Raw genomic sequence first — 72,089 nt, 5'->3', positions numbered from 1 at the left:
GGGAGAACAGATGTAAATATTGCACTGGCGAATTGATAAGGGGGGTCTGAGGGCAATCTGAGCGTGTAGGCGGGCGATTGGGTGCCCGCAAGGGGCAGATTAGGGTCTGATCTGATGGGTAACAGTGACAGGTGGTGATAGGGGGTGATTGATGGGTGATTGATGGGTAATTAGTGGGTGTTTAGAGGAGAGAATAGATGGAAACACTGCGCTTGGGTGGTGATCTGATGTCGGATCTGCGGGCGATCTATTGGTGTGGGTGGGTGATCAGTTTGCCCGCAAGGGGCAGGTTAGGGGCTGATTGTTGGGTGGCAGTGACAGGGGGTGATTGATGGGTGATAGGTGATTGGCAGGTGATTGACAGGTGATCAGTGGGTTATTACAGGGAAGGACAGATGTAATTAATGCACTGGCGAATTGATAAGGGGGGGGGGGTCTGAGGGCAATCTGAGCGTGTGGGCGGGTGATTGGGTGCCTGCAAGGGGCAGATTAGGGTCTGATCTGATAGGTAACAGTGACAGGTGGTGATAGGGGGTGATTGATGGGTGATTGATGGGTAATTAGTGGGTGTTTAGAGAAGATAACAGATGTAAACAATACATTTGGGAGGTAATCTGACGGCGGGTTTGCGGGCGATCTAATGGTGTGGGTGGGTGATCAGATTGCCCGCAAGGGGCAGGTTAGGGGCTGATTGATGGGTGGCAGTGACAGGGGGTGACAGGGGGTGATTGATGGGTGATAGGTGATTGGCAGGTGATTGACAGGTGATCAGTGGGTTATTACAGGGAAGAACAGATGTAATTAATGCACTGGTGAATTGATAAGGGGGGGTCAGAGGGCAATCTGAGCGTGTGGGCGGGTGATTGGGTGCCCGCAAGGGGCAGATTAGGGTCTGATCTGATAGGTAAAAGTGACAGGTGGTGATAGGGGGTGATTGATGGGTGATTGATGGGTAATTAGTGGGTGTTTAGAGGAGAGAATAGATGTAAACAATGGATTTGGGAGGTGATCTGATGTCGGATCTGCGGGCGATCTATTAGTGTGGGGGGGTGATCAGATTGCCCGCAAGGGGCAGGTTAGGGGCTGATTGATGGGTGGCAGTGACAGGGGGTGATTGACGGGTGATTGACAGGTGATTGACAGGTGATTGACAGGTGATCAGGGGGGATAGATGCATACAGTACATGGGGGGGGGGGATGGGGGGGGGTCTGGGGAGAATCTGAGGGGTGGGGGGGTGATCAGGAGGGAGCGGGGGGCAGGGGGGGGATAAAAAAAAATAGCGTTGACAGATAGTGACAGGGAGTGATTGATGGGTGATTAGGGGGGTGATTGGGTGCAAACAGGGGTCTGGGGGGTGGGCAGGGGGGGTCTGATGGGTGCTGTGGGCGATCTGGGGCAGGGGGGGGGGAAATCAGTGTGCTTGGTGCAGACTAGGGTGGCTGCAGCCTGCCCTGGTGGTCCCTCGGACACTGGGACCACCAGGGCAGGAGGCAGCCTGTATAATTCACTTTGTAAACATTACAAAGTGTATTATACACTTTGTATGCGGCGATCGTCGGGTTAACATCCCGCCGGCGCTTCCGTATGGCCGGCGGGATGTTGCGGCGGGTGAGCGGCGCCAGGCGGAGGCGGAGGATCTCGTCACGGATGACGCGATCGCTCCGCCCATGCCCATACAAGGACCGCCGCATTTTGTCAGTACGGCGGTCCTTGCGGCGCCCACTTCCCGGCCGCCAATTGTATATACGGCGGTCGGGAAGTGGTTAAGTGGATAAAGCAAACATTTTTGAAAATGGCCATCACCCCATAACAGCTTCCTGGTCAGCACACTGTTAAACTGTTATATTGTCCACTTGAGCCATAGGGAAACATGGACATTACCTTGCTCATCAGTTGTCCTTTCAGTTATAACTGACAACAACTGATATACAACTGACAGCAAATGCTATATTTCAATTCTGAGAAAATCTTTTCAGAACTTGAAGGAAATCATTGTTAGAAGCAAATGGTGAGCTTCTGAGAGGAACTAGCGGTGAGGTAAGTATGTCATATTTTTTTGCAGGTATATAATGTGTTAATTTTAAATAATCTTACTCGGTTCAGGTTCACTTTAAGACATCACCATAAGAGATCACATGCAGCAATGTGCCTCTGTCTACACTGAACAGCAGTTTAATTTGGACTGAAGCTAGCCATACACTATCCAACCGCGGGACCAATTGCCGTTAAGACTGAGATTGTAGGTAGGTCATGGCAAAAAAACACCTAGCCAATCAAGGAGTGTTGTCCGTGGGTCAATCGGGGGAGAACTATGGATAACCACAATTTCTGCCCAATTAGACTTTTTTTTGTCAAATCTAAGGTCTAATTAGGCAACAAAAATATATGTGATATATATAAAGTGTATGTATAGTGTACATCTCTCTCTAATAAGGCACATCACGGCCTAGGCTAATAAGTGGGAGGCCGAAGTTACAAACCAATAGTTATAAATAGTGCTTCTGATACTGAACATAACCAGGATAAATAATGTAAAAATGTGTATTCTGCATAATTTTTTTTACGTTCTGCTGTAATTATACAAATGTAATATATAAAGAGACTTATTGGATTATAGTGCTGAATACCAAGGGAGATAAACAGAGAATTGTATTTTAATCCCTTTATTTAATACAGAGGTTCTTTATCTCAGTTTTCTCTTCTTTAAAGGGACACTGTAGGGGGGTCGGGGGAAAATAAGTTGAACTTACCCGGGGCTTCTAATGGTCCCCCACAGACATCCTGTGCCTGCGCAGCCACTCACCGATGCTCTGGCCCCACCTCCGGTTCACTTCTGGAATTTCAGACTTTAAAGTCTGAAAACCACTGCACCTGCGTTACTGTGTCCTCGATCCCGCTGATGTCACCAGGAGCATACTGCGCAGACACAGACCATACTGGGCCTGCGCAGTATGCTCCTGGTGACATCAGCGGGATCGAGGACACGGTAACACAGGCGCAGTGGTTTTCAGACTTTAAAGTCTGAAATTCCAGAAGTGAACCAGAGGCGGGCCGGAACATCGGTGAGTGGCTGCGCGGGCACAGGATGTCTGCAGGGGACCATTAGAAGCCCCGGGTAAGTTCAACTCATTTTTCCCCGACCCCCCTACAGTGTCCCTTTAAGGTGGCCACACACCATACAATAAAATTATCCAATTTTATAGCAATTCCATAAAAACGATCAGTTGTACAGAAAAATGAAAAGCTTTTTTTTTCATTCGTTCAAGAAATCTGATCAAATGCCCCAATTTTATTCAATAAAAGAAGATCGGTAGTGTTGGATTTTCCTGATCAATTTAAATGAAAATTAAATGGTGTAGGGTAGATTATTAATTACTAATGTACAGACCTGGGCAATTTTTTCTGGGTTTTCTATCATTTTTTTCATAATTTGGCAAAAATGGAATATATATATATATGTGGTACATTGGTCAGATTTTTGAAATGTTACAGTCAGCAGAAAAATGTATTATAATTCTTGAATTGAAAAGAAATTTAAAAAGTTGTATTGTGTGTGGCCACCATAGATTCATTTTGATCAAAATGGTGAAATGGACAGGATTTATTTTTGCTTTGACCATTCTTCCTTTAGTACTATTCCTTGCAGTCGTCGCTGTCTATCTGCTGCCATCCATTATGAGGTTTCAGATGATTTTACGTGTAATCATTTTTTGAGTTGTGTTACATTATTCATATGGTTTACAATGTCCAACATTGCTCCCATACATTGTTTCATTGGTGGCAATTGCCAAGCCGGAGAAAATAAAGGTACCCATGCACTAGTACAACTTCCTGTCGATATACAGCAGATTCGATCACTGTGATAGAATCTGCTGTGAAACCGTTAATGCAAACTTTGACCGATCAACAAATTTCCATCTGACATCAGCTGATTCAGTCGATCAGTCCAGATGGAAAATTCAGGTAGGAAGCATGTCACTAGCGACATTTGATTCGGCGACACCGACGCAGCATAGCAGCAGCAATAATGTCAACTGCCTGCGAGCGCGAGTCCCTTGGGCTATCACTTTTGCTGGCTGGCCTTCTTCATCATGTCCTCTTCACTTCCTGTCCCGTCCGGTGACAAGCCAAAAGTCAAACAGTAGAGTACCCTCTACTATTTGAACTTCGGCTTGCCACTGGACAGGACAGGAAGTGAAGAGGACATGGAGGAAGTGACAGCATGGACCCGGGGACTCATGCCAAAGGATAAGTGATATCATTGCTGCTGGCTGGAGGAGTCCGAATGGGGGAAGGCCTGGGGGCAGTGAGGCAGGCAGCGGCAGTTCCACAGGTTTTGAATCTATTTCATGCTGAAATCGATTCAAAATTGGTGTGCAGTTATTGGGCAGCCAATAGATCCCTCTCTGATCAGATTCGATAAGGGAGGGATAAGCCTAGGCTGTGACACCAGTGGGAGGGCAGGGCTAAATACCAATATACAGCAATATACAGATATAGTGTTTTCTGATGCTGAAACCAGTATAGCTAATATAAAAGTGGGTCTCTTGAATAATGTAGCATATTTTACTATATGTTATTACGCTTCCTCTTTAAAATTAACTTGTAGAAAAGTATCACAGTTTTCTCTGAATAAGATTTAGACTACAGAAGGTTGTCTATGATCTCCTTCAATAGGATTAGCAGCAGGAAGAAAGTGTGTAATGAAACATCTCCCCTAAGAATGATAATTTTATCTTGAAACATCTGATTATCTTTTTTGGTATCAGGGAGGCGATCTCTCCTATTATGGCAATTTAGAAATTGCTTTGAAATGTATTTTTCTTCAGTTCTCTGGGGTTTTAAATGTGGGTGTCACCGGGAATTTTCAACACGACATTGAACAAGATTAACGTGTCTTTTTCTCCCCACCTAACTAAGCATGTAAGCATATTAAGCTGCTGTAACAGCTTCATGCAGGAGCAGCAGTCACAGCTTTATTGCAGGTCTAACGTTATCGGTTCTGGAGAGGCTTAGAGGGTTATGTTTTCTTCTTGAGATTTAGAGATAGGAGGAGTGGAGTTTATATTATGAAAACTTTAAATGAAAGTAAACTCAAAGTGGTAAATTAAAAAATAAAAACAGTGGTGAAACAGGTGACAATGGTTTGCTTATTTTTTATTCTCTTTTTCTTACCGCGTAAATCATATTTAAAGGACCACAATTGTGAAAACTGTAAAATGTAAAATACATGTAAACACATACCTATAAGAAGTACATTTTTCCCCCCAAATTATGATGCACTATAAATTGTTTTTTTCCTATGTTGTTGTCACTTTCAGTGTGCAGTCAAACTCTGACAGATCTGACAGGTTTTGGACTAGTCCATCTCATCATAGGGGATACTCATAATTTCCTTTATTCTTTATAAAAGCACCACCTGGAAACAATCTATATGAAGATGTTAGCTGGTCTCTCCACTCATTTGCACTCTGTTCTGACAGCTGGACTGAGATACTGCTGTTAAGAAAATGCTTTTTAAAATAAATAAACTCTTGAAAATCCCCCATGAGGAGATGGAGTAGTCCAAAACCTGTCAGATCTGTTTGATTTCTACTGCATACTGTAAGTGACAAAAACATAGGAGAAAAGTAACATATAGTGCATTTTACTCTGTTACAAACGTACTTCATGTGCATGTGTATTATTTTAACCTATTTTGGTTCCTGGACGTACAAACTACGTCCAGGAACCATGCGCCCTACCGCGCGCTCCCGCGGCCGATCGCGCGCGTGCACGCGCACTCCCGGCTGCGGATTTGGTAGCCAAGGAATCAATGTATCGGGCTATGGTGCCCGATCACTGATTCCTCTCCCCCGCTGAAAAAGCGGCAGCTTCTCTCGGAAGCTGTGCTTTTTCTGGCCGTTCCCTTCCCGATGAGTCACTCTAAGCGTGTGTTACGCTTAGAGTGACGTCATGTAAACAAACTCATGGCCGCCATCTTGTGGCCAAAAAGTAAAACTACAACTAAAACTAAAAAAAAAAAAATTAAAAATAACACAAAATTACATTATAAAACTATACTTTACATCCCACCCTCCCAAAAATACCCAAATAAAATGTTTAATATAAAAAAAAAACCATTACAATAAAAAAAACATGTAAATATTTACCTAAGGGTCTAAACTTTTTAAATATCAATGTAAAGATGAAATATTTCTATATTTTTTTTATTTTAAACTTGTAAATAGTGATAGATGCAAAACGGAAAAAATGCACCTTTATTTCCAAATAAAATATTGTCGCCATATATTGTGATAGGGACATAATTTTAAAGGTGTAATAACCGGGACATATGGGCAAATACAATACGTGAGTTTTAATTATGGAGGCATGTATTATTTTAAAACTATAATGGCTGAAAACTGAGAAATAATGATTTTTTCCGTTTTTTTCTTATTCTTCCTGTTAAAATGCATTTACAGTAAAGTGGCTCTTAGCAAAATGTACCCCCCAAAGAAAGCCTAATTGGTGGCGGAAAAAACAAGATATAGATCAGTTCATTGTGACAAGTAGTGATAAAGTTATAGGCTAATGAATGGGAGGTGAACATTTCTCAAGTGAAAACGACGGAACCTGAATGGGTTAAATTTAAACATTTTTCATGATAGTGGTTCTTAAAACTGAAAATTAACTTTAAATTATTAATATTTTAATTAATTGAATGGGGAGTACTACTGGGAACTAGAGCATTGGTAACATAAATAGGTCTCTTATTTTTATTTTCAGTTCAAGGACTGCATTTTTAAAACCACATTCTAAACAGCAGCAATGACAGTCTGATGCAATATCTACTTCATTCAGCTGCAAAAGAAACAGAAATAATGACCCCCTGAAGTTTTCAGCACTTTAATGTTATCAGCAGTGTTTTCTTATCTAAATTGAAGTGTTTTGGCTTCTGTTTATTTTTTTTTTTAAGGACATCAGGCTGTATTCTGAAAGGGACTTCAGACAATTTCTTATTATAACTAAAGGTAGCCATACACTGGTCGATGTGCCATTAGATCGACCAGCTGACAGATCCCTATCTGATCGAATCTGATCAGAGAGGGATCGTATGGCTGCCTTTACTGCAAACAGATTGTGAATCGATTTCAGCCTGAAACCAATTCACCATCTGCTGAGCTGCTCCTGCCGCCTGTCCCCCCCCGTATACATTACCTGAGGCTGGCTCCCAGGCATCTTCTCCACATTGCACGGCTCTGTTCCGGATCCATTACTGCGCTTCCTGTGTTACTCCGTGACCAGGAAGTTCAAATAGAGCGCCCTCTGTTAGAACTTCCTGGTCACTGCAGTGACACAAGAAGCGCCGGGATGGATGGAGCCAGAACAGAGCCGTGCAGCACGGAGAAGACGCCCGGGAGCCAGCCTCAGGTAATGTATACCTGATCGGATCGGCCGCCGCTAGTGACGCGCACTTTACCGGCGGGCGATCGAGGGTAATTTCCCGCACGGCGCGATCGACGGACCGATCCGATTCCGGGAGGGAATCGGATCGGCGGCTGCGTTTACCGCGAACGATTGGCAGCAGATTCGATCCCAGGATCGAATCTGCTGTCGAAACGGCCGGGAATCGAGCCAGTGTATGGCTACCTTAATGCTATATGTACCTATGTTTATATCATCGTGTCACATGTCAGGTATGCTTATAGGTCTACTTTAAAATGTAATTCCTTATCAGATTAAGGCTTCTATCTAGTAACAGAGAGGTCCACACCATTTACAGATTTCCATTAAGCAACATGTGATATTTTTACGTTTCTTATTCCTGGGCTGACATTGTATGTGTGTTGTTGTTGCCACTATAACTCTTTGTTTGTTGCACCTTGCACTTTGTTTTTTCTCTGACAAAGCCCTTTGTATAGAGTGAAACATGTTGGGTTAGGGTAGATTGTTGCACTTTACATGAGGCAGAGGCTACTGTTTATTATTCATTCCAATTTGTGATTTATTTGGCATATTTATGTTAGGAGCACAATTATATATTAGGACTGGAATGACCACGGAACTAGGGATGCTCATTCGGATTTCGCGGGATTGAAATTTCCAAAATTCCAATCGGAAATTTTAATTTCTGAGAGTATCTCGGAAATCGGATTTCTGCGGAAATACTGCATTACTGCAATTCAGTAATTGAAGTATTTGGCCAAGCAGAGAATGCAAAAAATTACCAAAAAACACTACTCGGAAATCCGAACTCAGAAATCAGATGTCTGTAGAAAAAATACGGCGTTACCACAACTCAGTCATTTTAGCCCAATCACAGAACTCGGAAGCATTGGACCAATCAGAGAATGCAGAGTCAACTCAGAAGTATTTGGCCAATCAGGGAATGCAAAAAATGACCCCAAAAAATCACTACTCAGAAATCGGAAATCGGAACTCGGAAATCGGAAACCGATCGGAAATCTGTGGAATCGGCATTAGCAGAAATCAGAATTTCTGCGGAATCGGAAATCAACATTTCCGACCATCCCTACATGGAACCATAAATTGCATTGCCTTGACACTATGCTTAGAAGTGGCAGTCTGTTGAGCCTTCAATTCTTTTATTGTTGAGTCTGCACATTGTTATCTCTAGCAAGTACAGCAAAGTATGAAATGGAACCTTCCAGGATAGACAGGGTCCAACATTTACACAATTCCCCAAATAATCAAATAATGTATCATTTCATGTAGTTGAGGTAAAAATGGTGAATTGATGGCTTCAAACAGATATGAGTAATTCAACTACGACATTGAAGGCATCTGTTTTAGGGTCTAAGTCTGTGCTACTATTTCTAATCTTCAGAGGGCGTCATAGTTTTCCTGACAAATAAACCATCTCCATACTCACAGTAGTAAAAACATGGGAGAAAGGTAACTGAGGTATTAAAGAGACTCTGAAGTCTCCCTAAAATTAGGTTTTTAATTTAAAAACCTCATTACCATTATTGTCCCTCTTTAAATGCCGCAGAACCGCGGCTGAAAACCCCCTCAACCACCCCAAACTCATGGGGTACAATCACGTGATCTTTCCGCATAGAGGCAGCGCAGCTCTGCCTCTATGAGCGTCAATCAGCCCAGATCGCCGCCTCTCCCCCGCCCCTCTCAGTCTTCCTTCACTGAGAGGGGCGGGGGAGAGGCAGAGATACACGCTGATTGACGTGAATAAAGGGGGAAGCAAAATCCACGACCAAGAAAGTCATGGATTTTGCCTGCAGTGTACCCCCTTGATAAAAACAAGGAACACCAAGAGCCCAAATAGAGTAAAATGTACTGGTAAATGGTTACTAGATAGAGTAAATATAAAATACTCACAAACCAGGGTTACCATTAGGCAACCACTGTAAAGGCAGGTGGGGAGATTTTCCTGACCCCACTCAGGAATAAGAAGTCGCTCTCTGTAGATGAGAAAAAGGGGGTTCAACTCTCCACCCAGGGTGAACTCAATATTATGCAGGAGAACAGAGGCGCCAAAAGGATAAAAGGAAGCTGAATGAGCTTAAAAACCAAATTCTTGGTAAATAGAGGAGGTAGTGGTGGACTTACCTCCTCCAAGTAAACACACAACGACTGTAGTAAAAACAGTCAATATATTTTATTTATGAACTCCAAATATGCAACGCATGTCACAGATTTGATCCCACCCCACCAGGCAATAACAACGGAGCAATAGCATATGTGGTCAGTAGAAGAGCCAGGCACCTCTGTGTACCCCCTTGAGTTTGGGGTGATCCAGGGGGTTTTCAGCTGCGGTTCTGCAGCCTTCTAGGAGAGACAATAATGTTAATGAGGTTTTTAAAATAAAAACCTCATTTTAGGGAGACTTCAAAGTCTCTTTAAGGAGGTTGCACAACGGCCACCGTATACAACACTGTCTTTGAAACCTAAAATACAGCATGTTCTTATTATCCCGAACCCCCAAATTTTGGAAGACAATAATAGTAATGCTTTAAATGATATCAAAGACAGCAATACATTTTTAGAGTTTGACATGCTGTAGTGAAAGTTTATTCACACTGCTTAAACTTTTACAATTAGCTCACACTTCTTCATCTCAGTTTAGGGCAAAACCTTAATACAAATCCCATTCTAGAATCAACTTTTATAGTGGGATCAATCAAGAGAGCACATAGAAAACATATAATTATCCCCCCTTCCCCCATCTGTGGTTACAACTAGTGTTGGGCGAACAGTGTTCGCCACTGTTCGGGTTCTGCAGAACATCACCCTGTTCGGGTGATGTTCGAGTTCGGCCGAACACCTGATGGTGTTCGGCCAAACTGTTCGGCCATATGGCCGAACTAAGAGCGCATGGCAGAACGTTACCCGAACGTTCGGCTAGCGCTGTGATTGGCCGAACGGGTCACGTGTAGTGTTGGGCGAACATCTAGATGTTCGGGTTCGGGCCGAACATGGTCGCGATGTTCGGGTGTTCGAGCCGAACTCCGAACATAATGGAAGTCAATGGGGACCCGAACTTTCGTGATTTGTAAAGCCTCCTTACATGCTACATACCCCAAATTTACAGGGTATGTGCACCTTGGGAGTGGGTACAAGAGGGAAAAAAATTTAGCAAAAAGAGCTTATAGTTTTTGAGAAAATCGATTTTAAAGTTTCAAAGGGAAAACATGTTCCCCCTAAGGGTCCCTACAATGCTAGAAAATTTGCCACTGCTGAGCAATTGCCCTTTGAAAAGATGTGAGATTTTGGAAAGTGCAATAGGGAGGCAATGAAAGCCTATGGGGGATTTTACCAATTTTGGACCCCTGTAACTCTGGTTTGCAGAGATGTAGGGACCCCATCTTTGGAATCCAAGTCTAACAATATGTCTTCTACCTGCATGAGACATTTCATGAAATTCAGACGTTGCTAATGGCCATGGCTGAGATTTATGTACGTCAGCATCACTACCATTGAAATAGCCCAAATAAACAGGTTTTTGTGACCCTAGACTATGACCTCTTCGGCCTAGGGGCCCGAAACTCACCAGTCATGTTCCCCCTAAGGGTCCCTACAATGCTAGAAAATTTGCCACTGCTGAGCAATTGCCCTTTGAAAAGATGTGAGATTTTGGAAAGTGAAATAGGGAGGCAATGAAAGCCTATGGGGGATTTTACCAATTTTGGACCCCTGTAACTCTGGTTTGCAGAGATGTAGGGACCCCATCTTTGGAATCCAAGTCTAACAATATGTCTTCTACCTGCATGAGATATTTCGTGAAATTCAGACGTTGCTAACGGCCATGGCTGAGATTTATGTACGTCAGCATCACTACCATTGAAATTGCCCAAATAAACAGGTTTTTGTGACCCTAGGCTATGACCTCTTCGGCCTAGGGGCCCGAAACTCACCAGTCATGTTCCCCCTAAGGGTCCCTACAATGCTAGAAAATTTGCCACTGCTGAGCAATTGCCCTTTGAAAAGATGTGAGATTTTGGAAAGTGAAATAGGGAGGCAATGAAAGCCTATGGGGGATTTTACCAATTTTGGACCCCTGTAACTCTGGTTTGCAGAGATGTAGGGACCCCATCTTTGGAATCCAAGTCTAACAATATGTCTTCTACCTGCATGAGACATTTCGTGAAATTCAGACTTTGCTAACGGCCATGGCTGAGATTTATGTACGTCAGCATCACTACCATTGAAATAGCCCAAATAAACAGGTTTTTGTGACCCTAGGCTATGACCTCTTCGGCCTAGGGGCCCGAAACTCACCAGTCATGTTCCCCTTAAGGGTCCCTACAATGCTAGAAAATTTGCCACTGCTGAGCAATTGCCCTTTGAAAAGATGTGAGATTTTGGAAAGTGAAATAGGGAGGCAATGAAAGCCTATGGGGGATTTTACCCATTTTGGACCCCTGTAACTCTGGTTTGCAGAGATGTAGGGACCCCATCTTTGGAATCCAAGTCCAACAATATGTCTTCTACCTGCATGAGACATTTCGTGAAATTCAGACGTTGCTAACGGCCATGGCTGAGATTTATGTACGTCAGCATCACTACCATTGAAATTGCCCAAATAAACAGGTTTTTGTGACCCTAGGCTATGACCTCTTCGGCCTAGGACTGCATTGAACGCGACCCACGCATTGTGCGCATTCTGGACAACACCAATTACTGGGTTTATACCCTTCTGGATCCACGGTACAAACACAATGTTCCAAAACTGCTTGAAGAAAGAGTCAGACAGGTCAAAATGGAAGAATACCAGCAGGCCCTTGTGGAGACTTTAGAGAGGAGATTGACATCCTCCCCCTCCTCTAGCCGGTGTACGCTGACAGACTGACTTCCGCAAACCCAGGACGACCAGGAGGGCAGCAAACAACACAAGCCGCAGCTAGTGCCCAAAAGGGAATGGTATCGGCAGTGTCCTTGGAGTGGGAAAATTTTCTGACACCCATGCAACAGCACACAGAACAGCAAGCGTGCAGATCCACCTCCAACACCGATCGCCTGGAGAAGATGGTCAAGGACTACATGTCAGATGGCATACCTGTGTTGAACAATCCATCTGCACCCTTCAACTATTGGGTATCGAAACTAGACACCTGGCACAAACTGGCAATGTACGCAATAGAGGTGCTGGCTTGCCCGGCAGCCAGCGTTATGTCGGAACGCTGTTTCAGTGCTGCCGGAGGCATCGTCACAGATCGGCGTATCCGCCTCTCCACAGAAAATGCAGACTGTCTGACTCAAATTAAAATGAATCAATCCTGGATTGGAAACGACTACGCAACACTCCCGGACCCCAACCAAGTAACATGAACAATGAACATCTGTGATGGGTTAGCGTTTCCGGTCCCTGTTTATTGAACCTCTCATCTGTATTACATTTATGACTGCATGGCGACAAAATGCAAATTGCTATCCGCACGCTTCTTGTCCTCATGCAAGGCCTGGGTTGTTGTGTCTCAAAGCGTGGCCTTCTCCTCCTGCGCCACCCTCCTCCTGTTCCATCACGTGTGCTGCTGCTGGGTTAGCGTTACCGGTCCCTTTTCCTAGAACCTCTTATATGTATTACATTTATGACTGCATGCCGACAAAAAGCATGTTACCTGTGCAAAGAAAACAGACATTTCCCGCATTTAAAAGACAGTTTTCCCTTTGAAACTTTAAAATCGATTTTCTCAAAAACTATAAGCTCTTTTTGCTATTTTTTTTCCTCTTGTACCCACTCCCAATGTGCACATACCCTGCAAATTTGGGGTATGTAGCATGTAAGGAAGCTTTACAAAGCGCGAAAGTTCGGGTCCCCATTGACTTCCATTATGTTCGGAGTTTGGCGCGAACACCCGAACATCGCGGCGATGTTCGGCGAACGTTCGCGAACCCAAACATCTAGGTGTTCGCCCAACACTAGTTACAACAACCCCTAAACTAAGAAATAAAGCATTGGAGGTGTGGGTAGGGGGTGTGGAAGACATAACAGTGGGGAAGTCTCAAAACATTGCACATATGCATGCCTGCTGAATCAGGGTATAGATCAGAGCTATAGAAACACAATTTTAATTGGGGTTTAACATTCTCCAAAAAAGATTCACACAGTTATTTCATAGATATATAATGCATTTAAGTGGGCTAAGGAGCTCTTTCACACAGATGGTTGACATCTGTACAGTTTTTTGCTTGTTGTCAGCCACTCCTGGTTATCATCTGGGCAATAGCAGGGTCGCACATGCAGTCGTTGAGCAGGCAGCAGCCACCTGCTAGGCCAGCCTTTCTCAACCTTTTTACACTGGAGGAGCCCTGCAAATAACTTTTGGATCTCAAGGAACCCCTGCAAACTTTTTTTTTTATCTCAAGGAACCCTTGCATTTATTTTTCAGGAGGCATGGTCTCTAAAAGTAGGCGAGGCTGTTATTCCACTCATTATACTGTCTCCTTATCCTAGTGCTTCTTTTTAATGTGCTCAATATTATTCTGACACCAAATTTAGTGCTTCTTTTTACTGAACCCTCTTTTATAATGTGCTCTTTTATACTTCCCCCTACGATGGGGGAAAATGCCAAGGAACCCTTGCAGAGTACTCAAGGAACCCTGGGGTTCCATGGAACCCTGGTTGAGAAAGCCTGTGCTAGACTAAGGGCTGGCTCACACTATGAGCATTGGCACTCAGTTTGCTGATCGCCCGCGATTGGCAAATCACTAAAGCAGTGTCACCCTATGAGGGTGTTCTCACTGCAATGTATTGATTTTAACAAAATCTAAAAAGTGCTCCCTGTACCATTTTTGGAGTGATTTTTCTCAAAGGAATGTGCAAAAATGCACATTCCTTTGAAAATCGCTCTGCAAAATCGCAATTGCTCAGGGCTTAGTGATTGCATTTTGTAGTGTGAACTAGGCCTTAAACTGAAGCTTTTTTTGCCGGACAGCAACTCTATTACGTATCAACCGTTGATATGTTTCTGGTTATAATCCTGTTTGATTGCATTATAGAGCAACCACAAGGTACTCTCTACTAGTAGCTGGACAGATGAACAGTGCAGTAAATGTGACATTTTTTTTTATCCATCTGAAAGAGTCTTTCAGACTAACCAAGGATTGAACTTCGTCCCAATCAGTAGCTGATACCCCCTTTCCCATGAGAAATCTTTTCCTTTCCACAAACGGATCACATCAGGGGGCTCTGTATGACTGATATTGTGGTGAAACCCCTCCGACAGTGAGATGTCAGGACTATGGTTCTGACATCACACTGTGGGAGCCGTGGGAGCCTTGTTGCATTGTGGGAAAGAACAGCTGTTTCCAACTGCCAAAAATGCATCATCTCTTTCCACAGACATCACCTGCTAGTAGTAAAAATTTCACCATGTGATAAATTTCAGACTGTAAATCAAGGAGAGGAAAGATTTTACAATGGGCAAACACTGACTACATCATTTATACATAATTATTGTAAACATTAAGCACCTTTTGTTCATTACGTTATTTTCACTGGAGTTCCTTTTTAAGAGATATTTTTTGTAGGCTGGTTATACATCATTTTTAGATGGTAATACTGGAGAATATCTTCCAGAAATCTATTCCAAAAACTCTAGGACATCTATTATTAGGGGATTATTAAGAAAATGAGACAATATACTTATGAAATTTTTTTTATAGGAAATTGTTTACCCAACAGGGACTCAACGTTGCTCACCTTCCTTTACCCCTCACATAAAAGCTTCCCAAAATTTTAGAGCTTAGTCCAAGCTTAACTTTTTTAGCAGGTAAAATCTCTATTCTGAAAAAGACTGGGATCTGATTGATTGGCAGCCTCTGTATATTTCCCAACTGAACTGCTAGAACAGATGACATTACAAGTTTTCCTGTGAAAATGAACAATCAACTGTATCAATGGTCCTAATCAGGTGTATTGTGAAGGGAAACAAAGGGAGTAGAGATAAAAGGCAGCATAGAAGTCCCCTAGTTCATATTCACAGTACTGTAACTAGTATCCACGTGATTTTTCATTTTTATGTAAAGTTGTTGTTTTTTTTGAACATTTTCTTTATGCTGCACTCCTACATTGTACATTTATTCACAGCTAAGTCCTTATTTCATTTAGTAATTTACAAATTCTGAAGTTCCATTGACTTCCTTCTAGGCTGTTCCTGTCTTTCTTCCCAATCTTCTTCTGTTTCCACAGATGGCATTGTTCCTAAAAGAATAGCTAGTTTCTCACGGAAGCTTTGTTCCTGGGGACACAATACATAATTGTAGATCAATGACCCAAGTATGGCTCCCACCAAAGGTCCAATCCAGAAGATCTGCCAAGAAATATACAGATGAATGAATTAGACATGGAAGCTGAAATGATAATTAAAAAATTGATTGGTTTTAAATTTTCCTATGTTCAGGACTAAACAAAAAGTTGGTTAGTAATATCCCTGCCACCGAAATACCTGATCTTCAAGAACCACATGGTCTTCTCCAACATGTGTGTGCACCCAGGTCAACCCATGTGGCCATGCAACCACCCTCTGCATTGGCATCAGCAGTTCCTAGTAGCTTAATGACCCTAAACCATACCCATATTGTATAAAATACAATATGGGGGTCACGGTGGCATAGTAGATAGCACTCTCGCCTTGTAACTCTCGGTCTCCGGTTTAAACTAGGGCACTATCTGCACGGAGTTTGTATGCTCTCCCTGTGTCTGGGTGTGTTTTATCTGGGCGCTCCAGTTTCCTCCCACATCTGAAAAACACACAGATAGGTAATTGAGTTCTTGAGACCTCTAAATTGGCCCTAGACTACAATGGACATATGCTTATGGTAAGGATTAGATTGTGAGCTCATCTGAGGACAGTTAGTGACATGACTATGTATTCTGTAAAGTGTTTCAGAAGATGTCTGTGCTATATAAATAATAATAATAGTAATAATAATAATATAGTTATATTACTGCATGTGCATACAATAAAGGATGCGCCATGAAGGATCAAAAGCTGGAACTCTGAAGTATGTAGGAGGGCATAGAGCAGTGAGGGAAGCAAGGATGCTCAGATGCAAGTTGTTTTGATGGATGTCCATTCCTAGTTTTAGACCAAAAGTTGTGACCATCAAAACATCACAAAGCAATGTCAGTTCCTGCCTAAACCTTTAAAAACTATTATCATTTTAACAAATGACAAATTGTATAAAACTGAATTTTCAGCTTTTTACATGCATCACTATAGGGGTCTGTTAGACCGTGTATGGACATACTGTAGTAGAGACCTCGAATGTGAGGCTTAGTGGTGCTATAAGGCTTAGTGGTGCTAGTCAGCTACAATGCTGAGGCATTAAATCATTCATATAGAACACTTCATGAACCAAAAATTAAATCAAAATTGTTTCTACACCACTCAGTGCAATCATGTGGAATGGATTATGAAAAGCAAATCAGCACAGGTCACAATATTTGGTATTCCACTGTGCTTAGGTCTCCGACTTATAGTGCACCCCAAAACCAATCATAAGAGTTATGATGGCCATACATGGTACAATAAAAACGTTCGATTATCCAGTTTATTTGATCTAAATGATCAAATCGAATGAAAGTTGAAAATATTTTTTTTTCGATCAAGAAATTCGAACGTTTATCCCGTTTTTTCGAGAGAAATCAGATTGGACATGCTGGAAAAATCGTTATATTCGATCTAACGGAATAATCGAACTAAATTATCTAATCGGAAAAAAAAATGAAAAATTGTACCATGTATGGCCACCTTAATACAATCCACATTATAAGGTTGAATGGAAAACTCTGGGTGGCCATATAGGCCCTCCGACACATTCTTCTCTTATAAGTAACCATATAATTTGAATGGTAAGCATATTAAAACACAGCAAAAGGCAGTACTAAGTATTGACTGCTTTGATAAAATTAAACAAATTAACCAAATAGACAATAATAAACACTTACATCCAGGGCACAGAATATGGGTGTCCCGATATCAAGTTGCACGTGTGTGTTGGCCAACAACAGGTAGAAAAGGTAAAAAGCTGCTGCCCGTCTCCTTCCCGACCGGTTTCACAATCTTGCGTCATCAGGAGATTAGAAACCGGTGTTTTTTATTGTCTATTTGGTTCATTTGTATTATTTGACCAGTAAGTTCAATACCTCTAATGGGGTGGCAACACTGGAACAAGGGGGACCGTGAGAGGAACAGGAAGGCTCTATAGGACCCAAAGCCTTCATTCTAAATAGGTGAGCATCTGTTTGTTTATTTTCAAATCACTTTAGATTTGTTTCAACCTTCCTTTCTGTGTCCATCTGAAGTTCATGTCCTCTTGTCCCTTGTACAGAACTAGGGATAAAAAGCTCATTGGCCCAAAGTTTATCTTTCCTTTGCGTTTATTATTTATACATGGTAATCAGATCACCTCTAAGTTGTCTTTTTTACAAGCTGAATAAGGACACTAGGCTAGTGTGTATAGCCTTTATTGTAAGTGAGGCCTTGCATTCCTTTGATTAATTTAGTTACCCCTTACCCCTTATTGAAGATATAGGTGTTGTCAGGGCCGGACTGAGGCAGAGGTGAGAGAGGCTCCAAAAGTAGTACACTGTGTAGAAGGGGCACACAACTCACTCAGCTATCATTCCCCTATTGTGTTGGAAGCAGAGAGAAATAAGAAAAGGGGATACATGGCAGTGACTGCAATCCAGATAACTAGAGATTAAGGTGTTGGGGGCCCTGAAGCGCCTCGTTGTCTAATAGCAATCAGTGTGTGACGGCTGAGGTGGGAGGGATGGAGGGGCGTACTTTGGTGTCTCAGCCTTGGGTGCTGGAGGACCTTGTCCTGGCTCTTGTTGTTGCATAATCTGATTATTCATCCTAGTTAAATGTTATCATAGCAGATAACTTAGCAGATAACTTTTTGCTGAGATTTATTAAAATAACATTGTTGAAATAACTTAAATTACTATCAGGATATAGTTATTATTTACATATATTATGTGTATATATTGGAGTTCAATTGGAATGATGATTCACATCCTCGGAGACTAGGGCCATCTGCTTGGTATATGTATACTGTGAAAGCAAGCTTGTACTGTATCTTAGCACCAAAATGAATAGCCTATGAAGCTAATGCTTAATTGTATTCTACAGCTCTATGCATTTTTTTTATTGAGTCATTAATCAGTATGTCTGCAACACCACTGAAGTCCTAAACTCATTGATTAGATCTATGTATATTATATTGAATAATTCATCACTTTGTCTATAATGACACAGAAGTCTTACCCAATTTGTGCTGAAGTCCCCTACGATCATGGCTGGGCCAAAGGATCGAGCTGGATTCATGGAGCAGCCAGTGAAATAAATCTAGATTCAAACAAAAGAACTGTTTACACTCTTGTAATGAACTTCATAATGCAAGTAGTCCATACAATACATCATGCCCCATTTTAATTTATAAATCCATTATATGCAATTAGGAACTCAAGTCTACAGTCATATTGAAGTAGAGAGCCATAGCCAAAGTATGAAAAAGTAAAAAAAATATATAATATTCTAAATATGATAGCTTTTAAAATACTTTGTTGTCTTAATTCTTCAGGTCGGATGAAAGAAGCTAGTATGGTGTATATATATATATTTAGATTTTTAGTATTTATATAGCAGCAAAATCTTCTGCAGCGCTTTATAGAGTATATAGTCTTGTCACTAACTGTACCTCAGAGGGGCTCACAATCTAATCCCCACCATAGCCTTACAGTATGTCCATTGTAGTCTATAGCCAATGTTAGAGGGAAATCAATTCACTTATTTGTATGTCTTTGGGATGTGGGAGGAAACCGGAGTGCTCTTAGAAAACCCACACAGACACGGGGTGAACATACCAACCCAGTGCAGATAGTGCCCTGCAATGCAGCTGTCTATTCCAGCCACTAGATGGCACTGCATTGTCGATGGTGCAGACTGTTGGTGTGGTTGGAAGGAGTATCATGTGTGGCTGTAAGGAAGCAGTATCATGGTAGGGAAATAAACTATGCACTGACTACTGTGAGCTCTAGGATCACCTGCAGATGTAACTGAAGTAGAGAAGGTTTAGTTGAGCTTATAGGGAGGTTACAGGTAGCACATAGGGAAACTAAATTTTATTAGTACATTTTTCCTTAAAGGACATCCGAGGTGAAAATAAACTGAGGAGAAAAACAATTGTATCTATCCTCTTCCTCCTAAAAATGACTTTTTTAGATATTCCACGGTTTTATTTTCTTATTAAAACTAGTTTTAAAGTTTTTACTGTTTCATTGTCTCTGCTCAATGACACCTTCATTGGAGTATGCCAGAGCTCAAATCTATGAACTATTGAACCTTTTTATCTCTTCTCTGCTCTAAGAAGTCATTTAATGACAGGAAAGTGTTTTATGGCTGTAATTACTTATCAGTGAGGGTTATGCTATATTCTGACCCAGTCCGACTCTGTCCCGACCCGGACAGAAACTGTCAATTGCATATATGATGTTTAACTCTCTCAGACAGAGAAATAAAAAAGGAACACAGCATAGTTATCTGTGTGCTAGGCACTGTACATACACATGTCTATCTCATCATGTCACATGTCACCTCGGTTGTCCTTTAAAAAAAATCTCAACATGTGTATTTAAAGAGGACATTTACTGAATATGCTGCCTTAATTAATAAAATGTCTTATTTTCATAATACTTATTTATAAATTATTTACTCAATGTTTGTCCATTTGTAAAACATTGCGTAATCTAAATTTACACTCTTAAATTTATCATGATGCCAATATCTTTACTACTGGCAATGTAAATCACTGTAAAAAAAAAGTTTTTTTTTACCCCTTTATGAAGTGAGCAGGAGCCTCACATGATATCTTGATGAGAAAGCTTCATGACATCATAGCCAAGGCTAAAGAAGATCCCTGGCAGGGTGGTAACAGATGCCAATATACAGCAATATATAGATATAAGAAGTACTTCTGATGCTGAAAGCAGGAGCATTAAGGTAGAATTGGGGTATCCTGAATAATTTATCACATCCCACTATATGTCATAAAGGTTACTCGTTAAGGAAACTGTATTAAGCCTGGAACCCACTACAAGTTGCAAATCACTATCGCAATTGCTAGCATTTTTAATTAGCGTTTTGTAAGCAAGTTCATAAATGTTTTCTGGCTATTTTGGTAGCAATTTTAAAAAATGTAAGCTTTTTGCCAGCGATTGTGATTGCGATTTGTGATAAGCAATTTTAATTCTGATTGGTTGTTTCAAATTATTATTATTTATTTATTTTTTATTTTTTTTACAGTTTGCAGTAATTGAAAATTATGCACAAATCGCTATGTGTAGCGATTCATGAATGATTTGCCAGCGCTTCAATACTTTACATTGAAGCGCAAACGCTAGGGCCCTTTTCCACTAGCAATCGCAATCACAAATGCCAGCGATTGCGATTTTTCATTAATTTTGTTATGCGGTTGCGATTTTTCATTTGCATTGCATTATCCCTCTTAAAATTGCTCCAGAAAGCAATTGCGATTTGCGATTTGCAAATCGAATCACTATAGTGGAAAATACTTCTCATGATTTATATGATAAAGTAGTAACCCTAGCGATTTAAAAATCACTAGCGATTTGCGATTTTGCTGCAAGTCCTGCAATTGAGATTTTGCTAATCACAATCGCTACTGTGGAATTTGTTACATTTATTTACATTGACAGAGCATTTAGGGAAATCACTAGCAATTGAAAGCGATCCTTAAACACTCATAAAAGCGCTCTAGTGGGTTACGGCCCTAAAGCAGCTTCCTAAGTAGGATGTTCTTTAAAGAAACTAGGCAGAAATACAGGTACTACAACTTTGGGACTTTCCAAACACTTCAGGCTCAACATAATGTAATAAAAAAGTTCTTCATTTTTACAATAATTATGTATAAATTATTTAGTCGGCGTTTGCCCATTGTAAAATTTTATTCCCTTATTTTCATTCTGACATTTATCACATAGTGACATTTTTACTGTTGGCAGGTGATGTAGCTTCTGCATGCTTTTCTGGCAGTTGAAAACAACTGTAAACCGCTATTTCCCACAATGCAACAAGGTTCACAGACAGGAAACTGCCAGGAGTACCACGGTCCTCAGAGTTTCTTGTGGGAGGGGTTTCATCACAATATCAGTCATACAACGCCCCCTGATGGTCTGTTTGTGAAAATGAATAGATTTCTCATGTAAAAGGGGGTATCAGCTACTGATTGGGATAAAGTTCAATTCTTGGTCGGAGTTTCTCTTTAAACACCTTTTTTTTTACGGTCCTGTGATAAATGTTTTCTCCTTGTCTTGTACATTTGTTAGTCTAGCTAAACAACATTAAATACATTATTCTTTTTATTAGGGGGGGGGGGGAGCTTAAATAGGGCTCTCCTTTAGATATATATAGATGGTTTGATTTGTCAGTTTTGTTGGTCCTTTTTTTAATTTACATACAGATGAGAATAAAGTAACAAAAATAATAGTTAATGCTAATCGTGTTGTTTTTATTATTATTTAAAATATAGAAATAATAATAATGTAATCTAATTATGTCTTACTAAATGAATCTGTGAGCAGTTCAGTCTGCTTGTCGGTGGTATATCCAATATCCCCTGACCTGATGCCTGCTTGCAACTAGTGATGAGCGAAAATGCCAATTTTGGCATTCATTTTTGCAAAAATAATGTGAAGTTCAACTTTCGAGCGAAAATATAATTGAAAATCATTTTGTAATAAGTTTGTGAATCTTTGCATTTTCATGAAATTTTGCGCTAAAATAAACGATTTTAGCACTTTTCACAATTTTTTTAGTTTAAATAACTACTGTATTTTTTTTACATTTTCATGAATTTTCACTTTGGGACTAAATATTAATTTTCTTTGAACTTATTGCAAAAATAGAATGTATTTTCGTTAATATTTTCTCAAAATTTAGGAAGGAAGTGGTTTAAGTAAAAGATTTCCCAAAACAGATGATTTATTGTATTACAAGTTGACATATAAAGGTAAGTAAAGTATTCACAGTTGGCTTGGACAGAAATGCCCCCCTTGTCCCCTATGGTCTAACATTCATATACTTCCCCAAAAAATATACAGATAAGTTAATTGGCTTCCCCCTAAAATTGGCCTTAGACTACGATACATACATAGACATATGACTATGGTAGGGATTAAATTGTGAGCTCTTCTGAGGGACAGTTAAGTGACAAGAAAATAAACGCTGCAAAGCGCCGCGTAAGATGTGGGTGCTATATAAATAATAATATTACATTTCTTCATGAGGCATTCTCAAGGTTTACTTTATTCATTTCTAAAGCACTTTTCCAAAAAACATTTTCTATGTATTTATTTATTGTGTCATGTTCCCATGAGTGACCTCAACCTCCATAGCAATTGTGGTCACAATAGCAGGTTTGGGAGCTGTACAATTAACTTGTACAATTTGGCACTACAGACTAAAGCTGGCCATACACTGGCCCGATTTGCCGCCGTTTCGTCAGCAGATTCGATCACTGGGATCGAATCTGCTGCCAATCGTTCGAGCTACACGCCGAATTTCGATCCATTACGTCCGATCCCGTCGATCGCGCCGTGCAGAAAATAACCATCAATTGCCCGCGGGTAAAGAGCGCATCGCTAGCGGCGTTCGAGTGCCCGACGACCGACGCAATAGAGCTGCAATACATTACCTGCTCCGCCGGCGCGACTCCCGGGTCTCCGCTCTTCTTCTCCGCTCTGGTCTGGTCTGGTCTCCGGCATGCTTCCCTTCTTCCTGTCCCGGCAGGAAGTTTAAACAGTAGAGGGCGCTCAACTGTTTAAACTTCCCCCAGACAGGAAGAAGGGAAGCATGCCGGAGACCAGACCAGAGCGGTGAAGAAGAGCGGAGACCCGGGAGTCGCGCCGGCGGAGCAGGTAATGTATGCGGGATGGGGGGAAGCGGCGGCAGCACCACCACCACCACAGATTGTGAACGGTTTCAGGCTGAAATCGGTTCACAATTTCTTTGCAGTTAAGGTAGCCTTACGATCCCTCTCTGATCAGATTCGATCAGATAGGGATCTGTCTGTTGGTCAAATCTGATGGCAAATCGACCAGTGTATGGCTACCTTTAAACAAAACAAGCTCCTTTTAAGCAATGAACAACTGCTGATGCATTTGCACATGTTGTGCCTTGAAAATAGCAGAGAGGTTTTTTTCTGCAACCATCATAAATCAGGTATTGCTTGGTAATGAGTACATACTATTCTTCTTTATGATAAACAATTAACAACTGGTGTGTTTTGGTAATGCCACCACCACCCAGGTACAGATGATATATCCCTAATTCCACCTGAATGAGAATCACATCAGCAAGGCCAAGGCATCATAGCTACTTAAACATAGTGTATAGTCACATGTGATCTTCATGTGCCAATTTAGAAATATCAAATTAGAAGTGAAATGTTAAATTCCACCTGGGTGGTTGAACCATACATAGCTTTAGAATGGAACAGCCAAAATACTCCACATGCCTACAGTTACCTCAAGGATAGCAAGCTGTATTTTGTGACTGTCTCCTGTTGGTGAGAAACAGTAATCTATTTGCTTTGGATTTTTATGTATGGACTATCCTCTTGCACCTTTAAGCATTCTTGCTTCTGTTTATAACTGATAAATCAAATGTGTTATTTAGGTTTATCCCTCCCAGATATGCATATCATGATCAACAACACTACCATCCCAAGCCCGATGCCTAGGTGTTACCCTGGGCTCTGCCCTCTCCTTTGCACCCCACATTCAAAGTAATACCCGATCCTGCAACTTCCACCTCTGCAACATCTCCAGGATATGCTTCTACGTGTCCCCTGACACCACCAAACTCCTCATCCATGCCCTTGTCATCTCCCACCTAGACTATAGCAATTTCCTTTTATCAGACCTCCACTCAAACCGCAACCGCATTGGCCCCCTTTAAAACGGTAATGAATGCCACACCCAGATTGATAAACTCTTTTCATCACAGCACCTCTACAACTCCCCTCTGTAAAGACCTCCACTGGCTTCCTATCCACTTCAGGATCAACTTCAAAATTCTGTGCTTGGTCTACAAATCGGTACACAGAACTTGCCCGACCTAGAACTCCAATCTTGTCCACAGGCACATGCCAGCCCATCTCCTCCTCCAACGACCTGTAACTGTTCGCACTGCGCATATCTCACTCCCATGAACAACTTCAGGACTTCACTAGGGCTGTTCCCATACTCTGGAACTCACTCCCACCAGCCATTATTATTATTATTATTATTATTATTAATAATTGTATTTATAAAGCGCCAACATATTACGCAGCACTGCACAATAGATAAAAGGGTTAACATACAAGGTAGGACATACAGGAAACTCACAACAAAACAATATCATGCAAATGATTTGATAATACAGTGTCATAGGTCAAAATAGAGATTGTTCTAGTCCACAAAAGGGGTGATTGTCAGTAAGATTGCATAATCAAGCTGGAAACACTAAGGGAGAGGGCCCTGCCAGAGGCTTACAATCTAAAGGGTGGGGGTGGAGACAATAGGTGTATCTGTTGAGAGGGTGTCTAAAAGAACATATTATGGTGCTGGTGTAGGGGGGTATGCAAGCATGAAAGGGTGAGTCTTGAGAGCTTGTGTGAAGGTATTAAAGGTGGGGGCGAGTCTGGTGGCTGGAGGGAGCGAGTTCCAGAGAGCAGCTTATTGCGGGTGGACCTGGCATTCCAGCCATCAGACTTGCCCCCACCTTTAATAGCTTACCCTCACCCTCCGTAACCCGCATTAGTGAAATAATACATTCTGCTGGGAACCCTCTCAACATATGCACCTCTAGCCTGTCCATCCCCCCTAGTGTTTCCAGCTTGATTATGCAATCTCACTGTCTGACATTCCTCTTGTGGACTAGAACAGATTCTATTTTGAACAAAAACACTGAACTGCTGTTATCAAATGCATCTGCATGATCTTGTTTTGTTGCAACCTCCTTGTAATAATATTGTTCTGAATTGTTGCAATATTTACTGTACCTTCATTAACTTGGCACTATATCTACAATTACCTGAAGATACACTTAAATTGTCTTTCTTTCTTTCTTTCTTTCTTTTTTATGTCGCAAGATTTAACATTTTTTTGCAAAGATGAAAAAACAAACATAATTTTGCAAATTCTAAATGTGGCCTCACACCTCAGTATACAGTACATTGTTTCAAAATCCGTGTTATTTTGTTTTTCCCACGTTTATTTATAATTGCAAAGAAATCGATTAGCTTAGAAGCAATATACAATGCTGCCCATAATTATTATTAAAGTTACTTTTATTCAACCAGCAAGTAATTTTGTGATGCCACATGACATAGGTGTCTCCTAAAAGGTAAAATGATGTACAAAAGGCATTATTGTGGGGTAAAAAATGTTTATCTTTTATTTACATTTGAGCAAAAAGTGTCCAGTCCAAAATTATTCATATCCTTCTTAATAATCAATAGAAAAGCCTATTACAGCAATCATCTTTAGCAATGAGCTCTAAAGTTTTTAGATTGGAGCGTCTTCTTTCCGAATCAGCTAATTATAGCGCTAAGAATTTTGGGCAATATTCCTGCCATCACCCTGATCTTTAGCGCCCTCCACAGATTCTGACTTGGATTCAAGTCAGGACTCTGGCTGGGCCACTGCAAAACATTAATGTTGTTGTCTGCTAACCATTTCTTCAGCCCTTTTGCTGTGTGTTTTGGGTCATTGTCATGCTGAAATGTCCACTGGTGCCCAAGGCCAAGTTTCTCTGCAGACTACCTGATGTTGTCATTGAGAATCCTCACATATTGCTCTATTTTCATGGTGCAGTTTACTGTGATTAGGGTTTAATGACAGCGTTCTGCTGCAGGGATGCAGTGTCTTAGCACTGGTGATATTGCAGAAGATAAATGTCAAATAAAAATAGGATTTTAATAAGGCTTCAGACTCTCTTTAAGTAAAAATTTGCCAGGTGTATGAATAATTATTGGCAGCACTGTATATATAGTGTGTGTGTGTGTGTGTGTGTGTGTGTGTGTGTGTGTCTGTGCGTGCGTGCGTGCGTGCGTGCGTGCGCGCGCGCGCACAGTGAGTTTATAACATGGTATATTTCTGCAATAATGTAATTGTATTAACTTTTTCACATGTCATGCAATTGTAATAGAAGGGATCTTGGACTTAATATAGAGCTATGTGAGATTTATTTTTCAGTTAAGATAATTCTGAGTCTACTTTAATGTGTGAGTTGGGGAAACACAAGTACGCATGTTGGGACTGGGAGAGAGTTTGGGGACATTGCTGTGACATGTTTTAAAATATCAAGTTTTGCAGGTTTTTTAGATTTTTGAAAAATATATGAAATTCAGTATGGCTCCCATTTTATTTTTATTCATTTGAAATGTTTTAAAGTAAACCCGAGGTGAGAGTAATATGGAGGCTGCCATATTTATTTTCTTTTAAGCAATACCAGTTCCCTGGCTATCCTGCTGATCCTCGGCCTCTAATGCTTTTAGCCATAGACCCGGAACAAGCATGCAGCAGATCAGGTGTTTCTGACAGTATTGTCAGATCTGGCAAGATCAGCTGCATGCTTGTTTATGGTGTAGTTCAGACTGCTGCAGCCAAATAGATCAGCGGGGCTGACAGGCAACTGGTATTGTTTAGAAGGAAATAAATACGGCAGCCTCCATATCACTCTCACTATGGGTTCACTTTAAATATCCTGGGGCTGGAATCTCTCTTTACCCGCCTTTAAAACTGTCCCTTAAGATCTCTTGCATACAAATGGTACTGAAAACCACACATCAGTAAGCTTTTTATATTAAGAGGTTTTAAATGGTGATGTCGCGAACCTCCGATTTTCGGTTCGCTCACCCCGTTCGTGAACTTCCGCGGAAGGTTCGGTTTGCGTAAAACCACAATAGACTTCAATGGGGAGGCGAACTTTGAAAAATAGAAAAAATGATGCTGGCCACAAAAGTGATGGAAAAGATGTTTCAAGGGGTCTAACGCCTGGAGGGGGGCATGGCGGAGTGGGATACATGCCCAAAGTCGCGGGGAAAAATCTGGATTTGACGCAAAGCAGCGTTTTAAGGGCAGAAATCACATTGAATGCTAAATTGCAGGCCTTAAGTGCTTTAAAACATCTTGCATGTGTATACATCAATCAGGGAGTGTAATTAGAGTTCTGCTTCACACTGACACACCAAATTCACTGTGTAACGCACCGCAAACAGCTGTTTGCATTGTGACGGCCATGCTGGACTGGTGCGCAACATGGCCAGAGTGCAGGCCGTGGCAGTTTTCCAGCCCATATGGTCGCCGGGCTGTGGTAGCTCAATGATAGAACAACAGTGACTGTCCAGCTGATCAAATTTGGTCTGTCCACAATGAAGCAACGACCTTATTATCTTCTTGTATGAAGGTAGGCATATGTAGGAGTCCCAGTATTGGTAGGTAGGCATAGGTAGGAGTCCCAGTATAGGTAGCTAGGCATAGGTAGGTGCCTCAGTAGTTAGCTAGACATAGGTAGGAGTCCCAGTATAGGTAGGTAGGCATAGGTAGGTGCCTCAGTAGTTAGCTAGGCATAGGTAGGAGACCCAGTATAGGTAGGTAGGCATAGGTAGATGCCCCAGTAGTTAGCTAGGCATAGGTAGGAGACCCAGTATAGGTAGGTAGGCATAGGTAGGAGTCCCAGTATAGGTAGGTAGGCATAGGTAGGTGCCTCAGTAGTTAGCTAGGCATAGGTAGGAGTCCCAGTATAGGTAAGTAGGCATAGGTAGTAGTCCCAGTATAGGTAGGTAGGCATAGGTAGGAGTTTTAGTATAGGTAGGTAGGCATAGGTAGGCGCCTCAGTAGTTAGCTAGGCATAGGTAGGACTCCCAATATAGGTAGGTAGGTAGGCATAGGTAGGTGCCTCAGTAGTTAGCTAGGCATAGGTAGGAGACCCATTATAGGTAGGTAGGAATAGGTAGGTGTCCCAGTAGTTAGCTAGGCATAGGTAGGAGACCCAGTATAGGTAGGTAGGCATACGTAAGTCCTCTAGTATAGGTAGGTAGGTAGGTGTCCCCGTATAGGTAAGTAGGTGCCCCAGTAGTTAGGTAGGTATAGGTAGGTGTCCCAGTATAGATAGTTAGGCAGGGCCTGGCTGGCACAGTAATAACAATTACCAAGGTCCACCTGCAACAGATAGGGCTGTATAATGTCAGTGTCAGTGAGCAACACACACAAAAAAACACATCAGGAAAACATTAGCTCTCAAAAGAGCTGTTGAGGGGTGCTATTTTAGCAATAACAATAAGCCAGGAGCAAGCCAAGAGCCTAACTAATCTTTCCCTAGGAGAAAAAAAATCTGCAGCAGCTCTCCCTAGTCTTTCTATTTTCAGCAGGCACACGAGTGAGTGTCATGGCCAGCGAGCCTGCCTCATATAAGGGGGGGGGGGGGGGGGGCAGGGCTTAGTGTAGCCTGAATGGCTATTATGGGGTGGATCGAAGTTCCGAAAAGTTCGCCTGGAACCGTTCGCCGGCGAACCGTTCGCTACATCTCTAGTTTTAAATAGGCTGAAGCCCTGCAGACTGATTTTATTGCCTTAATCTAAGTCAGCTTACGCTGACATGTTTAGGTTTTCAGCTGTTCACGAGCCTAAAATATACAGTATTTGGTAAAATTAAAAAATGTTGTAGTGGGCAAAAATTATTGAGCATTTTATGTAAATGATGGTAGCTTTTAAAATGTAATGGCTGCTTCATACAAGATCTGACATGTAAATTAGTTGCTTTCCCACAGGGTTCCATCTGCGTGGATATCCAACTGTGTGACATATCGTGGATGGAGCTGTTTATAAAGACTAATCGATGGCTTCTGAGAGTTATTACATGTCATTAATGGATGTCCAAATTAATGGCAGAGGGATACCGAGGAATAAAAAATTTGCATTTTTTTTTACATTACAGAGATTACTTACGGCAGCTTAAAGGGGAACTGAAGAGAGAGGTATATGGAGGCTGTCATGTTTATTTCCTTTTAGACAATACCAGTTTCCTGGCAGCCCTGCTGATCCTCTGCCTCTAATACTATTAGCCATAGCCCCTGAACAAGCATGCAGCAGATCAGGTGTTTCAGTGGTTCAGACTTATAAGTCTGATCTGACAAGACTAGCTGCATGCTTGTTTCTGGTTTTAATCAGATACTACTGCAGAGAAATAGACCAGCAGGGCCGCCAGGTAACTGGTATTGATTAAAAGGAAATAAACATGACAGCCTCCATATACCTCTCTCTTCAGTTCCCCTTTAACAAAAATATAGTTATTTGTAAAGTATAGTAAACATTGATGAGGATGTCATTTTCAGTGAAACAAAAATCACAGCTGGATTTTGAGTAGGTTCTGTATTAGTAAATGTTAAATTCTCCACAAATAGAACTGTGTGCCGGCCATATGCGTGGGAGAATTAACATGGCCTGTTTCAGGCTACTGAGGGTACTGCAGCAAGCAAGGTTTTGTTTATCTTTGGAGACGCACCACTAGGGTCAGAATCATATAAAAGAAGTAATAAATGGCTCCGTTATGATGTCCAATGCTGATTTTCAAAATATTGGGAGTAAATAAAGAAATATCCTCAGGAAACAGTGATTGACTCCCATATAAGCCACTCTTCCCAGTATAGCCCCTTCCACAGTAGCCAGATACCAATGCACCACTTACACTGTAAACATTGCAAAGACTTACTATTGCAGTGCAACTTTCTACGCTAAGATGCCCCCATAAAGTCACACTGCAACATCCAACTGTGAACTTAGCTTGAGGGCTAGTTCACAGTGCTCAATTGTGTTGATATTTCCTGGGGAAAATGAGCTAAAAAACAGATAGTTGTATTGAAGACACACCACCAGAAGGGTCCAGTGACCCACTAACAACTAATACGTTATTTAACCACTTCAGTACTAAAGTTTTTTTCCCTTCAAAACAAGCAATTTTCACATCACGCTCCTCCCATTCATTCACCAATAAATGTATCACTAATTATCACACTTAAATGATCTATATATTGTATTTTGTGGGACAAACTAGGCTTATTTTGGGCAGTACTTTTTGCTAAGAATTATTTTATTTTATATGCATTTTGCAGGGAAGACAAAGAAAAAAAACCTGAAAAAAATCACCATTTCTCAGATTTAAGCCTTTGTAGTTTCAAAATAAAATGTGCTATTGATGATGAAACAAACACATTTTATTTGTCCATTTGTCCTGGTTATTACAACATTTAAATTGTGTCCCTAGTACAAGGTATGGCGATAATATTTTATTTGGAAATAAAGGTGCATTTAACCTCCTTAGCGGTAACCCCGTGTGTGACACGGGGTAAGCCGCCGGAGGGTGCCGCTCAGGCCCTGCTGGGCCGATTTAAATAATTTTTTTTGCTGAACGCAGCTAGCACTTTGCTAGCTGCGCCAGCACCCCGATCGCCGCTGCCGCGCGCCCGATCGCCGCTATCCGGTGCGGCGCTCGCCCCCCCCCAGACCCCGTGCGCTGCCTGGCCAATCAGTGCCAGGCAGCGCCGAGGGGTGGATCGGGTCTCCCAATGACATCCCGACGTCGCTGACGTCATCCCGCCCCGTCGCCATGGTGACGGGGAAGCCCTCCAGGAAATCCCGTTCTTTGAACGGGATTTCCTGATCGGAGATCGCCGAAGGCGATCGAAGCGGGCGGGGGGATGCCGCTGAGCAGCGGCTATCATGTAGCGAGCCCTGGGCTCGCTACATGATTTAAAAAAAAAATTAAAAAAAACTGCTGCGCTTCCCCCTGGCGGTATTTTTCATACCGCCAAGGGGGTTAATTCCATTTAGTGTTTTTTATACTATAACAATAATTACAATTCTTTATTTACAAAAGCAACAGTAATATACCCTCATGACATACATATAAAAACAGCTTATTTTTTTAACAAGTGTTTTATTTTAGTAACTATAGGAAAGGGGTGGAAGGAGTTAAAAATTTATGAAAATGTATTTAATTTTTCTATGTGAAAGTGTATTTGGGTGTATTTTTACTTTTTGGCCACACTAACTTATGTGTTCCATAAATAGAACATGGATTCAAAGTGTTTACATGTGTTTACGTCTGTTTTTTTTTAAATCAGAGCCTGCGCTGCTACCGGAGGCTTTGATTCATCACAAGCAGGATGATCAGGTTTGGGAATAGATGTTTTCCATTCCCCGATCACAGAAAGAAAGTATTGCAGCGAAGGTGCAGAAAAGGAATGGGACGATCGTGAGTGGTAGTGGTAAGTAAACAGTATGCATATCTATGCCCCTGAGCCTGAAGTGGAGATAAGCGTACATAAGTGTAGCAAGGGTGCTGAAGTGGTTAAACTACAGATTACTGCTGTCCCAAAATTTGTGACTGGCCTGAGAGTTACCGTCATGCTTTTCTAACCATAAGTCTGGCAACAAGGCCTTGAGTTAGCTAAGGGAGATGTGAGGGAAGCAATTGGGAATGGAGCTTTATAGTCCAGTGGGCCAAGATAGGGGTTGAGGACCAAAGGAATGATAACTGCCCATAACTCAGATAAAAAACAAACAAACTGATTTTTCTTATAGCAACTGCTTGGCCAAGGCAGATTATCAGATATGTGAATGTGTTGCCTCACAGTGCATCACTAGGTGACTCTAGCCACATCTGATCTTTGTCTTTAAAGTATACCCGAGGCAATATGCTTTATTTTGCTGCCTAAAAGGGTTAACTTTTAGGCATGCAATTGATCGCTTCTGTCTTGTTGGTACCTTGTCAGAAATATAGTAAACATCACTGATAAGCAAAGTGCAGCCATAAAAGTTTTCTTGGCAGAATACAACTTCAGAGAGCAGGGGAGAGATAGGAATAGGTCAATAGTTCATGTATTTTCACTCAGGGACACTTCAAGGATACCAGATGCGAAATAATTAAATACTCACTGCACCTCCCGTTCCCCTCCATTCCCTGCCGCTCTTTTCCAGTCGGTCCTGTTGTCTTTGGCAACCTCGGCGACTCAAACCCGGACATACTGCACCGCACATGCGCAGTACGTCCATTATGCTCCCCTGTGGCCGCGCCAAGGGATGTCACAGGACAGGAACATGCTCGTCCTCTCGTGTCTCCAATCAGCGTTCACACCGGGATGCAGGAGCAAGCCCATTCCTGTCCTGTCCTGTGACATCACTACGCGGCCACAGGGGGGCAGAACAGACATACTGCGCATGTGTGTCGCAGTATGTCCGGGTTCGGAGTCACAGATGTCACCCAGAACAACGAGACAGACCAGAGAAGAGCAGCAGGGGACGGAGGGGAACGGGAGGCGAGGTGAGTATTTGAGTATTATGCCCCCCTATCCAGTACAGCTTCAGTTTTTACAAGATGCTTTTGCATCTGGTATCCTTTAATAGGCTGCCACTGAGCAGAGACAACAAAACATTCAATCTACTATGTAAACGTATAAATATAAAGTAAACCATGAGATATCTTAAAGAAAAAGTCATTTTTACGAGTAGGAGGCTAAATACAATTGTTTATCTCACCAGTTTACAGTATTTTCACCCCGGTTTCACTTTAAGAATAATAAGACAGATACATCATCTAGTAAGTAACTCAAATCAATAAGATTTCTCTTTTCATCCACAGAAATCATACAGAGAAAGAAATGTAATTAATGACTATGTCAGACACGCTATCATACATTAATGTCTTTCTTTTTGCGTTGTACCTGTTTGTGTGACTGTCTTGTAGAATTTTCTCATTACACATGCATGTAAGCACTCTGTGATCTGGATTAGTGCTGCTAGATTACCATATTGTATTGTGCACAGATTATAGATAGGCAGAAAGCATGCAGAACAATATAATAAAACATATTATACAATTCCAGTATTTCAGCAGTCACTTGTGGTAAGAGTTGAGCAATGCACTTTATTAGGTACACAATGAGATAACAGTATGGCAGACTGCCCATATGAAGTTATCTTGCAACAAGTGGAATTTAATGAAAGCCAGTAGACAGTTTTCAAAACATAGTTAAGAATGCCTTGAGGTAAAATGCAAAATTTCAGCATAAATATGCAAAGTGCATAGTTACCAGATATATTTTCAGGGACACTCTGTAAAACTGTGTGCACACAGTGACTGACAATTTATGAAAAAACTAAGAAGAAGCAAAACTTATCCATGCCCTAATCACACATATTTCAAGTGAACTTGACCTGAAACTTGGTAGCCACTAGCGCCACCTAGGTGATACAAGTGACACCACAAGGCTGTCTCTTACAAAAAAACAATGGTCCTTTATCCAATTCAAATTTACTCCTGAGTTTTCTCCCAGGAGATAATTTTTCATATTTTTCCTCTTAGAAAAAAAAATAACTTTTCAGCACTTATTAATTAAAAAAATACTAAAAAAAATTGTTATATCAAACTTATGTTGAGTATTCTCTTGCATGATGAAAGCATGGGAATGCACAACTGAGACAAAGATAGTGATAACAGTGTTTCATACACATTTTTAAAGCGGTATAAAACCCTGACATAATATTCAGTAAAAACACGTTTTCCTACTTTTTATATGTCATATGGTTATCATATTTGCTTTTGTGCATAATTATTATTATTCATTTAGAAATTATATGTTCCCAAAGCACACTTTTCTTGCTCTGAAACCTGACTTTGCATTTTATTCATAACTGCTTTATTCATGTTCTAACCTAAGCAGAAATCCTTTCTGATGCTTTCTGATTGTCTCACTGTCTTCAGGAGACCCGACAGTATCAGAGAAGGGTTTGTTTACATTGCTCACTTGATATAATTAAACACAAGATAACATTATCTACATTTCGGATTCGTCCAGCTTTCCCTGCAGGGGAGCTTCTAAGGGCTGTGTTTAACCTTTTGAATGCTGTTCTAGTAAAAAAAAATGCTGGTTGTATATAATATGGTGTAAATAATCTATCAGAGCAAAGAAGAAATGCTGGGCTTCATTCCACTTAAATAGATTTGTATGTGAATATAGTTAATCTCGAGTGGTGTGGGGTGGTAGATAGAGCAAATGATCAATATCATCGAGATTTACATTGTTTACTAAATCAAGCACAAAACTAATTGTGTATGCCTAAAGCCCATACACACGCTCGAAATTTGTCACCCGGCAGGGACATTGCAGGGCCGACACTGTACAGACACGTCTGCAGCCCGTAGGCTAGTAACCTTTTCTGCTGCATAAGGAGCATAAGGAGTAGTGTGTATGCTTCTTAACTCCTTATGCTGCTAAGGCATTTTTGGTATTGGCCTGAGGAAGCGAGCAATAATCCACGAAACGCGTTGTCAATTTTTTGTATAAATACTTTTCCAGTTGAACTGGTGTTTGTATCTTCTGCAGAGGTAAGCGATTACCTTTCTTTCAATACGTTATTTTTTTAAGTTTTAACATCAATATATTTTGGGCACCTCCTTCTACCAATGTCTCCATGGCACAAACTTGTCATAGTGTGAACCCATCTTTATTAAATATGTAGGTTCTCCAGGGGGTGATTCTGATGGTTCCAGGGGGTACTCGGGCTTGATATACTTAACCAAGAATAACAAATGTAGAGTTTTAGAAAATGATAAATCTTATTTAAACAACACCAAATTAGTGTTTTAACTAATTAAAAGCAATAGTAAATGCTTGGAAATAGTTTAGAACCAATTATCATGTACTACAATTAAATATACATTTGTCAAGGGGTACTTGTGATAATGTTTACTATGCTAGGAGGTACATGATGAGTACAGGGCTTTAAAAGGGGTACATGCCTTCCATTTCCTCTTTGCCTCCACTAACACTATGTTATAGCATTACCACCGTAGTAGTATTACCCTTTTTAATAATATTTTATACCAATGGGATCAAAATAACCTGTTCTTTAATATAATTTCACTTCCTTATGACCTCTACATTGTGATTGTTAATAGTTTTTCTTTCTCCCCCAGCCGAGAAGGCCAATATATTGGGAGAGATATGAGAATATTTATTAGATAATTTAGTTCTGGTTCAGTTCTGGTTTAGGATCTATTTGTTTGCTATGTTAACCTAGGAGTAGAACACTACTACACGTGTATTTGGACTTTTCCTTAACGTTCTACGTATTTCTAAAAGGAAATGCAATAACATTGCTGTTCATTTTATGGATGTTCTTTTAGGAATACATCCTATGTAATAAAATGCAAGTGTCCCTGCGTCTGCCCCTGCGTCTGTCCCTGTGTCAGTGCTTTGCGCTACTGCGCATTTCAAGCACTGACAGCCGTTAGGACAGGACACAGGGCGGGTGGGCAGGCCGAGCGTGTGGGTGTGTGTGCGCAGCGGGCGGGTGTGCGTGTGCACTGACTGGTAGCGGTGGTGGCGTGAAGAGACCTAAAGCCCGTTTTTAAACGGTCGTAGGTCAGCTAGTATCTAATATTTTGCAATATAAAACTCTCTTGTATGACATATATTCGCTACTTCTCTGTAAACAGATGTTAACGAACAGCTCAACTAAGGAATGTATGTTGTAATAAACATAATGATTTAAAAAAAAGGGGTACATACCAATGAAATGTTGAGAAACACTGAGCTAGAAGATCAACTTTCAGCACATTAAAGGGGAAAAAGCACCCAGGATACTTTTGCCTGTTTAAATTCATTTCAGTATTATGTTTCTCTTTGTGCTACTTTTATTTGCTGTGTACTGAAAAGGAAGCAGCATTAACAACATAACTTTTGAAAAATGTTTTGTGGCTCGGTGTCCATGTGGATCATTATTGAATAGATGTTTTGCTGTGAATAGTGTGGGGACAGCAGGCTCGGATTTACATCACAGGAGCCTATAGGCCAGATGTCCTGGCACCCTAGACCTTGCCCTCCATGAACCTATAAACCCCCAGCCGAACCGCACCACAAGTATGCTGGCTGTCCCAGCTATCACTTCTCCTTACTTCCCTTGCCCATCATAGGTAGCTACAGGTGCCCCTTAGTATTAGGTAGCCAGAGGTACCCTCAGTATTAAGTTGCATAGATAAGGCAGGAGAAAGGCATTCGAGGAGCAGAAGGAGCCACCTTTCTATCATCAGGCGCCTGTAGGCACGTGCCTACAGTGCCTTATGGTAAATCCGGCCCTGGGTGACAAGCTTGCTTTAAGACTGAGATAGGAAGACATCTATACATTAAAAATAGCAAGTAGAAGAACTTACTCCAACAAGATGGCCAAGAACAACAGAGAGGCCTATGGAGAGAGCAGGTGATCCTACGTTGTCATCCCGCCTGTTGTCAGTAGAGGCATAGATGCAGAGCACAAGCTGTAGTGTTAGGATGATTTCCACAGTGACCGCCTGTCCCTCTGTTGCATTATTACTTGGCTGAAAAAAAAACACATATCATAAAACTACTCAACATTGTATAACTGAAGAACACTCTCATTAGACTAATGCTGGGAACACACGATACGTTTTTTCCCGTTCGATTCTCCGCTCGATCGTTTATCTTCCGCTCATTTTTCTTTTTTCATTCTCTTCTATGAGGAATCGAGCAGTAAAACGATTGAGAGGAATATCGGACATGACGGAATGTATCCATTCAAATGCATCTATCTAATGAAAAAACGGGTTAATTAATTAAACTTTCTTAAAGCGGACCCAAACCAACTTTTTTTTAATTCAAAATATTAAGTTGCACCACTGACACATACAAAGATAAATAAATACTCCTTCAAGCCTATGAGCATTTCAGTGCATGCTTTTCACCTTTCTCTTTTCATAACTAGGGTTATACAGGTGGCAGCCATTAGCAATTCCTCCATTGCTGGACACCACCTACTCCACCAGTTTGCCGGATTCTGTCCCGGCAATTTGAAAGGAAGGGGAGGGGTTCCTCCAATAAATGTAAAATATTTTATATTATCTATGCATCTGAAAAAAAGGCTGCTATTTATCATTATAATTTAGAAAATAGATTTTATTTCTGAAATCTTGTATTTTTAATTTGGGTCCACTTTATTGCTGTTTTTTTTCTCATATTTTAATACTTTTGCTTACTTTAATTTATCTTATATTTTATTAACCTTAGGTTTCAACAGAAATTGATGTTTATGCACACAATTTACATTTAAATGGTCTCATTTAGTGTTAACAAATTATTCATGGCAGCTTTTCGGCTCCCTGCACACTGCAAATCCGTTTTCCGATTCCGATTCCGATTCCGTTTCCGATTCCGATTCCGATTCCGTTTCCGATTTTCCTTGAATACATTCAACAGAAAAACGGATCAAAAAACGCAGCATGCAGTTAAGATTAAAAATCTGAATCGGAATCGGATGTAAAAACAGATTAAAAAGCGGAATCGGAATCTGAAATGCATGCAGTGTGCAAGAGGCCTCCAGCTGATTTTCATGCCTGTCCTAAAATAAACCAGAAGTGAGATCATTAAAAGATTTGGTACTTACCCGGGGCTTCCTCCAGTCCCATAAGCACTGCCACATCCCACGCAGCCCTCCCAAGTGCCTCCGTTCTTCTGCTAGCAGCTCAGCTGCACCAGTTGGACTCTTCTGCACGTGCCCAGAAGGGTCGCGCATGCACAGAAGAGCCCAACTGGTGTGACTGAGATGGCATGCATTAAATATCAGTAGTATGTGTGAGAATCATTTTCCTTTAGCTTGCTAATACCACATTGGATAAAAGCAGCAATAATAAAAGTCAACAGAAGGCCCTTGAAAGTGTCTTCTAAAAATAATAGATACATTTTTAAAGTTTTAAATTCCAGATCTTTACATTTTAACTTGTCTGTTTTGATTATATTTTATATTATATTTCTTTATCCGTTCATATATTTATTCATTTTATTTTAGGTGAAGGTAGGAAAGAAAAATTGCTAGGAATTGGATAGATTGGCACCGGGATGAGTACATTTGAAATCGGCGCCGGTAGACTTGGGCGCAGGATACAGTGGTATATAGCTGATCCTGCTTCTGCACAAGTCCGGGCCGATTGAATTACTATTCCCCCTCCAGGCCGCCATGGATAGTGGGGGAATGAAATAATTCGGCTTCCAGCTATTGCTGGAGGCCGAATTTTTATGTTTTTAAGCAACCTCGGCTCCGTCTTCTGACGGAGCCGACGTTACTCACTGAGCGCTTCAATAGGAATGATTCCTAATGAAGTCTATGGAGGCGCCGGCTGCGCCCAAATCTAGCAGCGCTGAAAAGCACTGCTCCGCACCGGGAATGGTGTCCAGTGCCACCCATCTAGAAATTAGAATAAATATAGATGAGCAGTATATGCAGGCAAAACAGCTGCACCACCACCTAGCAGGAAGAGAATGTGCCAATAATTTTGTAATTATATGCCTCATCACAAAGACATTTGCCTGCATGTTGGAGTTGTTGGGTGTGGAAGGCATCTGATACCCAAGCCTGGTTCATTCCTACAAAGGTCAAATGGTCTGCATTGCCTATGGATTGATGGACTGTATACTGCATTCAATTGTATGATTGATGGACTGTATACTCCTTTCAATTGTATGTTTTGCAAGCTCTGGGCACTGGGCCATCCCTCTGTACAAAGTGGGTGTTCCAACAAGCTGAGGTTGATCTTCATATGGCTACTCGTACATCTGGTGCCATAATTGTTAACAGTCTTGCCACATTTCCCATGCTGGGAACAGAGGTTGAAGGTGATGATAGCTTTGTCAGAAACTGAAGCAAAAAGGAACACCCAGACAGAAAAGATCTTGTGAGCAGACCTAGCGGTAGTCCAAAGCTATTCCGTCACACATACAAGGGCAGATGTTGGACGGTGGGCTGATGTGGCTGCTAACTGAAGACCACTGTGTTAGTACTCTTGTTTATAGGCACTCTGTTCCTTTTCACATAATGTTGCTACTGTGAAAATTCCAACTTATTTTCTCTTTGCTAATTCATGTTTTCTTTGCTTCATGTTGGGTCAACTGTAATTGGACATACATAAGAGTTCTACTCTAACTTGAAATAGATGACTTGACAATGGATGAATTAAGAATTACCACAAATTTGAAAACACACTCATCAGCTCAAAATTCTATTTATCAACACAATCAGCTTCAATGGTTTACAGAACTGTATTCTCTCAGCTATATTGTTATGGTAACTGCACACTTATCACATTTTTTTGTTCGATTGTGTGAATCTGTATGATCTAATCTGCTAGGATTCTATTACACAACTTGTTTGATTGATCATAATTTCAATCAGTTTTCTAAACATGCATCCTTTTTATACTACATGCCTTAATTTTTATCTACATGTACATCACCCAAAGTGTACAAACTATATGCATAGATTTTTGCTTATAATAATACAATATAAAATATTAATGAATTTCTTTACACAAATCATATTGCACTATTGTTAATTTTTCAACCTCTTGAATACTTCATTCTCCTTATCTCCCTTCCACGCATCCAGTTACATATGCAATTCACTTTTTCTCCTGAGTTTTCTCCTAGCAGATAATTTTTCATCTTCTATTTAAAATAACTTTTCAGTACTTTGCAACTGAAACGTACTAAAAAGTAGGTGAAAAAGTACTAAAAAAATTATTATTTTTTGCTTGCTGGTAATTTAAAAGACATTTTATTGACAATTTTGAACATATCACCTGGGAGAAAACTAAGGAGAAAAAAGTTAATCGCATACGGGCCCCAGTCTCCAGGACTGGATAAACATTTACTATTTCATTCCAACAATGCAGAGCCTCAGGTAACCTAATTATGCAGCATGTCCTACCAAATATCATAATGAGACAGTGCGCCTCCCAAAACGTAATTAGGCAGCACAACATGTATTCTTGCAGGTAGAAGGGGATCAGAGGGGCATCAGATAGGGTTAGGCATCTACTGAGGAAGGGTTCAAGTGAGAAGAGGGTTTTTCAGAATGACCCACTGCCCAATAATAGAATATCTGCAATTCTACCAATATTCTACTTGCGTCTTTCTCCATCTCCAAAATTACAATGATGCCCTTTTTATATGTACGATTCTCACCATCCTCCAATTCTTACTGTATTACCCTTCCCTTCCCTTTCCCTTTCTCTTTTACCCTTCCCTTTCACACTATTCAACCTGCCTTTCATGCACTGAACATGCATATACAGGTTGTGGCAGTAACCTAGAGGGATCTCTGGAGGTGGAGTGCATCCGAGTTGTGCCAATCTCGATCACCAGTGCTGTGACTTGTTACTACTACTGTTTACCTGAGGATACAAGGCTTTATCCTGGTTACAGCAGCAGTGTTCCCTGAGGTTTAGAATAAGAGAGGCATCAGGAGTTGTTACTGGGGCGTCTCTGAACTACATTTTCACTTCAACCTGCCTGTACCCAAAAGGAGCCAATTGGCAAATTGCTAGCATAGATAGTATTTATTTGAGCATGGTTATTTTTCTGGTACTACTTAGTGTTACTAGCCTAGTAGGTTAGCTATGTAATCAACTCCAATGGCAAAAGACAGGCCCACTCAGTTAGGACAGCATTTGCATTATAATCTGCCTGACAGCACAACCTGTTTCCTGGCTCCTGAGTGGTCATATGAGTAGTATATATATATATATGTTTGATAATAACAGAAACAGCTACAAGACTGTGTGATTTGGTATGTGGTAATGCATAGTTATGTGTGCTCAGGACAAAGCAGACTGTGTTAAAGAAATCCTGATGTGAGAGGGATTTGGAGGTTGACATGATTATTTGCTTTTGAACAATGTAAATTTACTGGCTGTCCTGCTCCTCTGCCTCTAATATTTTTTGCCATAGACCCTGAACAAGCATGCAGTTCAGGTGCTCTGACTGCACTCTGACTAGATAAGCCACATGCTTGTTTCAGGTGTGTGATTCAGACACTACAGAACACAGTAAAATTGTCAGGACTGCCAGGCATAGACTTGGTGCCACTAATGTATCAATGCCAACCCTCTTCACTACATCATGTTTACTGACAGTAAACATGATGTAGTGGGAACGTGAAAAACAGCATAATGGTACATCCTATAGTGAATTTGAATGAATTCTAGAGAAAAAATATTGGCCACAATTAGCTAAAATCATGCTGGTGATAATAAAGCAAGTGAAAACTTATCACCACACATCAATCTGTATTTTAAGTGTTAATTTACTAGAGAAGCTAGTTAGAGTGTTGTCTTTTCTCTTTTCTTAAGTTATCACCTCTGTAGTTATTTTCACATGCAGTAGATAGGGAGGGGAGGAGCATACACAGGTAGGATGTAGCTCCACCCCCTCCTGCTGCCGAAATAATTACAGCTAACCTGTGTTGGACAGTATGGGAAGGAGAGAGAGAGGTTGTGGCTATATGTGTATGGCTAGGTCTGTGTGTTTTTCTGTGCCTCTGTGTGTGAATTTCTGTGGGTGTGTCCGTAAGTATAAAAAACAAAAACAAAGTTTTGTAAAAGTAATACCTTTTAATGTGTGTTTGCGTCTGTGTGTGTGTCTGTGAGGGCATGTGGCTGAGTATATATACAGTGGTGTGAAAAACTATTTGCCCCCTTCCTGATTTCCTATTCTTTTGCATGTTTGTCACACTTAAATGTTTCTGCTCATCAAAAACCGTTAACTATTAGTCAAAGATAAAATAATTTAACACAAAATGCAGTTTTAAATGATGTTTTTTATTATTTAGTGAGAAAAAAACCTCAAAACCTACATGGCCCTGTGTGAAAAAGAAATTGCCCCCTGAACCTAATAACTGGTTGGGCCACCCTTAGCATCAATAACTGCAATCAAGCGTTTGCGATAACTTGCAACGAGTCTTTTACAGTGCTCTGGAGGAATTTTGGCCCACTCATCTTTGCAGAATTGTAATTCAGCTTTATTTGAGGGTTTTCTAGCACGAACCACCTTTTTAAGGTCATGCCACAACATCTCAATAGGATTCAGGTCAGGACTTTGACTAGGCCACTCCAAAGTCTTCATTCTGTTTTTCTTCAGCCATTCAGAGATAGATTTGCTGGTGTGTTTTGGGTCATTGTCCTGCTGCAGCACCCAAGATCGCTTCAGCTTGAGTTGACAAACAGATGGCCGGACATTCTCCTTCAGGATTTTTTGGTAGACAGTAGAATTCATGGCTCCATCTATCACAGCAAGCCTTCCAGGTCCTGAAGCAGTAAAAAAACTCCAGACCATCACACTACCACCACCATATCTTACTGTTGGTATGATGTTCTTTTTGCTGAAATGCTGTGTTACTTCTATGCCAGATGTAACGGGACACGCACCTTCCAAAAAGTTCAATTTTTGTCTCGTCGGTCCACAAGGTATTTTCCCAAAAGTCTTGGCAATCATTGAGATGTTTTTTAGCAAAATTGAGACGAGCCTTAATGTTCTTTTTGCTTAAAAGTGGTTTGTGCCTTAGATATCTGCCATGCAGGCCGTTTTTGCTCAGTCTCTTTCTTATGGTGGATTCGTGAACAATGACCTTAATTGAGGCAAGTGAGGCCTGCAGTTCTTTAGATGTTGTCCTGTATTCTTTTGTGGCCTCTCGGATGAGTTTTCTCTGCGCTCTTGGGGTAATTTTGGTCGGCCGGCCACTCCTGGAAAGGTTCATCACTGTTCCATGTTTTTGCCATTTGTGGATAATGGTTCTCACTGTGGTTTGCTGAAGTCCCAAAGCTTTAGAAATGGCTTTATAACCTTTACCAGACTGATAGATCTCAATTACAGTACTTTTGTTCTCATTTGTTCCTGAATTTCTTTGGATCTTGGCATGATGTCTAGCGTTTGAGGTGCTTTTGGTCTACTTCTCTGTGTCAGATAGCTCCTATTTAAGTGATTTCTTGATTGAAACAGGTGTGGCAGTAATCAGGCCTGGGGGTGACTACAGAAATTGAACTCAGGTTTGATAAACCACAGTTAAGTTATTTTTTAACAAGGGGGGCAATCACTTTTTCACACAGGGCCATGTAGATTTGGATTTTGTTTTCTCACTAAATAATAAAAACCATCATTTAAAACTGCATTTTGTGTTCAATTATGTTATCTTTGACTAATAGTTAACGGTTTTTGATGAGCAGAAACATTTAAGTGTGACAAACATGCAAAAGAATAAGAAATCAGGAAGGGGGCAAATAGTTTTTCACACCACTGTATATATACAGGATCTTCTCAAAAAAATGGCATATTGTGATAAAGTTCATTATTTTCTGTAATGTACTGATAAACATTAGACTTTCATATATTTTAGATTCATTACACACAACTGAAGTAGTTCAAGCCTTTTATTGTTTTTCTTATTGATGATTTTGGCATACAGCTCATGAAAACCCAAATTTCCTATCTCAAAAAATTAGCATATTTCAACCGACCAATAAAAGAAAAGTGTTTTTAAAACCAAAAAAGTCAACCTTCAAATAATTATGTTCAGTTATGCACTCAATACTTGGTCGGGAATCCTTTTGCAGAAATGACTGCTTCAATGCGGCGTGGCATGGAGGCAATCAGCCTGTGGCACTGCTCAGGTGTTATGGAGGCCCAGGATGCTTCGATAGCGGCCTTAAGCTCATCCAGAGTGTTGGGTCTTGCGTCTCTCAACTTTCTCTTCACAGAATCCCACAGATTCTCTATGGGGTTCAGGTCAGGAGAGTTGGCAGGCCAATTGAGCACAGTAATACCATGGTCAGTAAACCATTTACCAGTGGTTTGGGCACTGTGAGCAGGTGCCAGGTCATGCTGAAAAATGAAATCTTCATCTCCATAAAATAAAATATATGAAAGTCTAATGTTTATCAGTACATTACAGAAAATAATGAACTTTGTCACAATATGCTAATTTTTTTAGAAGATCCTGTATATATATATATATATATATATATATATATATATATATATATATATATATATATATATATATATATATATATACTTGGTGTCTCTCTTTCCCTCCCTTCTGTATTCCTGCTGTGCATATTTCTCTCTATACAGAGTCCCCTTTTGCAGAAGCAAGTAAAAAAAATAAAGCAGACAGCTCAGAATGGTTCACTTTACATTGCAGTCTCTAGTAACACTCCACTTAAAGTGGATCCGAGGTGAACTTTTACACATTGCATAATTGTGTTCCGTTTCTATTGTTTATAGGGCATTCCTCAAGCCAAATACTTTTTTGTTTTTGTTTTAATACTCTAATTCCCTAACTAAAAAAGCCACGCCCACAGGTTTTCAGAGAGCCTTGGCAGTAGCAAGGGCTCATGGGAGTTCAGTCTGGGCAGGAGGAGGGGGAGGTGTTACTAGCCATTGATTTCAGAGGCAGAGGGGAGGAGGGATGAGGAGAGGGGATTAGGCTGATGGCTCAAGATACAGATAAGCCTGCCTCTGTGTAATGTTTACAAACAACATGGCTGCTGTCATTGTATCACAGGAATAAATAATCATATTCTATTAAAACTGTTTGCAGCTAGATTTGCTGTGTAAACCATCTAAACTTTAGATAACATATGTAGACAAGCTACTTGTTATAGTTAGTTTTTCATCTTGGATCCGCTTTAATGACAGGTCAGGCCAGGTGATAACTTCTCACACGCTTAACACTTGCATTCCTCTCTGTGAATTAACACCTGACTTTAGAATATTGTGTTTATTTTAAGGATTGAAACCTTAACTTCAGAAATCACTCCTTAACCATTTAAGCCGCCTGGCGGCTGCTGCTGTGCTTCTGCGTGCTCCCATGCAGAAGCATGGGAGATCAATGAATGAGAACATAGTTAGAAAGACCGCCGGTTTCGCTTCCAGGCTACAAAAAAATCACTGTGACCATCTTGTGGCCAAATAGCAAAACTACATCTACATAATTTTTTTAACAAAATAAACCCACCTTATTACATTTTAAATAAACTGTTTACCTCCCACACCAAAAATTACCCAAATAAAATATTTCATGAAAAAAAAATTAGCAAACACTGTAGGGGTTTGGAACAGCACCCATGAAAGGAGAAAGGTGTGTGCCCAGGCTTACAGCATCCCACACCACTGGAGCCGTCACTTCAGAAAATCCTTTTGGAGCAGGCACCACCAATGTAGATAATCATCACTTTATTAATCACATAAGTTAAAAGGCAGCAGCACAACGACAGACCGCTGTTTCGAGCCTCCTGGCTCTTTATCAAGTTGTGAAAAACTGCAATACAACCATACATCAACCACCATTCATTATATACAGTAAATGAACCAATCAGTGATCTGCGTTTGAACTGACCAATTGCAATGCTCAGCAGCATGGAGGACCTGATGGGAAACTGTGTAAAAAACAGTAAATCCCACCCCTTAGAAAAGGAATCCTCCCACTAACTGCTTAAGTATAGTATAATGACTGACACCAGTCATAAAAATGAGGTTGCCCCGTCCAACAAAGCTTACCATCATGTATACAGGAAAACTCAGTTTCCTAGCAAGAGCCGTTCGCGCAGAAAATACATCCCTGCTGATAGCCCACCGCGCATTCTAGCCGCCGACCAATCACGCTCCCTCGTCTGGTTCAGCAGCGGCCAATCAGCGCACTTCCCTGTCCAAACAAATGAAGTGCGCCGACGTCACGCCGCCTCCAAGCTTCGTCCAGTAAGCGGCAGACACGCCTCATATCACCGCTGGCCAACCGCATACACTGCAGCTTCCCATGGCGACCTATAGCGCAAAACCTGGGTGTCACGCCTCCCCATGCTTAACACCAATCCTGAGGATGTAAACATACATAGCGTCCAATCCGGACGCCCAGCATCAAGGAGGCTATTACCACCCCACCCTACGAGCGCCTCAGGAGCCAGGGAAACGGCTTAATGTATACACAATGCGATCACCATGGCAACCATACAACTAACGACACAAGAACGCCATCAGCGTTCAGAAAGCAGCTGAGGCATAAGAGGAAGCATGTGGAGCCAGGCAACCAAAGCCCCAAAGTTACATATAATTCTTAATGCACTGCAATTAAAGATGAACAAACGCTTCTCACTAACCCAATTAAAAATAATAATTACATGATTAAAAAGGAAAACTATACCTAAAAGACAGGTAAATAAGCCCAAAGGACCTAAACACTTCTCAGATGCAGAAGGACAGATCATAATCTAAATTAAGGCCCCCAGCCCCCAAAACATCCAACTTCCTAATCCAAAAGGCTTCGCGTCTGGACAATTCTTTGTCCCGATCACGACCTCCCCCCCCACCCAATAGGAACACCATCTATAATTTGAACCCTCAGCTGTGAAACACTATGACCTGCCTCTGCAAAATGCCTAGCCACCACCTGTGTATTGTCCCTATTTCTAATGGCTGATTTATGAGATGACAATCTCACTTTAAGTGCCTTCGTGGTTTTGCCCACATAGGCTAGTCCACAGGGACACTTGAGTAGATATACCACATACGTGGAGTTACAATCATAATGTTCTCTGATAGAAAAAGAAGTACCCCTAGACGGGTGTCTAAAGACATCACCCTTAATTATGGCATTACATAGATGGCAGCTCAAGCATGGGTACGTACCCTTCCTGCCTTCTCTAGGTTTCTCTGTCCTCACTCTAGTATGTACTAATTTATCCCGAATAGTGGGCGCTCTCTTAAAAGATAAAAGTGGGGGGTAACGAAACTCGGGGACTCTGGGAAAGGCCTCTCTCAACAGATGCCAATGCTTTCGAATCACAGCAGTAATCTGTGTGCTGCAGGTGTTATAAGTGGAGACAAAGGGGCATGCGTGGTGAATTCTCCCTAGGTCTTCTCTTTCTGCTAACTGTGCTAAGGGTATGGGCAGGATACCCCCTATGCTTAAACTTTTGTCTCATTCTATCCAATTGAACATCTCGGGTCCCACCCTCAGGGACAATCCTGGACACCCTTTTTAGCTGACCTCCCGGGATGGAATTCTTCATATGGGTAGGATGAAAACTAGAATAGTGTAACACTGCATTCCTATCAGTGGTTTTAGTATAAAGATCAGTACTCAACCCCAAACCATCACGATAGACCACTGTGTCCAAAAAGGAGACCCTCTGAGGATCCACATGCACTGTAAGACGTATGGTAGGACATCGCTCAGAGAGGGAAACCAAAAATTCATCAAGGGTCGAACGCGGCCCCGCCCACAAGCAAAAAATATCATCGATGTACCTCCACCAGCACTTAGCATGCTGGCGGAAAAGTACATCGGTATATACAAATGACTCCTCAAACAAGCCCATAAAAAGATTTGCATAGGACGGGGCCACGTTCGACCCCATCGCCGTTCCCCTCTGCTGAACATAAAAACTGTCCTCAAATTTAAAATAATTAAAGTGCAACACAATCCTCAGTAGGTCTAATAAAAAACTACGCTGTCCATTCGAGAGATCAAGATGGGTCATCAAGTACCAATCAACAGCCTCCACACCTCCATCATGTGGGATGGAGGCGTAGAGGCTCTCGACGTCCAATGTAACCAAAAGGGTGTCACCACCAATGTCACCAACCCCCTTCAGCCTATCGAGAAAACAGGAAGTGTCCCTGAGATAAGAATCCAAGCCTCCCACAATTGGCTGCAACACCCCATCAAGGTACTGTGCCAATGGGACGAAAATAGAGTCCACGCCGGACACAATCGGACGGCCCGGCGGGGACTCTAAGCTCTTATGAATCTTGGGTAATGTATAAAACCCGGGAGTAACCGGATGCTCTTTGACCAAAAATTTAGCAAGCTTATCATCAATTATTTCTTTAGCTAAAGCAGATTCAATCAATGCTTTTATTTTTATTAGTATCAGCCCAACAGGATCTCTTTCAACCCTCTTGTACACTTCAGCCTGGGACAATTGTCCCAAGATTTCATTCCTATAATAGTTGGCATCAAGGACTACCACTGCCCCGCCTTTATCAGCGGGGCGGATCACAATGTCCCTTCTAGACTCAAGTGCCCTCAATGTTCCCAATTCATTCTTAGTTAGATTCCAATTAACCTTGTCTTGTGCGGAGCGTAATTCAATGTTCTTCACATCCTCATTCACCTTGGATACAAAGAGATCCACTAATGCATTGGCTGGAGGCATAAAGGAGCTCTTTAAACGCAATCCACTTGAAGACAAAGTAAGTTTACCCCCATTATCCCGGTCAATATCATTAGAGGGAACCGGTAAGGTACTAAAGAAAGCCTTGAGTCTAATATTCCTATAGAATCTGAACAGTTCTTGTTCCAGAAGAAAAAAATTGGGTCGATTGGTTGGACTAAAACCCAGTCCATAATTCAAAAGCTTTTCCTCCACAGCAGAAAGTGGTTGCCCAGAGATGTTCACCACCAAACTTTGAGTTGAATTTACTTCCTCTGACGCAGGGTCATCTGACTGTTTTGATTCAGATGGCCTCTTTTGCCGGTTTCTTTGTTGCTGGCGCTGGTACCTGGCCCCGCCCCGGCGTTTCCTCCTCCTCCTGGAGAAGAGTCCCTCGACTCTGGTAAAAAATCTGTATCTGACGAATTAGGAACCGAATTGCCAGATCCCGGCTTGCCACCTCTAGGGATCCTAGGTCTCCCTCTCGGTCGTCTGGAGTTGGCTGGAACCATCTTCTGCCAGGAATATACATATCCGGTTTGGTAATCTGAAAGATCCCGGTTATATTTAGACCTCTTTGTTTCCTCAACAGATTTTTTATAAGCATCCAACTTGTGCTCTAAGTTCTCCAAGAAAGCTTTCAGCTCCCCCTCAGTAAGCAAAGCACGCAATTGACTAGTAATTTCCAATATTTTCACATCCACAGCCGGCAACTCATGGTGGATGGTGTTAATCATATGTAACATGGCGTCAAAAGATGCTTTATTGAAAATGCGCTCCCAAATGGAGCAAAAGTTCTTATTCTTAGTAAACAGCTGTGGGGCTACCTGAGCCCGCATAGATCTCGGTATCTTTCTGCTTCGGCAATATTCAGTGAGAGTTTGAGCATGCAGGTCAAATTCAATTCTCTGTCTCTTTAATGTCTCCAATTCTCTTTTCAGAGGTTTTGCATCAGGTTTCTGCAAGAAAGTTGCTTCACCATCCGTCAGCGCCAGTATCCTTGTGGCCTGTTCACCGGTAAAGGAAAAGACATCCGGACCGATGTCAGATTCATTTTCTCCCATGGTGCTAAGTTCCCCTTGTGGTGTGAATCAACAGCAAACACTGTAGGGGTTTGGAACAGCACCCATGAAAGGAGAAAGGTGTGTGCCCAGGCTTACAGCATCCCACACCACTGGAGCCGTCACTTCAGAAAATCCTTTTGGAGCAGGCACCACCAATGTAGATAATCATCACTTTATTAATCACATAAGTTAAAAGGCAGCAGCACAACGACAGACCACTGTTTCGAGCCTCCTGGCTCTTTATCAAGTTGTGAAAAACTGCAATACAACCATACATCAACCACCATTCATTATATACAGTAAATGAACCAATCAGTGATCTGCGTTTAAACTGACCAATTGCAATGCTCAGCAGCATGGAGGACCTGATGGGAAACTGTGTAAAAAACAGTAAATCCCACCCCTTAGAAAAGGAATCCTCCCACTAACTGCTTAAGTATAGTATAATGACTGACACCAGTCATAAAAATGAGGTTGCCCCGTCCCACAAAGCTTACCATCATGTATACAGGAAAACTCTGTTTCCTAGCAAGAGCCGTTCGCGCAGAAAATACATCCCTGCTGATAGCCCACCGCGCATTCTAGCCGCCGACCAATCACGCTCCCTCGTCTGGTTCAGCAGCGGCCAATCAGCGCACTTCCCTGTCCAAACAAATGAAGTGCACCGACGTCACGCCGCCTCCAAGCGTCGTCCAGTAAGCGGCAGACACGCCTCATATCACCGCTGGCCAACCGCATACACTGCAGCTTCCCATGGCGACCTATAGCGCAAAACCTGGGTGTCACGCCTCCCCATGCTTAACACCAATCCTGAGGATGTAAACATACATAGCGTCCAATCCGGACGCCCAGCATCAAGGAGGCTATTACCACCCCACCCTACGAGCGCCTCAGGAGCCAGGGAAACGGCTTAATGTATACACAATGCGATCACCATGGCAACCATACAACTAACGACACAAGAACGCCATCAGCGTTCAGAAAGCAGCTGAGGCATAAGAGGAAGCATGTGGAGCCAGGCAACCAAAGCCCCAAAGTTACATATAATTCTTAATGCACTGCAATTAAAGATGAACAAACGCTTCTCACAAACCCAATTAAAAATAATAATTTTTTGATTTTATGAAAAAAAAATTAGAATTAAATAACAAACAAAACATAAATGGTTACCTAAGGGTCTGAACTTTTTTAATATGCATGTGAAGAGGGTATATTGTGAACATTTTTTAAGTTATAAGCTTGTAAACAGTAATGGCCTGGATGCAAAACTGAAAAAACGCACCTTTATTTTCAAATAAAATATTGGCACCATACATTGTGATAGGGACATCATTTAACAACTTTAGGACCACAGTGCTAAGCCCCCCTAAAGACCAGGCCTTTTTTACTAAAATGGCCACTGCAGCTGTAAGGCCAAGCCGCAGGGCCGCACAACTCAGCACACAAGTGATTCCCCCTCAACAGAGCTCTCTATTGGTGGGGTCTGATAGCCCCCCAGAGGGTTGTTGTTTTTTTATTAAATATTTATTTATTTATTTTTGTAATATTTTTAACATTTTTTTCTTTATTTTCTATTTCCCCCTCCCTCCCTCCCCCAGTCAGCCAATCATAGCGATCGGCTGTGATAGGCTTCAGCCTATCACTACCAATTGCTCCTGTGTGCCACAGGGGGACAGCCATGTCACACGCCATCTAACAGTCTCCAGAGCGACGATTGCCGCTTGGAGACTGAAGGTGGGGGGGGGGGGGCTGCGCCCACCAAGCAGGGGAAGCGCACGAAGCCTGCGCGCTATCTCCTGCAGTAGCCAGCCCCAGGACTTGACGCCAATTGGCGTTAGGCGGTCCTGGGGCTGCCGCCAAGGTCACGCCCAAGCGTAACGCAGTCGTTAGGAAGCTAAATGGTGTAATAACTGGGACAAATGGGAAAATAAAATAAATAGTGTAAGGATCCCTCCTGTAGCGTATTCTGTCTGTTGCAGTGGAGCTGCAAACGGACAGTTCTGGCTTATCTGCTTGCATTCGGTTGTGCATTCGCAATAAGTCTTATTGTCATTTGCAATCGCTCTGCAGTTCTGGACAGCTCAGGATGCTGCCAGCATTCCACCAATTGCTTGTTGCAGCTGAGCTGCGGCCAGATATCCCTGGGTTTCATGCATGTTGTTACATAATACTGCATGTATTTCTTATGGGAGTCCTCTGCATTCACAGCCAGCTAGCAAATGGTAATCAAGCCAGCTCAGGATTGAGTGATTACCATTCAGCTGTGTGGAAATTTGCATGCTTGCATCCATTGGCTGATGCCAGCATAAAACTCTGCCTCCCATTTCAGACCTTGCCCGACATAGCGTTCAGCTCTCTGAGTTGTCATTGGGTCTATGCTGTGAAAGTTGTTATTGTAAATGTATAATGCCTTGCTCTGTATTGTCATGTCTGCTGGACATTTGCTGACCTGCGGGGGTCAGTGAAGTCCTTCTGATCCTGATAGTTAGATTCTGCCAGCACCACGTTGGTGACTGGTAGTATACCTTCTAGCCTTGTTCTTGAAGATGAACTATAGTAGCGGTTGCCATTAGTTCGCTCCTACCTATTAGTCTTGTCTATCTCAGTGTGAATGTTGCCGTCACTAAAACAGCGACTAGATTGGCTGAGCATTCCGTCTGTCTGTCTGTTGTCTGTCTTGTTAATTGTCATTACTTGTGCTTTAGCTAGTGAGTTATTTGAGAGCTACATTTCATATATTGCGCATCAGCACGATATATATGTACTCTAGTCAGTTAGTATTGTATTATTGTAATATTGTATTGTGTACTGACCTTTGCCTGCCTCTCGACGACGAATCTGCCTAATCCTTCCAATACGACTGACATTTGATTTAACGTGTATGACCCAAGCCTGTTACTGACTACGTCTGTTGTGTATTGGATCACATAGCATCTAGCCTGATAGGCGGCCCAGAGCTGCAGTTGCTCTGGGCAATGTTGATCCCTTGTTTATTACTCCTGTGTCCATCTGTGGAGCCTCTTCCATTATCCAGCTACTAGCCTTGTTGCATTGGGTGGTCAGAAAGTATGCCCCCCCCCCCCCTCCAGCATTACACATAGGTTTTAATTATGGTAGTAGCATGTATTTTAAAGCCTTAATGGCCGAAACCTGAGAAATAATGAATTTTTTCCATTTTTTTCCTTAATATTCCTGTTAAAATGCATTTAGAAAAAAATATTTCTTAGCAAAATGTACCAAAGAAAGCCTAATAGGTGGCAGAAGAAACAAGATATAGATCAATTCATTGTAATAAGTAGTGATAAAGTTATTGGTGAATGAATGGGAGGTGAAAATTGCTCGGATGCATGAGGTGAAAAATACCAGCGGGCTGAAATGGATAACTTAAAGAGAAACTCCAACCTAGAATTGAACTTTATCCCAATCAGTAGCTGATACCCCCTTTCACAGGCGCGGAGCTAGGGGGGGTCGGGGTAGGACAAGTGCCCCGGGGCGCCTGGTCCCCGAGGGCGCCCTCAGCCTGGCTGAGCTGCGGGTTTTTTTTTTTTTGCGGCGGAGGGGAGCGGAGCAGCGCAGAGAAGAGGGAGAGCTGTGCGGACGGTGGGGAAGGGGGGCCATATCCCCCCTCCTTCCCTCACCTTAGGTGCTCTCTCTCTCCCTCGCTGTCCCCTCCAATGTCCGGGTGGCTGGCCTGGCAGCGGCGGGCGGAACTCACCTCCGTCTCGCTCCAGCGTCGGGCGGAAGTTCGAGTGCGCAGCCGCTGCTCTGGTCTGGACCAGACCAGAGTAGCGGCAGATCCATCCGGCGCTGCGACGAGACGGAGGTAAGTTCCGCCCGCCGCTGCCAGCCTGAGCCACCCGGACATTGGAGGGGAGAGCGAGGAAGGGAGAGCAGCTCTTCTCTGCGCTGCTCCCCTCCTGCTGGGGAGGGGGACACCTGACCTGGCTACCTACTCTGGGCACATATACCCCTGGCTACATATACTGGACATATATCCCTGGCTACCTACTCTGGGCACATATACCCCTGGCTACCTACTCTGGGCACATATACCCCTGCCTACATATACTGGGCATATACCCCTGGCTACCTACTCTGGGCACATATACCCCTGGCTACCTACTCTGGGCACATATACCCCTGGCTACCTACTCTGGGCACATATACCCCTGGCTACCTACTCTGGGAATATATACCCCTGCCTACATATACTGGGCATATACCCCTGGCTACCTACTCTGGGCACATATACCCCTGGCTACCTACTCTGGGCACATATACCCCTGGCTACCTACTCTGGGCACATATACCCCTGGCTACCTACTCTGGGCACATATACCCCTGCCTACATATACTGGGCATATACCCCTGGCTACCTACTCTGGGCACATATACCCCTGGCTACCTACTCTGGGCACATATACCCCTGGCTACCTACTCTGGGCACATATACCCCTGGCTACCTACTCTTGGCACATATACCCCTGCCTACATATACTGGGCATATACCCCTGGCTACCTACTCTGGGCACATATACCCCTGGCTACCTACTCTGGGCACATATACCCCTGGCTACCTACTCTGGGCACATATACCCCTGCCTACATATACTGGGCATATACCCCTGGCTACCTACTCTGGGCACATATACCCCTGGCTACCTACTCTGGGCACATATACCCCTGCCTACCTACTCTGGGCACATATACCCCTGCCTACATATACTGGGCACATATACCCCTAACTACATATACTGGGTACATATACCCCTGGCTACATATACTGGGCATTTATACCCCTGGCTACATATACTGGGCACATATACCTCTGGCTACATATACTGGGAACACATACCCCTGCCTACATATACTGGGAACATATACCCCTGGCTACCTGTTCTGTGGACATCTCTACCCCTGGCTACCTGTTCTGGGGACATCTATACTGCTGGCCACCTATTCTGGGGACACCTATAGACATGGGGCTACCTATTTTTGGGCAAGCATTGCTGTCAGATTGAGTGTATTTTGGGGAACTGCTGCCAGGTGAGAGGTGTCTACCATATTAAGGGGACATTCTGCCTATTTATGTGAAATGCTGTCTATTTATGTGCCTCATGACTGCTGAATTTGTCTTGTTGGGGGCCTCATGGTTACTGAATTTGTCTTGTTGGGGGCCTCATGATTTGTTGGGGGCCTCAAGATCACTGAATTTGTCTTGTTAGGGGCCTCATGATTGCTGAATTTGTCTTGTTAGGGGCCTCATGATTGCTGAATTTGTCTTGTTGGGGGCCTCAGGATTGCTAAATTTGTCTTGTTGGGGGCCTCATGTTTGCTCATGATTGCGGAATTTGTCTTGATGGGGGTGGGGGGCTCATGATTGCTGAATTTGTCTTGGAACATGCTGGAAGGTACATACTGAGGGAGGGTGGGTGAGCGTGAGCCTGCTAACCTCCATGTACATTTGAAGTGGCGTGACCAAATGTGGAGTACCCATAACCACGCCCACATTTGGTCACGACCCTTCACCTTAGGGGGCGCATTAATAGTCTTTGTCCCCGGGCGCTGAAAACCCTAGCTACGCCTCTGCCCTTTTACATGAGAAATAGAATGCTTTTCACAAACAGACCATCAGGGGGCGCTGTATGACTGATTTTGTGCTGAAACCTCTCCCACAAGAAGCTCTGAGTACCGCGGTACTCTGGGCAAACTGCCACAATGTAACAATGTTCACAGACAGGAATTAGCTGTTTACAGCTGTCTGTAACAGCCAAAACAGCTAGGAGCAGCTACATAACCTGCCCACAGTAAAAATGTCACCATGTAATAAATGTCAGAATGTAAATCGGGGAGAGGAAAGATTTTACAATGAGCAAACACTGACTAAATCATTTATACATAATTATGGTAAAAAATGAAGCACTTTTTTTTACTACATTATTTTCACTGGAGTTCCTCTTTAAAGACAAGAAGTTTTGAATCAGGATGACACCATTTATTGGCCAATAAATGGTATCATCCTGTTTCAAATCGTCTTGTTTTTACTGATGGCTAACACGGTACAATACCCGACTGCTACTAACCTAAAGACAGAATCCTTATTTTAAGGTAAATTGCATAGTGATGAATAAATGCATGCTTTATCACCATGGTTATAACAGTAAAACAGCACATAATTGTTATTAAAGTTCAAATCATAAACTGTTTATGCTAGAAGACTGAAGCTAGAATTATTGTGGCCTGATTCATCAATCATTAGAACTGTCTCAATCAGGGATAGCAGCAGGATATGTATTCTGTAATTCATGATCCTTTTTGAATGATTTGTTATTAAAGAATTAAAGACAGGAGATAAGGTTAGTGAATTGCGGTCATTCTCTTGAAGAGTTTATTCTTTTGTGGTTGCTTTGGTAAGTTCTGTAAAGTTTTGTGTATTCATTATAAACACATATGATAGTGCAAGAGAGAAGGACCATTTTCCAGGGGCATAGCAACAGGGGTTGCAGAGGTTGCGACCGCATCGGGGCCCTTGGGCAAGAGGGGCCCAAAAGGGCCCTCCTTTCACTACAATATTAGCTCTCTATTGGTCCTGTGCTCATAATAATCACTTCTATAGATACTTTGAATAGTGGTAATCATTAACAAACTGTTCCCCATCCACTTCTTGCACCTCTGACACTGTAGTTGCCATTGGCAGCTTTTGGTGCCCCGTATCAATTGTTATGTATAGAGTGCTTGGGGGGCTGCATTGTCAAACTTGCACCGGGGCCCACAGCTACGCCACTGCCATTTTCTGTACACTTTATAATTTCTATGTGTGATTTAAGTCTTTGGAGCTGTGTGTACTTTTCACCCATAACACCCAGTGGACATCGATATGTCGTTCCAACCGATAATCAGCATGTTTGTTATTTGGGAGTTACTGGATCAAACCTCAGACGGAGCTGTAATTAATAAGTAGAAATCAACCCCTTTCTGTATGTAATTAAAGACTCTAATTGACATAAAGGATGAAATCACTGTGCAGATCAGCAATGTGAAATGTAAACAAGGAAGTATTGCAACAAACGGATCAGACCCAGCTCAGCGAGGACATAAATAATTGGTTTTGTTTTTTTAAAGATCCTTTATAATAATTATAAAATTTGACAGCCTTATTATTACTAGATTGCAAAGCAGCCTGTTGGAGTGAGTGATGAACATCTATTAGAGTAATTAGCGATAAATAGACCATATTTCTTCTTGTGAGTCACTGGGGTATGAATGACGTTTGTTCTACCTTGTAATCCATAAATACAAATCATAAACTATTTATGCTATAATTGTAAGCAGTTAAGACTGAAGCTAGAATTATTGTGGACTGATTCATTAGAACTGTAGCAATCAGCGATACCTGTGGGGCAGGATATGTATTCTGTAATTCATGAGCCTTTTGGAGACATCTTTGTAAAGTAATTTTTTTTTAATAAATAAATAAAGCACATAAATACTTTTTCCCCACTGCTATTAATCTCTTAAACTCTTTCTAAACCCTCACGCCTTCAGCGGTCACTCTCCCTTCTCTTCCCGCATAGGCCTTGCTCGTTGCTGCTGCCATAAGAAGGCTGTTAGTTTTAACTTGTGTCATTGTTATGTCCCATTTATGCCACTATTTTACATCTGTATTGGTCCTCCTGCTACCTTGCCATTGCTGCTACTTCCCGGCAGCTGTTACTGTTACTGTTGCTATTAATGTTAATCTGTCAAGTTGCACAAAAGCTGCAATTATGTCAATCTCTTTTGTGCCTTTCTCCTACTCTTTATCCTGTATGTTGCCAAAAACAATTCCGAGGACGACCCAGTCGTGCTTAGGGAATAAAATTGATTCTGATTCTGAGGATGGTAGCAAAATTTAGCAGTAATGAAATTAGACAATTTCATGTTTTGTTTCTGGATGTGTAGCACTGCTCTTCTGTGATAGAAACAGGATGTGGAGAGACATCTAAAGCTAAGTACAGATCTTCAATTTCTATCACCTGGCAGTAATCAGGGCTCGATCCCTCAGGCAATAGCTGGGCAGCATGGTCCTTCAAAGTTTATCAAGAATTTGCCGTAACTCGACATAACTAGATGCCTAATTGTGACTTTAAAGAAGCTGTGGTCAAATAAAGTCCTGAATATGCTGCGTGTGGTCAGTCACCAGTCCCCATTTCTTTAGAGGAGAAGGTTCCACTGCTGTATTATAACATCATAATATCCTGTACAATCCATAGCTGAACACCCCTAATCTACGAATGTACGTGAGAGCCACATATAAAGGTGCCAAATTACTCAGTACAAGGTTTGGTGCTATTGCAAAAAATATATGATATATATATATATATATATATATATATATATATATATATATATATATATATATATACACACACACAGTATATATATATACTCTCATTATCCCTAAAACAGTGGTGTAACTTGGGTGCGTGAGGCCCCAGTGTGAGTTTGATAAGTTGAAAAATTCCCTCAGTGTCCTTCTGCACGGCTAAGAGCTATAAAACAAGTGTGGTCATCATGATGTTCACACCCATAGCAAGTGTAGCCACAAAAACAACTGATCTGAAAGATGAACACCTGTATCAGAGGGAATAAAATAGTAGTTGGGCCCCCCTTGCAGTTCCGGGCCCCCCAGCAGTTGCAGGGACTGCTCCCCTCTAGTTATGCCCATGCTTCAACCACATGTATCAATATTTAGACTAGTGACCAACAGTCCCACCATAAAGTGTAAGATGGTGCACTTCTGCTTTAAAATTATCCTTCTGTTCATAGCAGACACATTTTAAGTGAAAAGATTCCATAAGACATCTGACATTTCTCTCCAGTATTTAACAATATGTTATTCAGTGTCTCCAGCAAAAAAGGATTTAATTGTGCTGTCTTTACAAAACCCCGAGATATAATCTCATTCTGCTTTTGGCAGTGTTTCTTTTTCTCATTTTTTGTACTGTTCATCTTTTTTTATTATTTCTTCACAGCTCAACAATATTTTCCCAGATATTAGGTTAAGGAGCGCAGGCAAATCTCTTTAGTTCTAACCTCCAGACAGACATATTTGGAAAAGATACACTTTCAGTTTATTAACTAGACAAAAAATATATTTGACTTTTTTCCCTGGTAATGCAGGGGAGAGCGTGTTATTTAATGACGTGCGGGTTTATGCCAACATAAGAAGGAAACGGCTCAGATAGGAATATTATGTTTATATTGGGAATATATAGATTTGTAGAGGTACATTTTTAAACTCTATTTTTCAGCATTATTTATTGCATTCTGAACTGAGCTGGGATATTGCATATAACTGTAATCACTATTTTTCCATTTTGAAACATTTCCTGGTCGCTCAGGGCCATTTTTAGCATTTTTGTCAGCACAGGTAAGAAGTCCTGTGTCACCCCCCCCCCCCCCCCCCCATCCCCAGCACACACTAGAGAATATTGAGAATGTGCCTTATGCGATGGATGCACAATACAGGGAGCCCCAGAGATACATCAACCCGGCGATGTTGTCGCATACGGTTGTACACCCCCATCCGGCACTCCCCCAACCCAGTGTGTAAATGCAGAGTATAGCACTGCGGAAGCTGTGCTCTCACCTTCCCCCGGAGTCCAGTGCTGTGCTTCTGCCTGTATGCTGAAACACTTGGCCTAGTGGCTGGCATCTCCTACCACATGTAGTGTGATTACATGCAACATGAGGAGAGAGAGTTGCTAGCACTAGAGGGCACAGTAGACAGAAAGGATGGTTACACAAGCACAGCACTGGACTCTGGCCGGGAGGTGAGAACACAGATTTTGCTGCGCTATTTACACACTGGGCTGGGGAGTACAGGAGGGGGGCGGGGACAGATAGTGGCATAAAGAGACAGAAGGAGGTGCAGGGGGACAGAGGGATGCAAAGGGGGTAGAGGTAGCACAAGGGGATAGAAAGAGGAACAAGATAACAGATCGAGGCCCAGGGGGACAGAAGGGGGCACAGGGGTCAGAAGGAGCCACAAAGAAGGAAAGGAGGAGGCACAATGGGGGACTGAAGGAGACACAAGGGGACAGAAGGAGGAAAAAGTGGACAGGAGGAGGCCCAGGGGGCAGAAGAGGGCACAACGGCCAGAAGGAGCCACAAAGAAGGAAAGTAGGAGGCACAATGAGGGACTGAAAGAGGCACAAGAGGACAGAAGGAGGCACAAAGGAGGACAGAAGAAGGCACAATGAGGGACAGAAGGAGGTACACTGAAAGACAAGACAGATGGAGATAGAAGAGGGCAAAAGGAAGCACAGGGCATACATTTAAAAAAGTTGTAAACTGGTTTAGGTGCAAACGATAAATAATATTTAATTGCGTCAAATGATAAATAACAATTTAACCACATAAGGACCACTGGCTTACACCCCCCTAGTGGGCAGGCTATTTTTTTTTACAAATTAGTGCTCTGCAGCTTTAACCACTTGCCGACCGCGCACTCATACCGCGCGTCGGCAAAGTGGCAGCTGCAGGACCAGCGACGCAGTTCTGCGTCGCCGGCTGCAGGCTAATTAATCAGGAAGCAGCCGCTCGTGCGAGCGGCTGCTTCCTGTCGATTCACGGCGGGGGGCTCCGTGAATAGCCTGCGGGCCGCCGATCGCGGCTCGCAGGCTAAATGTAAACACAAGCGGAAATAATCCGCTTTGTTTACATTGTACGGCACTGCTGCACAGCAGCGCCGTAAGGCAGATCGGCGATCCCCGGCCAATCAGCGGCCGGGGATCGCCGCCATGTGACAGGGGACGTCCTGTCACAGGCTGCACAGGACGGATAGCGTCCTGTGCAGCCCCGATCACCAGGGGGCCAGGTAGGAGAGGGGGAAGCGGAATTTCGCCGCGGAGGGGGGCTTTGAGGTGCCCCCGCCAGCCACACGCAGGCAGGAGAGATCGGACCCCCCCAGCACATCATCCCCCTAGTGGGGAAAAAAGGGGGATGATCTGATCTCTCTGCCTGGTGTTTGATCTGTGCTGGGGGCTGTAGAGCCCACCCAGCACAGATCACAGAATTCAATGCTGGTCCTTAAGGGGGGGTAAAGGGTGGGTCCTCAAGTGGTTAATAGCTTGTTGCAGAGCCTTGCAATTGAGCACACAAATGAATCCCCCCCCCCTTTTCTTCCCACCAACAGAGAATTCTGTTGGTGGGCTCTGATTGCTCCTGCAGGCTATTTTTTTATATTTTTTTTTGTCCTCTTCCCTCCCTCCCTCCCTCCGCCAGCCAATCCCTGCAATCGTCTCTCTGAGGCATCAGCCTATGAGAGCGATAGCTCTCGGCACCATTCCAGGGGACAGCTGAGTGACAGGGCTGTCCCCAATACAGCGCTGCAGTAGATTGCAGCACTGTACAATGTAAATAGACGGTGGTGTAAATAGACGCCAATCGTTGCTGGTAGACTGATGATGGAGTGGCATTAGGTGGTCCTCTCACTACTCTCGCACAGAACCCTCCCCTGATGGTGCCTAACCCTAAGACCCCCCTTGGTGATGCCCAACTCTTAGACCCCCCTGGTGTGTCTAACCATAAATCTCTCCTAGTGGTGCCTAACCTAAGACCTCCTGGTGGTGTCTAAGCCTAACCCCCCGGTAGTGCCTAACCCTAAGACCCCCCTGGTGGTGCCTAACTTTAAGACCCTCGAATCCGCATTAACAATAATATGATAAATAACAATTTAATCGCAGCCGCCTGCTAAATAGTGTAACGGCTATATATATATTACGATAAATAACAATTGCACCCATTTTTGGCCATGCTTTTATTAACTGCTCCTGGCACAGGGGCCAGAAGGAGTCACACAGGCGGAAATAAGGAGGCAGAAAGGGGGACTGAAGAAGGCACAATGGGGACAGAAGGAGGCACAAAGGGGAGCAGCAGGTGGTGCAGGGGGACAGAAGAAAGCACAAAGGGGGACAGCAGGAGATGCAGGAGGACAGAAGGAGGTGCAGGGGGACAGAAGGAGACACAAAGGGGGACAGCAGGAGGTGCAGGGGGACAGAAGGAGGTGCAGGGGGACAAAAGGAGGCACAAGGAAGGACAAAAGGAGCAGTGGCGGTGCCAGGGGGAGCTTTCCAGCACTGTAGCATCACAAACATTTTTATTAGCACTCTAATAGCACTGGCACCCCTGCCCGCCACTGTGGCCCGCCATAAGGGCGCAGCTGCATGGGAGGGTGGCGCAGCGGCAGGTATAAGTTACGATCCTTATGTTGTCGGTATCCGCACGCCGCATGTACTTCTTTCCTGGTCCATTGTGTTCTATCTCATAGTAACAGCGCCCCCTAACCACAAGATCTGCCACTGGACTGTCTCTGACACTTCCCACAGCTAAAGTTATGCACTCCCATTTGCTGCCTGCAATGTTCGTCTTGGTGGGGAGCCGGCTCAAGGCCGTGTGAAAGAAACTGGCTTGGAGGTTTGTAGCACTGTCTCCTACATGTCAGCGTAAATACATGGGTCTGGTCCCTGGCATCAAAAGCCATAGACAGCAAGCCAGAAGCTAGCTAACCAGGCCACCAGACACATATGTATATGTTATATAACAAATTCACGAGAAACTGGGATAAATTGTATATGCAATTGTATTGGTAAACCACCTTAAAACATATTACAAATACTACCCGTTTCCCACTATTGCACCGAACCCAAGCCACTAACCCCCTATATAGAACACCACCTGGCCAGTCCAACCTTCCTATTAACTTCTTTCTTTGTTATTGGGCCCAACAACACTAGTGTATTGCTTACTACACTAGTGTTGTTGGGCCCAATAACGAAGAAAGAAGTTAATAGGAAGGTTGGACTGGCCAGGTGGTGTTCTATGTAGGGGGTTAGTGGGTTGGGTTCGGTGCAATAGTGGGAAACGGGTAGTATTTGTAATATGTTTTAAGGCGGTTTACCAATACAATTGCATATACAATTTATCCCGGTTTCTCGTGAATTTGTTATATAAGGTTTAGATTGTGTACAGCACAAAGGTTTTTTTAGAAAACATATGCATATGTACTGTCTAATTGCTACAGTGGTCAATGAGATGCAAACAATTTCAGCTTGCATGCAATATTCCTGCAATTTGTATGCATTAAGTATGTATAATATTCAATTTCTTGGGTGGCCCACAGACTTCGAGTTACACCTCTGCTAAGCTCATGTACATTTGGTTCCATGCCCAATCTCCAAGCTGTCATGACCACACCCACTTTTCACCATGGCAGGCATTGTGGGTTGCAAATTCCCCTCTTTCTTAGTGCCCAGGATCTTCTAGAAGCTTAGCAATGCCCCTGAAAGAAACAATCATTCAAATATTTTCTATTTTCCAATTGCTCCAATCAATTGAAAAATAAAATATAAATATAAATATATATATATATATATATATATATATATATATATATATATATTAACAAATATTTTTATAACGCTGACATCTAACGCAAAGCTGCACAAAGTAATGCCTTGTCACTTAACTGTCCCTTGGAGGGGCTCACAATCTAATTCCTTCCATAAGCATATGTCTATGTATGAATAGTGTAGTGTATGTAATGTAGTGTAGGACCAATTTGAGGGGAAGGGGGGAGGGTAGATTAAAAATGTTGCTTTTTTTATTTTGAAAAAAACTAACAATCACAGCAGCAATCACATACCACTGAAAGAAGCTCTATTTATGAGAAGAAAAGGGGGGTAAAATTAATTTGGATGCTAAGTTGTATGGCCGAGTAATGAGCAAATTGTAAAAAATTCTGTTCACTGGTGGGGTAGAAACCTCTAGTTCTCAAGTGGTTAGACCACCAGCAAGTGAGAAAATAACCATCATAATTTTGATAGTATTTTTAACCTATTTATGGTACTTTTTCAATTACAAATTGTTGATAAGTTATTTTAAAAAGAAGTAGAAAAATTAACTCCTAGGAGAAAACACAGGAGAAAAAGTTCATTGCACACAGGCCTGGGTTTCAGAACCAGCAGCAATGACAGACATTATAAGTAAATACGTTACACAATCAGCTCACATTTAAGCGGTTTCTTGGTAAATGTCAAAATCTTTGTGAGGTTTTTATGTCAGTTTATGTGTAATTGCGCTCATTTCCTGTGCCAGTAATGACGACTGTCCTTGGGTGGGAAGCTGGGGAAAATCTCTGCAACGTGGCCTCACAAAAAATTATCCTACCATTGTTTTTGGACTATAAGGAAGAGCTTAAAAAAACACTGAAGCGAGTAAAAAACTTGCTTCTTCTCTTATATTCTGCAGGGGCCTGTGTGCCCCTGCTAAACCGCCGCTATCCCGCCGCACAACGGGGGTCCCTTCACCCCCAATTCCCCTCCTGCAAAATCTACGACCAACTTGGTTGAAGATTTTGCTGCTCCTAGAGGCAGGGCTAACGGCTGCAGCCCTGCCTCACGCGCGTCTATCAGCGGCGCGGCGCATCGCCGCCTCTCCCCCGCCCCTCTCAGTGAAGGAAGACTGAGAAGGGCGAGGGAGAGGCGGAAATACGCGCTGACAGACGCACATGAGGCAGGGCTGCAGCGGTTAGCCCTGCCTCAATGCGGAAGAGATCCCCGGCGAGGACGGAGGGGATTTGGGAGGTAAGGGACCCCCGTTGTGCGGCGCGATAGCGGCGGTTCAGCAGGGGCACACATGCCCCTGCTGAATATAAGAGAAGAAGCGAGTTTTATACTAGCTTCAGATTCTCTTTAAACCTGTTTCATGTTAGGAATGCTGTCTGTTGCCTGGGGAGAAACCCCTGCCTTGCTATACCAGTGATGGAAGTAAGAGGAACAGGATGTAATGGTAAATGGAAAATGGGGTTGTGCCTTGGTGACAAACAGATCAGCAAAAAGTCATCCAGAAATTTGTGTCAGTGTGGTAGACCACCAGTAGTGTAACTTAGGAGCTCTGACCCCCAGTGTTAGTGACCCCCTCCCCCCCCCCAAGCACTCTAGAGCAGGATCATCCACCAGGCAACCTAGTCAGGTGCTTGGAGCCTAGTGTATGGCAAAGGGCCCACCTGCCACCTTTTTTGACCTTTCTCCACTTCAGCTTATCAAAAGGACCACAGGAGGGTGCACACTCTACTACTTTGCCAAGGGCCCCATTACATCTTAATCCATCTCTGCTCTATACATAACAATTTATATGTGGCACCAAAACCTGTAAAGGACAATTGCAGTGTCAGAGAGGTGTTGGCTGGGGAGCAGAACTACTCCTACTGTGCCCCTCTGGTCCAGGGGCCCTGGTGCAGTCACTACCTCTGTATCCCCTATTGCTAGTTTTGCTACACCACTGTAGACCACAATTTACAAGTCCCAAAATCAAACTCTTCATAAACTCTACATATTCTGCTTCCATAAGAAAGCACTAGAATATGTACCTGGCAGTGATAGGGGTCTTTTTTACATCCAACCAGGGGAATTATATATCTGCATGGACTCTGGTTTGTCTCCACAGGTTTATTACCCAATACATCAACACCAATACCCTACTTGACCCCCTACAGTCTGGATTCCGACCTGCACACTCAACTGAAACAGCCCTTACCAAGGTGGTCAACAACCTTACCCTTGCCAGGGCCGAAGGCAGTTATTCCATCCTGCTCCTCCTTGATCTCTCCGCAGCATTTGACACTGTTGACCACCTCCTCCTCCTCCAATCACTACAGTCCATGGGCATCCATGGTCTTGCCTTGACCTGGATCTCCTCCTACCTATCCAATCGCTCCTTCACAACTTCCTACAATGGCTCCTCCTCAACCGCTGCCCCCCTCGCAGTTGGGGTCCCCCAGGGCTCTGTTCTGGGCCCCCTTCTTTTCTCCATATACACTTCCTCAATTGGCAAGCTTATCTCCTCCCTGGGCTTCAAATATCACCTCTATGCCGATGACACGCAGATTTACCTCCATACCCCCGATCTCTCATCCACCACCATAAACAAGGTCTCCACGTGTATATCAGCAATTTCCTCCTGGATGTCTGCTAGGTTCCTGAAGCTTAACCTAGACAAAATTGGGCTCCTGATCTTTCCACCCCATGCTGCTGCACCCCTCCCAGATTTCCACCTGACAATCGATAACACAACCATTCACCTTACTTCCCAGGCCTGCTGTCTGGGTGTCACCTTGGACTCTGAGCTCTCCTTCATCACACACATCAAAAACATCCCCAGAGCCTGCAATTTCCACCTCTGTAATATCTCCAAGATCTGCCCCTTCTTAACTTCAGACACGACCAAACTGCTCATCCATGCCCTCATCATCTCCCGCCTTGATTACTGTAACTCCCTCCTTTCTGGCCTCCCCTTGAAACGCACTGCCCCCCTGCAATCAGGGATGAACGCGGCTGCAAGACTCACCCATTCTTCTCACCACTCCGCATCCACATCTCCCCTTTGTGAATCCCTGCACTGGCTCCCTATCCGTTTCAGGATAACTTTCAAGATTCTATGCCTGGCGTATAAATCTGTGCACAAAACCTGCCCTACCTACATCTCGGAGCTTGTTCACAGGTATACACCAGGTCGCCCCCTCCGATCCTCCAACGACCTTCGCCTCACCACCCCACGCATTTCACACTCCCATGCCCGCCTGCAGGATTTCTCAAGAGCTGCCCCCACCCTCTGGAACGCCCTTCCACCACCCATCAGACTTGCTCCCTCTTTCAACTCATTCAAGCAAGCCCTCAAAACCCACCTCTTTTTGATGGCCTACCCACCTCCTACCACACAGTAACTCTCTACTGAATATTTAACAGCCCCACCTAGTGTTTCCACTCCACCCTTTAGATTGTAAGCCTCTGGCAGGATCCCCCATTCCCTAGTGTAATCTACAGGATCATGTGCTCCTGTCCTATGACAGCCTGTACTTGTATTACTGGGCCTACCTAACCAGCCCATGTAGCATGATCATGTATTTTGTACAATTTGCATGTATAACTTTGTTCTATGTTGTATAACCTTGTTATGTCTGTCATCCTTGTATCATTGTATATAAGTATTGCCCAGCACTGTGGAATATGTTGGCGCTAGTGTTGGGCGAACACCTGGATGTTCGGGTTCGGGCCGAACAGGCCGAACATGGGCCAGATGTTCGACATGTTCGGCCCGAACCCCAAACTCAATGCAAGTCAATGGGGACCCGAACATGCCGCAATACGGCCCCCCTATAGGGTCGCAGGCATAATGGGGGAGCATGCCCCGATCGCGGGGGGTTGGAAATTCCCCCCACCCCCTCCGCTAGCGCTCCCCCCTCTGCCCGCTTCCCCATAAAAAAGTTTGCGTAAAGTTAAATAGTACCGGTGGTGGCTGCTGCAGTGGCTGGCTGGCAGTGGTGTGAGTGAGGACTAGGAGGAGGAGTCCGAGTAGGACGCGTTGAGGCCGGGCAGCGGGCGGTTCAGCGGTAGTACCCTTGTGGTACTTCCGCCTTTTCTCTGACCTCACGTCCTCTACGTGATGACGCATACGAGGGTACGCGTCACGCGTACCCTCGTATGCGTCATCACGTAGAGGACGTGAGGTCAGAGAAAGGGCGGAAGTACCACAAGGGTACTACCGCTGAACCGCCCGCTGCCCGGCCTCAACGCGTCCTACTCGGACTCCTCCTCCTCACTCACACCACTGCCAGCCAGCAACTGCAGCAGCCACCAGCGGTACTATTTAACTTTACGCAAACTTTTTTATGGGGAAGCGGGCAGAGGGGGGAGCGCTAGCGGAGGGGGTGGGGGGAATTTCCGACCCCCCCCCCCCGCGATCGGGCATGCTCCCCCCTTATGCCTGCAACCCCATAGGGGGGCCGTATTCGGCCAAACAGAGCCCTGTTCGGCTGAACAGGGGCCCTAGCAGTTCGGGCGAACCCAAACAGTTTGGCCGAACACCATCAGGTGTTCGGCCAAATTCGGACATCACCCGAACAGGGTGATGTTCTGCAGAACCCGAACAGTGGCGAACACTGTTCGCCCAATACTAGTTGGCGCTTTATAAATAAATAAATAATAATAATAATAATAATATTTCAGCTTGTGTTCTTTTGCAGCCCAATGTTCCTCCATTTCCACCCCTTCTGGTCCTGGCGTGTACCTATACAGTATAATGTTGCATGACATAGAAGGGGTGATGTAGCAAGACAGGTGAAAGTAAAACTGGAGCAAGTACCTGGATTCAGAAAGGATCCTGCTTTTAAACAATACCAGTTTCCTGGCAGTCCTGCTGATCTTTCAGGCATCAGTAGTGTCTATATCACATGCCTAAACCAGCATGCAGCTTATCCAGTCAGACGTCGGCCAGAAACATTCGATTGACATGCTTGCTCGCGGTCTATGGCTAAAAGTATAGCCAAGCAATATCTTTAAAAAGGAAATAAATATGGCAGCCTCCATATCCCTTGAAGTGTCCCTCAAAATGTACCTGAGTTGAATCTCCGGTCAAAAATTACACACTTTTCCAAGAAGTGGGAAGCCTTTTGATCCTATAAACGCTTCCTACAGCGTCCTCCGGTCCCCCATTGCTACTTGTCGGAAATTTTAAAGGAGTCACACTCCCTTTTCAAGTACCAGCATGGAGGCACTGTGCTTGCGTGAGTACAACCATGCCTGCACATTATGCTGGAGCCAATTATCCATGAGCGGCTCCATACTACTGTGCTCATGTGGCTGCAACACAACCGCACTTGTGCCAGAACTGGAACGCAGCCCTGATTGGACTCTGGGGAGCCCTACTGCTTTTTCAGCCCCCCCCCCCATCTCCATGAAACAGTAAATGCAGCTCAATTGTAGAGCTGAATGTCCATGAATTGTTACAGGGCTGCCAGCAGGTTGGTGGCTGAAATGATCAGAATGATAATATTAGCTGTAGAAAGTCCAGTGCATATTTTTTAAGTCACTGTGAAAGCTAATGAAAGTATTTACAGAAATACCTACTCAGCTCAAGTCTACTGATTGGGTACACTAAACAACATACTCCAGACAAAGGAAGTCTTTCCTCTCTTCCTTACTCCATGTGGCTGTACTCATTTTAATCTTGCTAATTGCACCCCTTCATTTGCTTGCTCCGAGGTCAAATGAACATTTGCATGGAGTTAGTGTCCCCTCCAATAGGATGACCTTACTGCGGTGTAAGGGTCTAGTATGAGCATTTTTGCATGCAAATTTTTTGGAAGCTAACATCCTTTCCATTAGTGTAAATTGTAAAACCTGTTTCAGATGCAGTTGGGTGAATTTATGCCTTTAAGAGGCTCTGCACACCATCTTTCTGTTAAGTCATTCAGATGCAGCCTGGTGTTGGATGTGCTGCCTTTTCTCTCGTAATCCTGCTAATAATCTTGGCTTTTAAACCCAGTAACTACTTACCTGATTAACACCAAAGCTTCCATGATATTCCAGAGGAGTGAAGGCATATATCAAAGCAGCTCCAATGACCGCTCCCAACAGCTGGGCGCAGACATAACAAACAGCCCGAAAAAGGGAAATCTGAGATGACACCAAAAATGCTACAGTCACAGCCGGATTAAGATGGGCGCCGCTGATATGCCCCAAAGTCTGGACAATCGTGCCGATGCCAAGACCAAAAGTAAAAGCGATCTGCAAGACCGTGGGAAGTGCTGAAGGCCAACTCAAGGTAGAGCCGATGCCAAAGAAAACAAAAATCAAAGTCCCCAAAAGTTCTGCAACAAATGCTGTGGTGAAGGGCCCGGTGCACATTTCCTTCATCATGGCTAATGGGTGAGTCTCTGAGCAGAATAGGATAAATTCCTTGTTAGAAATGTTTGTCTTCAGTAGATCAGAATGAATGATATGGGCATGGACACAGCTACAAATTATATACAAGGTAGGAAGATTGCAGTGTTACAAGGGGTGGCACCCAGCCCTTGGAAAATGATAGCTCCTGTCCACCACAGGCACAAAACTTTCCAGCTTCAGGCTGCTACAGTAACTGTCACTGAACTCAGTTACAATGAGTAGTGAATATCATTCTCAGGCCACAAAATGACCAGGATGTTTCTCCACATCATGCTAATCTGCAACCTGGATGATTCAATGTCTAACTAGAAAGCAATAGACAATGTTGCTAGGCTGTGTGAGGTCATGGTCATTTATAAATGCATGTCATCTAGCTACATTGCTGAAAGTGTGAGGCATTCAGAAAGTCAGTGCACTTTGATTTCTTCTCATTATATACTGGTTCTTCCTCCTGGGAAACGTGCAGTAACTGATGAATGGGATAATGTATGCTAATGTGCATTATTCTGCCAGTTTCCAGCAATCAAAAGTAATAAAAGTGCCAATCTCTTGAGACAGACGTGGATGTGATCATTGCCTAAAAAGGTTAATTTCATGACTGTAATCCTGATCATCTGGCAATAATACTCTTTTAATACCCTACCCTTAGAATTTTAATGAGTTTACACTTGTAAAGCACATGACCAGCTAAGGTGAGCAGCAGCCACTAAAGGTGAACAGGGGCGTAACTAAAGGGGAGCCGCCCCTGCACTTGTAAGGTGCCCAGAGCCAGTGGCATAGCTATAAACCTCGGGGCTTTGATGCGGAATTTGGATCCAGGCCCCTCCCCCTCCAGCCGGGAATAGGTGCCCCAGTATAGGTAGCTAGGAATAGGTGCCCCCAGTATAGGTAGCCAGGTATAGGTGCCCCCAGTTTTGGTAGCCAAGTATAGGTGCTCCAAAATAGGTAAACCAGGAATAGGTGCTCCCAATATAAGTCGCAAGGACTAGGTTTCTCCGTATAGGTAGCCAGGCATAGGTGCCTCAGTATAGGAAGCCAGAAATAGATGCTCACAGTATTTATAGGAAGAAATAGGTGCCTCAGTATAGGTAGCCAGGAAGAGGTGCTCCCAGTATAGATAGCCAGGAATAGGTGCCCCAGTATAGGTAGCCAGGAATAGGTGCCCCAGTATAGGTAGCCAGGAATAGGTGCCCCAGTATAGATAGCTAGGAGTAGGTGCCTCAGTATAGATAGCTGGGAAAAGGTCCCTCAGTATAGATAGCCAGGGATAGGTGCCTCAGTACAGATAGCCAGGGATAGGTGCCTCAGATAGATAGCCAGGGATAGATCCCTCGGTATAGATAGCCAGAAATAGGTGCCGCGGTATAGATAGTTAGGAATAGGTGCCATGGTATAGATAGCCAGGAATAGGTGCCTCGGTATAGGTAGCCAGGTGGAGGGGGGATGCAGCGGCACGCACCAGCAGCGACAGAGGGAACATTAAATACTCACTTTGACATGATCCACGCAGTTACACAGGCGACTGCTGCGACCGTGCCCCTACGCCCCTGCCCAGAGCTGTGAGGGGCCACAACTACTAACCTTCCCTTCCTCTGATACAGGGGACTATACTTCAGATGTGGTGTTTTTGTGGCTACACTTGATATGGGTGTGAAGATCATGATAGCCACACTTGTTTTATGACCCTTGTGAGGGACCTTTCACACCGGCTGCGTTCCGTTTTGTTTTTGAAAACTTGCCTTGTGGTTTTCCAAACACAAGTACAATAAAGTTACAATTGGAATTGTTGGAATGTTTTCATACTGAATGAGGTCCTGATTTCTAAAAAGCGTAGTTCTGCTGCATTTCAATTCAGGCCAACATAGTGAAAATACGTTGGAATTTGCAATTGCGTTCCATGACTTTTTAGTGTGATGGGCCCCAAGGCTGTGAAAAGCAAAAAGAGGAGTCAAAGGAAAAGGTGTGAACATTGGGGGCCCCATCAAAGTTTTGCTTAGGGCCCCATACGTTACTTGATTTTCCTATATCATCAACCATTCAATTCAATAATTTTATCGGATCAGATGAGATTCGATTATGTTCCATTCTGCTTGATTGATGGAAATTGGCTGATCTGGTCAAATCAACCAATTGACTCGATCAGGATCAGCAGGATGTAAACTAGCGGTCAATCATAAAGGAATTGGTTAATTACTTTCCACATTACATGATTTCTATTGATACAGAATTGATTTTTTGTTTCAGAGCATGAAGGCACAGTATTGTTCTGATCAATTAGTGAAGGAGAGTCACATAGGATCTCATTTGCAGTGTGTGGGTCACTAGTTGATTGACTTTCCATCAACCAAACTGTAGTTGATCGCCCAATAAAGTCGAAGACTTAATCGCTTGCTGAAAAATCCAGTAATGTATGGGTACCTTTAGAGCTTGCTCAGTAAGCTACCCTAGCCTAGTCCAACCACACATCGCCATTAAGCAGAGCCATCCGTGATCAAGCACCGGCCGATGCAAAACAATTGTCGAAGGAGGGTCTCGTGTGTGGGTCTACCAGATGGGTGACGTACAATGATTTTATATCGATATGCAAAGCATTTTACACAACTGAAGTGCAATAAACCGCATGAATTGCTGAAGCGATGGTGCCCACGTTTTCTGTTGAAACAATT

At 42.9% G+C, this 72,089-nt stretch overlaps 1 protein-coding gene across 1 annotated transcript; it reads right to left on the bottom strand.

Moving 5' to 3' along the window:
• Window positions 1-15,048: 15,048 nt before the first annotated feature.
• Window positions 15,049-69,396, bottom strand: LOC137544037 (aquaporin-5-like). The gene is made up of 4 exons (XM_068265106.1): window positions 69,034-69,396; window positions 36,750-36,914; window positions 18,739-18,819; window positions 15,049-15,774 (listed from the first exon to the last, which is right to left on the bottom strand). The coding sequence occupies exons 1-4, from the start codon at window positions 69,394-69,396 to the stop codon at window positions 15,577-15,579; spliced, it is 807 nt and encodes a 268-aa protein (XP_068121207.1). The 3' UTR covers window positions 15,049-15,576.
• Between the last annotated feature and the right edge of the window lie 2,693 nt (window positions 69,397-72,089).

The sequence above is a fragment of the Hyperolius riggenbachi genome, chromosome 2 (assembly GCF_040937935.1).
Source record: "Hyperolius riggenbachi isolate aHypRig1 chromosome 2, aHypRig1.pri, whole genome shotgun sequence".
Taxonomy (NCBI): domain Eukaryota; kingdom Metazoa; phylum Chordata; class Amphibia; order Anura; family Hyperoliidae; genus Hyperolius; species Hyperolius riggenbachi.
The sequence above is the reverse complement of the archived record's forward strand: the minus strand, read 5'-3'. Positions and strand labels throughout refer to the sequence as shown.

Excerpts from the sequence above, each read along its gene's own strand:
- LOC137544037 (XM_068265106.1), bottom strand. The coding sequence starts at position 69,396 with ATGATGAAGGAAATGTGCACCGGGCCCTTCACCACAGCATTTGTTGCA. Across the intron at positions 36,915-69,033 it reads GAAGCTTTGGTGTTAATCAG|CCAAGTAATAATGCAACAGA; the intron begins GTAAGTAGTTAC and ends TTTTTTTTTCAG. Across the intron at positions 18,820-36,749 it reads TTCTTGGCCATCTTGTTGGA|ATTTATTTCACTGGCTGCTC; the intron begins GTAAGTTCTTCT and ends GTTTGAATCTAG.